The sequence below is a fragment of the Epinephelus moara genome, chromosome 2 (genome assembly GCF_006386435.1).
Source record: "Epinephelus moara isolate mb chromosome 2, YSFRI_EMoa_1.0, whole genome shotgun sequence".
Lineage (NCBI taxonomy): Eukaryota > Metazoa > Chordata > Actinopteri > Perciformes > Serranidae > Epinephelus > Epinephelus moara.
In genome coordinates this window covers 34,911,220-34,983,308 of record NC_065507.1, presented here as the reverse complement: position 1 = coordinate 34,983,308, position 72,089 = coordinate 34,911,220, and the positions used below count along the sequence as shown (strand labels likewise).

Sequence of the window (72,089 nt, the reverse complement as noted above, 5' to 3'; positions counted from 1 at the left end):
ACTCCTGAAAAACTCGTGCGCAAGGCTTTTTGTCCCTACGAGGCCACCGTCATTTACCTGACGGGAGGGGTGAGCGAGTGAGCCCTGCAATCTAGAATTTGACCACTGATGTCACTGTTTTCAACCCATTTTACACACTGGCCCTTTAAACCCATGCAGTCGTGGTGCTGTAAGAATATTGGAATTAAAGCATCAACATCCAAGAGGTTTTCCAGGTTAAGTTACTGAGGTTGCTTTGGAGTAATCTTTGTGCCACTAATTTGAGACAACACAGTACTCTCCTCTCTTAACTTCCAGCTTAGGGCTAAATGTGTTGATACAGATTGGCTGCTGGCTTGCAAAGCCCCTGAGGCTCCCAAAATATACCAGTAACAACAATAAATGCACTGTATACATGGAATATTTTTCTGTTTATTAAATAAACTGGTCATGAAATATTTAGTTTATTTGTTTATTTGAAAAGGGACAATGTACATTAATCAACATTTTAACAAAAGTGTGGAATGCACCCGAAATAGCCAAGAGGCTAATGTTCATCGGTAGTCCCTTTGCTGTTGTTAAAGGCATCAATAAAATAATACATCCAATATATAAAAAAAAATAACCTATTAAAGATAACACATTATATACAAGATAAACATTATGTATGGCACACACATACCGTTGAGTGACAATAACCCCCTTTAACTTTCAGTTAAAGCTCCAGTGCAGGATATAGGGGCATATATTGGCTGAAATGGAATGTAATATACTATATATATAATACAATAAGTTCTAATAATAAGCGTCTTAATGACCTTAGAATGACTCTTACGGCCATTCATGTTTTTATGTTTTATGCATTGGCCACCATGGTGAGCAGCCCCTACGCAACAAGCAAAACAGCGTTGGGAAAACACTGACTTTTTTAAGTGAAGCTCTTTATTCCCTGTTTTTACCAGTTTAAATAAACTGGTCAGTTTGGAGCGGAAGAGACCTATGTGGATAATTTGGTTCCCGCTAGAAACCTCCATAATGCCTAGACCATAAGTTACCAAAGAAAAAAGGTGAGTATACATCAGTGGGTGCTGGGCTAGCAAACAGCATCGGAGAAACATGGATTTGTATCGGGAAACTGCTTTATTCAGTGTTTTACTGGTTTAAATCACCTGGTCCATTTGTTCTGGAGAGGAGGAGACCTCTGCAGATAATTTGGCTCCCGGTAAGAACCTCCTGAACAATGAACACTGAAGGAATCCTAACCAGGAGTTCACACTTGGCACACTACACTACTGGTTGTTATCTGTGGTCCTCACCACTAGATGCCACTAATCCTACACACTGTTTCTGTTAGAATTATTTAGTCAGTCTTTGGTGCACTTGAAGCCCCGTCTTTGACGTTTGTGTTTATGATCAAAATGTCCATCAGCCTCAGCTATACTTTTATTTAGTGCTAATTAGTTGCTAGCATGACTTGATCGTTAATCAACACCTTGATCTGAACGTCTGAAAACATCATTGGTTCCAAAATGTGACAAGAATTTACAAACAAATAGACCCAAACTATAACCTCCTTATTCAGAGGTAATTATGAACTATGCCATTTTCAGTTTCCCACACAGTTACCATGGAAACACAGCTCGTCCTGACATAGCCCTGGGGGTTAGGTGACTGAGTTTTTAGACTTAAAATTAGTCCGTTTTTTTGTAACTCACATTAAACCCTTCTAAGTTCCCAGTGCCTTTTTTCTTTAAAAATGGAAAAAAGAGAAGCCAGCACTGCAGGAAGAATCTCCCAGTGGACATAACGCAGTAAAAAGATGCAGACGAAAAATGAGCTCTGCCCAAAGCTGCAGTGAAGAAGAGTGTTGGGAGAAAACTGCTTTCAAATTAGTAGTTTCATATGCTCATAGTGCCCAGAAGAGGCCTTTAAGAAAATCAAGTATTAACTTCATATGTGATGAACTGCAGAGGGCTGCAGAAGATCTTCCTGGATTATGGATGCAGTATATTTCCATGCTTTTATTTTCCCAGTCATCATATGAGATATTAAAATTGTCAGGATATAAAAAAAAACACTCTTGAAATCTTCTGACTCTCTGATGTTGTAGTGACTGATGTTGTCTCTCCTGTAGGCGTCTGTCTTTGCTGAAGCCTTCCCGTCCTTGCCTGGTTCGTCCTCAAGTGACCCTTGTGACCTCGATACTGTTCCCATACTGACCCAGCTCCTCAGGGGCAAAGCCAGCCAGGACCAGGGGTAGGTAAACCATCTCTGTGTGGCCGTTAAAACGACTGAATCATTTTGATTTACTGTTCATCAATTGAAATGCTGCAGTGTTTACTGGCTGTGTTGACACATTCCTCTGATTTGTAATAGGATATATCAGAGCTCACAGCAAAATCCTACATGATGTGCCCGTAATCAGCTTTAGGGAAATGACACCGAGGATTCTTTCCTGTCAGACGCTCATATTTTGCATATTCTGCAAATCTGACAGGACCTGAACACAGCATCAGTACAGGAAGTTAATGTCACAGCTGAGCAGTTTAAAGGGAGGCTCCATTATCATTATTATTATTATTGTTATTGTTATTATTATTATTATTATTATTATTTAGCTTTTATATAGTTCTGTAGCTTTCCAGTAGTGTTCCTGATGTATTTAAATCCAAACATTCAAATTTTGGTCGAGTTATGTATGTTTTAGTTTCAAAATGCTATTTTCCCAATTCCTTCTAAAAACAATTTCCCATGTAATGTGACGTCGATTTCTACACAATGTTGTTGCCACATATAAAACCATGTACTGCTGTGGAGGCCATGTCAGTTTGGTTCTGAAAGTCACACAATAACACAAACAAACTAAACAGTGGTTGACGAACAAGTCCCGTGTGCTTTGAGATAAAATTAACATTTCTGTGAATGGAGTCTGGTGGCTTTGAAAAGGGCGATATAACAGCTTCAGCTCCCGATCAGAAACAGCTGTCTGACAGCAAGGTAACACGGTAAAATAATCTAAAAATAGCATGAACATAAAGTGGCGCTTATTTTTTTTTAGGTGGCCATTTTTTCGAAGGCTAAATTATGTTTTGCTGCTGTCCCAGTCTACAGCCACCAGACTCCTTTGACAGAAACAGTGATTTTACCTCATAGATCACAAGGAGCTGCTGGTCTCCCACTGCCTCTGATCGGTTAGTTAGTTTGTGTTATTGTATGACTTTTAGGACCAATCTAACGTGCCGTCTACAGCAGTACACTGCTTGGCTTCTGTTCCCCCAGTGCTCCTGTCTGCTTCTTCACACTGAGAGCGTGCCAACCACAATCTAACTGTAGGCATTGCACTGACTGTGGAGTTATAAATGTGTTTATACAGTACAAATGTACCTCACCTGGTTAAATAAATTTAATAGCACCATCTTCTAGGCTCAGATCTTTTAAGCCAACACTGTCCACACTCTCCATGCTCACACTGTCAGTGAACAGTGTGTGTGGGGGTAATCAGTGCTGTAACCTACGTCATTGTTTTCTGATGAAGGGTGAGTGGGAGTTTGTCTTTGAAAAACACAGAAAATAATGCAGGTGGACCCGCCCTTTAACAAAGATTAAACTAGAGGAAAATATATCAGATTTTTAATGTGGGATATTTTATCCTTATCAAAGGGGGAAATACCTGATGTATTCAGTCAAGAATACAACTTCTGATAATGTTGCATCTGAAAAGGGGATTGTTATTCACAAGTGGGTATTTTCTTCCCGAGGCCAAAATTGAAAATTAAATTAAAATTTCTTAATTGAAATTACCATGGCAAAGGCAAAAATACAATAAATTCTAATGAATAAAAAAAAAAAATCTTCTTAGTCTTTAACTAATTACACAGACAATTTAGGCAATATTTACCATCAAAAAGAAACATCAAAGCTTTACGCTCTCTTCACCACTAATGCCACTCTGATCATATATTTTTATGTTTGTCCATTAGATTATTATAAAACATGTTTTAATTTTCAAAGTGTGTCAAACATTTTTACTTCCTCACTTTAGCTGTTCCATAAATTCACCCCTTTAGCAAAATTACAATGATTTTTTTTTTATGAGCCTTTGTTTTTAAACTTTACTCTTATTTTCATAAATTTCTGCAGAATTACAGGTGCTGCCTTAAATTTGCCATGTTTACAAAAACTATAGCCTTTAATTCAATAAACCACCAAATTTATTTCACTATAGTGCAATGGAGTGTAGTAAATAACTGAGCATAATTCAAACAAGCAGTTGTTCAATGATATATGATAATACTGTATATTATTAATATACAACATTGATCATTGCCTAAGTGCTTAGTAGAGATATCCTGTTGAAAGTTTACACTTCATCTGCTTGTTTTGTGAGTTTTCAATAGGTGTCAGTGCACATTGTCATGCTGCATTTATTATTTTTCCTTGCAAGTATTATAAACCACTGCATCTGCTTGAGCACTCTTCATTTCTTAAAATGTAACAACTTGTGGCCACCAAGTGGTTAATGTGGTGAACTGCAATGTGGAGGTAGACTGTCTCTGAGAACAGAGCAAAATTGATGTTTATGATTGATTATCACATGGCATTTTCACCCAGTGTGTCTTTGATGAACATTACAGTTTAACAAATGTGGGCCTTTGAAGTACTGACAATTGTTTTTTGGAACACAATATTATTATTATTTAGTATCATTAATTTCCATAAACAAATCAAATAATAAACAGAACAAAACTTGACCATTTCAAGTTTAAGTTATCCAGCTTTACAACATTTCCCTGTATATGAAGACTGTCTTTGACTTTTCTACACACCTGTCACTCTGTGAGAAAAACAACAACCATTGAACTAGTGCTTCCGCTGTGTGTTGTTCATGTTTGACCCTGCAGGCTGTTGGACAGTTTCCATGACTTGAACAAAATGATTTGCCAGCGATACAAGAGAGCGGATGGTGTGTCTCGTGACCTGCTGCTGAGGACTTTACACCTGGAGCAGCCGCACACTGTAAGTAAAGACTGACGTCATTCACACCCACAACCATGAGAACGGCACTGCAGCATTTATCCACATAGCTCTGTGTACGTATGCCAGTCAACAGGAAGTCAATTCAATCCAATGAGAACTTCAATGATCTTCAGTGGTTTTTGTCAGGAATTTGCTTAGAGTATGTTGGAAAAACTGAACTGTCAGCATAGAAACAAGTTAGCTTACAGACTGTTGAATGTGATACAGCTGTATTTATATATTTTATTCTAAGTGTAAAGGTTCAACAGAATGTTTAGTTTGCTAACATCGGTAGCTTGCGTCTTCTAACAAATATTAATGTTACTTATTTTGTTGACCTGCATTATTGGTCTTGTTTTTGTCTCTGTGCTGCTCCATGCGCACATTTCACAAGATTGGACAGCGAAAAACACTCAAAATGAAATTTTCTGCCCTTTTAGCAGTGGCGTTTCTAGCCATCCTTGAAGAGATGCATTTCTTTGCGTTGGACACTTGGGGGTGTACTCCGTATACTATACGGAAATACGGACGGGCATTATGTTTTCGAGTTGTCTGTTTGTCCCATTCTGAATGTGGCCTTGAGGGAATTTCCTGAAACAAAAAACTCCACTTGGTCTCAAGGATGAGCTGATTATATTTTAGTGGTCAAAGGTCAAGGTAACTGTGACTATACAAAATGTGTTTTTGACAATATCACATACAATATTATAGCGCACAAATGCCTCATAGAATAAAATGATAAAGTGAGCAGAAACATCCATATTTGAAGCACTGTCTACTGTCATGGCTACACACAGACTGGACAGACATGGATGTAACCTATTACTGCAACCTGACTGGTTCGCAGAGACAGACAACCACAAGGCAGTAATTCTACTTTAAACAAAGTACGTCACCATTACTTGATTTACATCATGCTGATGTGTTTCAGTGTTCAGCATTGTTAGAAAACACTTCACAAAGCCAATGTTGCAGTAAATGATCTCCCTTTCTGCATACACATATGCTCTGTACACATAATTTCATGCAGAGGAATTAGCAAAGAGCACTTAGTGTTCGGTTTTCATTTGTTAAGCTTCAAGGTTGTTAAATTGAATTTGTCAGTGCAGCATGTAAAATGACCTGATAGTTCTGTTTGACTGATGAAAACTGCAGCTCCATTCAAATGAAGTGGCCGCTGTTCTATGCAAAACACTCCTCACACTTCACAGTTGCTGATAAATGAAGAGAGCAAGCAGGCTGGTCACAGTTGAACCAAACCATGTGAGAAAACTACAGAGCACCTGATGTGTGATTTACTCCTCCAGGGTCTTTTCTGCAGGGTAGCAGAGCAGGAAACACCACCCTCATTTTTATTGTTTTATTTCATAATAGTCTTTTTTCTGGAGTTATTCAGAAACGCCACATTAGCTAAACATTAATTAGCTGTTAGGTTCAGATTTGTTTCTTAGTGGAAACTACTGGATTGGATTTTGTCTACTTTATAATGTGTTAGAATGTGGGATGTTGTAGAAATGGAGTATTAGAGAGGCCACTAGATCTTGACAATATTCATGGAAATGGTTTTATTTGTGAAATTATACAAAGATTTTAATCGCCATGTAGTTGGGATTTATTGGTGATGAAATGAGCAATGTAAATACATAAAATGATATATTCAATATGTTAGATAAATGTTCTACTTGTAAATGTACATTGAAATGACCACTAGTTTATAGTATTTACAGTTTTGGAATAATATGGTGCTTATCTTCACTGTGTTGTGTTAGAACTAGAAGGCAGTACAGATTTACACAAGTATTTAGTCTGGTCTGCTCTGGTCTAGTCTAGTATATTGTATAGCTTTTATATTGTTTTATTTTTATTTTATTATCTCCACCAGGCATCAGCCCAGAGGATATCATGTGTTTGGTTTTGTGTGTGTGTGTGTGTGTGTGTGTGTGTGTGTGTGTGTCTTATTGGTATTTTTGTCATGTTTTATCTTGTTTGATTTTTATTTATCACTCTTCCTTCACTTCTTCCTTTTCCTTTGCTTTTGTCTCCTTGCTTTGACTCTTGAGTGAATTTCCTTTCTGGGGAATTATTTAGGTTTATCTCTTCGTATCATAGGGTTTGTGTGTTTCTAGAATACACGATAATAGCATAATTATCACTTTAAAGGGATTATAATATAATACACCATATGCAACCAATTAGTTACACTGTAAGTTTTGTAAAATATTGTCCACAGGGAGTAAATACATTATCAGATGCACTGGTAGTAAAGTATTAACTTAAAGGACCCCACATGGAGTAAACCTCTGGGTTGTGTTGCTAATTTTAGCAGGTGTTCAGTAGTCTAATATCACATCTTCCTATCCTTGCAGGAAAGCAGACCTGCTCCCTGGACAGCCAATCGCCGTCTCTCCCCTGGCCTCCCATCAGCCAATCAGCACGCTCAGAACGCTGCCGCTAAGAGACGGCTGTCATATGACTACAACAGAAACATCATGGAGTAAGCGCACAGCTAAGCTCTGGTTGGACTGTGATTCATCAACATTTATCTGAGGAACTGCAGACCGGACTAACACAGGTTTCTCAAGACTCTGGATTGACAACGTGTATACTATCTGCTCGTCAAATACTGACAGACCTTTTGACTCTTTGCACACTTCCTGGTTATTTAAGCCTGAGCCGGTGAGAAGACGTAACCTGAATGAAAACGGAGCCACAGTTGTGTTTCAGAAGTTGTCTCCTCCAGCTCCTGTTGTATACTGGAGTGTTTCCATTACACATGTGCCACCTTGTTCACCACCGCTACCCTCCAATTTTAATTTTCCTTTTCAACCCTGATAACAGGAAGATGTCAAAGACTGTTTAGAGTGCAATGACCTGCAGTGAGAAGGTACTCATGATGAAAGAGGAGTCAGGAACATTGTCATGTCACCACATCAAGGAAGTTTTTCTTCCTGTTATTTTATTATCTCTGATTTAAAGGTCCAGTGTGTAGGATTTAAGGGGATATACTGGCAGAAATGGTATACAATATAATAAGTATGTTTTCTTCAGAGTATAATCGCCTGAAAAGACGAATCATTGTGTTGTCGTTACCTTAAAATAAGCTGTTTACATCTACATATTGAGCGGAACGGACAAAAAAACAAAACAAACACTGGCTCTAGATAGGGCCATTTGTGTCAGCCATTATAGGTAAAAGACCCTCCACGTCAAGCAGCACAGGAGAGACAGATTTTTTTATATGCAGCTGTTTTACTCAGTGTTTTTACTAGTTTTAATCATCTGATCTGTTTGTTTTTGAGAGGAAGAGACCTCTGCAGATAATTTGACTCGCAATAAAAACCTCCTTAATGTCTGGATCTTAAGGTATTTGAGAAAATAGGTGAGCACACATTGGCAGGTGCTGCAATGAGCCAAACAGCATCGGAGAAACTGATTAGTAACGTGAAACTGTTTTTTTTCAGTGTTTTTACCAGTTTTAATCACCTGATCCGTTTGTTTTGGAGAGGAAGAGACCTCTGCGGATGATTGAGCTCCAGGTCAAAATCTCCTTAACACTGAACACTGAAGGAATCCTAACTGGGACTTGGCACTCAGGAGAAGTTTTAGCTGGTTGTGATCTGCAATCCTCACTGCCAGATGCCACCGAATCCTACACACTGCTCCCTTAAAATGGACATAAATAGAAATTGTCTCATTGTTTGAATTAAATCTTAATGGGTTGAGCCAAACAAAAACACTGGCTTGCAAGGAATGAATGGTTAAAAATAAAAATTATATCATTTTGGAAGGTAAAAGATATTTTGGCAAATAATTCGTCCCCACTCTTATCTTTTTCTTTTGCAGAAGATGAGGTGGGTTTTTTTATCCAGAATATTGTCTTGGTAGCTCCACAGAGTTGTCTAATTCAACCAATAAGATTTGTTCTTCTTTTAGAGCAGTGGCTCTCAGCCAGGGGTCTGGGGCCACCCAGGGGCTCTTGATGAGGCTCAAGGGGGTCCCCAGAAAAATGGGGAATAGTTTATTTTCACTACTTTATTCACTATAGAAGTGAGCCAAGTGTGAGTACAAGTCAAAATTACTTGTGATCATTTGGTTTCACTTTTCTCACAGTTTTCTCCTATAGAATTCTGGTTTTAATCTTAATCTTAATCTCTAAATTGCCAGCTCATTACTCCGTCTCTATCTTCAGTCTGACATTGCATCAGCTCTAACAAATTTCTGTGGGAGAGGCGGATTCAGTTTTACCTAACTAATCACTTGAGATGCACGTATCTCCCTGAATCTCATTTTTAGTTCACGCTGATGTGAAGCCATGTCAACGTACCTGTTTTGCTGAGGTTTTAAGATTGAAGCAGAGTAAAGTAAAAACAAACTGCAATGTCAGGCAATATTGAGAAAACATGTCAATTGAGAACACCGTTGATAGCAGCATCTATCTTGTCTACAGCGCTTGCAGTTGTTCCAGAGCTCTGCTTGACAACGGCGTTAGTCCTGCCCATGGTGCTGACTGGCTAATTGTAGTACCCCTGTGGCGCTCATTGGTTGTTTTTAATTTCAACAAAGGACCCACTGTTTCATGTCACAATGCCAGATAAATCAGTCAGCACGATGGAGAGGGCGGATTCAAAGGTCTTTTCCCAGGCAAGTCTTAATCATATCTAACAACCAAAATCTTTTCAGATGGAGGTCCTTTAAGCAAAATCTAATCAAATGGGGATATGTGACCTAATGATTATCAATTTAGAGGTCCTTGATACATAAAATGTTGAGAACCACAGGTCTAGAACAGCTCTGCCAGAAAGTTTGTAGAACTGATATTGTGTTCATGTCATATGGAAATGAAAGAAAGCAATAAGAGCAAAGATCTTTTGTTACAACTTGAAATCATTGAAATTATCAGACAGTTCAAGATGACAGTTGCCAACATTACTGACAATGAAATTGCACACTGAAATAATAGTTATTTAGCACTGAATCATTTGGGGCTTCAAAAAAGAAAAGAAAATAATTGATATTTGCCACAATAGGGCTGAATTAGTCCTAGTGAAGGAGGAAATCATGTTTGCTTTTTGAGCTCCTCTGTGCCATTCAGTGCCAGGTTGGATATATTGGAGCATTCTGAAAAACTGTATTTAAAGCTACATTTACAAATACAGCAACATAAAGCTTCCGTCTGCCTCCAAAAAATGATGTTTTTGTTTTGTTGGAGAAAAAACAGGCAGTAATATAATGCTCTTTTTTTTCACTCCATTAACATGGTGGCTTGACTTTGTAACTGCAGGAAATCTTTATTCAAACATGTCATAACATCTCAACTCCTTACAACAAAAACCTGCAGTGTAGACGGCTGAATGGACGCCAGTATATCTCTATAGATCTTAGCATCAGCTGGATGCAGAAGTCGAAGCTCATTTTTCCCTATCTTGTTTTTGAACTATAAAACTACCAGGAAGTCATGTGATCCCACTAGAGAGCAAAATAAAGCATTGATTTTACTTGCAGAATGCTAAAAATGGGTCCAGATGGGAAGAGTCTTAAAATTTTCCATTACATTTTGCAAAGTGATGCATGTGCTTTCATTGTGTATATGCTACATAAAAAGCCAATGTCAGGAATGAATCTTAAAGTTATTTTGGTTCCTGAGAGAAACAAGTTTGTCTTCCAGTCAGTGCCAACAGGAACACCAATGAAAGTGCCAATGTTTACGAGGTAACTGAAGCAAAGCAGACACATTCAGGAGGAAACGTCGCCTCTTGTTTCTCAGACATGCTGAAGTGGACTCAAACAAAAATTCTGGCATGTGATGTTTCTCTTTTTCCTTTGTCTTTCTGTCTGGCTTCCAGTCTGCCTCTCTCTCTCTTCAGTACACTCACAGCTGAGTCCACTTCACGGGCAAAACTTGAATCTAGCTGCCAATCAAAACTATGTTTTTCATGAGACTATTGTTCACATTATGACCATGTCAGTGATGCACTGGACATTTTTAATTTAGACATACTATTACATATTATCACCTCAGAGGGTTTATTTCGCTCTACGTTGTATATTTCACTTGTCAGCTCAATCATTTGTGATGATATTCAGAAACAATCGTATGTGTCTGTGTGTGTCTGCCATTTGTACAAACTACAAATTGCTGAAAAAGATTAATATTTTCTGATCTGTTTAAATGAGGGAGAAGGAGTTGTCGCCTTGTTAACTGATGTAATAAAATGATACTGTGTGATGGCTGACTACTTCCTTGTGACGGTCACAAGTATGTGAAGTGTTTAAATTGACATTTACACCAATTGACAAGGAAGACAAGCTATAATCACTACAGAGAGGATGCAGGGGACAGATCCCATGTGTATATTGATGTTCATACTGTGTCCAGGAAGGTTGAGGCAGAGAGAAAGCATCCATGGGGTAAAGACCATAAGTGGTCAGGGAAGATCCAACAGAAAAATGGTGGCCTGGCAGATCGAAAGCACAGTGTACAGTCCAATGTGGTTGGTCAGTTTGACGCCTCATCCTTTTGATGTGGTCAGTAAAAGGGTACCCAGATTTTAGAAAACTTTACGAAGGAGATAGAGTGTACTGATTTTTTTCAAGATGTAGAAAAGAAACCATGTCATTTAGCCATTTTGTAAAGTAAGGAGGACAGGCAAATTTCTATTCTTGCAAAATAACCCTTTTTGCTACCAAACATTGCTGTAATGCAGGGGGAAGGGTCAAAGAATAATCAGAACAGCTCAGTATCACAGTGAGAGAATCAGGGACTAACTGTTTGCTATATATGTTACTATACAATTGAAAAATGTCCACCGAGAAATTCCTGAGTTTGGGGCAAGGCCAAAAAAAAGGTGACCTAAGGTCCCCATACCTGATTTACACTTGTCACGTGGCGGACAAAGAAAGGAATATTCTGTTCAATTTGGCCTTGGACAAATGCAAGTGATGAATGACTTTAAACTGAATAAGTTGAAGTCTAGCATTAATGGAACATGTTTTCATCGTTTGTAACCCTTTCGCCCATAATTCATCTGAAATCGCCTCACCTGTATCCTTAGACAAAGCCTCTTTAATACTGAGAGAAGGGGCTGCCAAAATAAAGAGACGGACAAAATGTGAGATCAAACGCTTGGATGTGGGAGCTCTCGTCATTAGGTCATGTTGTGTGGGCAGTGTATCAAGATAAGGTAGTAGCTGTCTCACCAGATGTCTAATTTGGAGGTAACAAAAAAAGTGACTAGGAAGGAGATAGAATTTTGCCTGGAGTTGGGCAAATGATATAAAAATATAAATATAAATAAATAGTCCAGAGAGATCCAACACGCTCTTGATTTCCCCTAAAATTCTAAGCGCATTGTACAACATAAAATTATTCTTAAATTGTTCAATAGTTGGTTTTATGTTGGAGAACAGAAAGGCTTTTAAAGAGGCTCCAATAGATGATAGTTAATCACAAGAGTCATCTCAGGCCAGTTGGGCCTGAAAGCGTTTCTTGGGACTTGGTTCCAGAAAACACATGCTCTTGCATTACAGGCCCAATAACGTTGTCGAAAAACAGGGGAGGCCAAGACCCCCTTCAACCATAGGTTTTTGCAGGTGAGCCACACCGCCCGCGGAAGCGCTGCGAATGGCCTCGTAGCACCGAGAAGCGAAGCCAGTTTCCTTTCGGCGCCCATGTTAACCGATTGTGTCATCCACACCGGCCGTGCCGCACATTTTCTGCGCGAGCCGTGAGCGAATGTGTCAAGCCAGGCAGGAAGTCAAACAAAAGAACAACAACAGCATCCGGTCAATTTTCAGAATAAAACAAATTTCAAAATAAAACACCCCGTTTGACAAATGCGATGTATTTGTGTGTGTTTATATACATATTAGTCAGTGGTACCGAAACAGAGCGCGAGAGAGATGAACACACACACACACACACACACACACACACACACACACAAGAAAGAGAGAGCGAGAGAGAGAGAGAAACAGAAGAGAGAGAGAGAGAGAGAGAGAGAGAGAGAGACAGAGTGGGCCGGCTATAGGGGGTGGGGGTTGGGGCACACAGACACAAACAGAGAGAGATACCCTTGATGGAAAAACAGCCCAAAATGTGACGGAGACAACAGCTGGGAGCAGAAGCGCTTGTCGACCGGCGTGGAGAAATGCGCGTCTGATGTGAACGGCTCGCGCGAGAATTTCGGTGCACTGCGCTTCGCAGTTGTCGGTAGCGTGGCCCAGATGCAAGGAGGCTTGTTGGCCCAATGCCTTAATGATAGAGTCTAGAGTCTTAAAAAGGAAGATGTAAGGTAAATAGGGATATTCTGAAACAAGTAAAGAAATTTGGGAAGAGCCACCATCCTAACAATATTCACACATCCTGTTAAAGAGAGAGGAAGAAGTTTCCATTTATCTATCATCATTTTAGGCTTGTCAATCATGTCCAAAAAGTTGTACTTAAAGCCGCTACAAGGAACTTTTAACTGGATATGCAAAAGTCTCTCGTTTCTGCTGATGTCTGTGCGTGACCTACAACAGCAAATGAGACCATCGGTGTGAAGATAAGCTATTTCTATATAGTGTATATCCATACCTTTAGGAAACTGTGTCCGGATCCGCCCCAGGTCGCTTCCAGGACGAAACGATTTACGGCACTCAGACGCACACTGCATCTTACCTAGCTGCTTACATTTATAGTGACTCTTATAAATAGTCACTATTCCTCCTCCTTGNTTCACCCCGCGCCAGCGGGGACAAGGAGAGGAGGGGCCGCGGGGCTGGAACACCTCATCTGGGCAGACGACAGGTACCAGCCAGGCGTCGACAGGGTCCAGCAAGTGCCGAGAAATAAAGAGGCGAGGCACCGCTCCATTCTCAGTCCAAGAAGCCGTGGTAGTCCTCGCCAAACAGGCCTTCAGCCTTACCAACCAACTGCTGCGTTTACCCCGGCGGCGGTGGCGCTTACGCAGGAGAGGTGGAGCTGGGGCGCGGCAGAGGTGAGCTGGGATCCCCGATAGGAGCTGTCTTGTTGTTTCATTCATCCCCAAAACAAACACATGCGCGAGCCAGTTAAGCGTCTTTACGACAATACACGCTAGAGCTCATGGGAAATGTAGGCTTCATTCCGGCAAAACACTACCCCTTTGTACACAGGGTCGCCAAAATCAACTCAAAATTAAAGTTCCTTGTAGGGGCTTTAAATAGGCAATTTGGGTGTCTGGTGATATTGATCCCTAGGTAAACAAAATAATTGATGGTAGGTTATCAAGAAAGCAGGAGTGGAAGCTGTCAGAGAGAGGCATGAACAAACTCTTTTCCCAATTGATAGTAAACCCAGAAAACTGACCAAAGCTGTTTATGAGATCAAAGAGGGGAAGTAACGTCCTTGCATCTGACAGAGTCAGAATTACATCATCTGCATATAAGCCTATGGTACAGACAGATGTCCCACACCTTATTCCATCAATTTGGGAATTGGATCTAATTGAAATGGCAAAAGGCTCAAGTGCCAGAGCAAAGAGCATAGGGGAGAGACAACAGCCCTATCTAGTACCGCTGCGCAGCAGGAATGCAGGGGATTTATCTTTGTTTGTCAGAATGGAAGACTTGGGAAAGGCATAGAACATTCTTAACATGGGCATAAATTTCTCGCCGAAGCCAAATTTTTTCAGTACTGCAAACACGTATCTCCACTCTTGATGGTCGATGGCTCGCTGTGCATCTAAAGAAATGACATCAGAGTACGGGAATTTAGTTGAATACATTATGTTTAATTGACGCTGAGTGTTGGAAAGGGGAAATCTGTCTGGAATAAAACCCGTTTGGTCAGGATGAATTAACGTATCAATGTGCTCCTTTATACGGCTTGACAGAACTTTTGCAATGATCTTTTGATCAGAGTTTAAAAAACTTAGAGGGCGATTCAATGAAACATCAGTGTCTTCCTTATCCTTTTTTTTTAAAAGAAGACAAATATAAGAAGTATATAAAGTATTAGGGAACACTTTTTTTACAGAGCAATTTATAACTGATTGTAATATGTGAAAAATCTTGTCGTTAACAAGCTTTGTGATCAGTTGTCTAGTTGGCAAGGAAATTTTGTGTATTGCCATCTTGGCCTGTACTCCCCTTAGCTGCCTAACAAGTGATTTCTTAGCTTTGGCACATAACTCAAAGTGTGATTGCTTGAGCTTGTGAGTATGGTTTGTCACTTGCTCGCCAACAATCTTACTAGATAATGACGACTGTGGGTGTGTCTGTTCCACGTTTTTCTCCTCACTGACTTGGTCAATCCATGTGAAATTTGGCACAGTGGTAGAGGGTCATGGGAGGATGCGAATGAAGCAATATTACATCAATTGGCCAAAGGGGGGCGCTATAGCAACCAATTGAAATTGCAAACTTTGAATGGGCATATCTCATGCCCCGTATGTCGTAGAGACATGAAACTTTGCACAGAGATGCCTCTCCTCATGGGGAACAAATTTGCCTCAAGAACCCATAACTTCCGGTTATACAGATTTTCCGCCATTTTTTTTCTTCCTAGGAAGTTTGACCGATCTGCATGAAACTCAGTGAACATAATCTAGGGACCAATATCTAAAGTTCCCTCTTGGCAAAAGTTGGAAAACTTACTAAAACTGAGCTTCTATAAGGCAATGAATATTGCGGAGGGCGTGGCTCATCACATAAAGGTGTAGAACATCTCAAGGGTTTCACTGATCACCACGCAACTTTGTAGGCATATGACCACACATAATCTGAGGAGACCCCTCCATTATTGACCCGATCAAACAAAATGGGGGCGGGAGAGAGCTAATTTCTTATCTAGGCCTAACCGCCATATCGATTTTTACTAAACTTGGTAGATATGTAGAACAGGACGCCTCAAGGTGACTGGAGAAATTTAACTCTAATTGGCAACTGGGTGGTGCTATAACAACAGAAAATTGCTTAAAAATGGCTAAAATGCGACCGATCGCTGTGGCTCCCCCTGTGGCCGAATGTTTTTTGTTTGTTTTTTTTTTCTCATTTTTGGTATAACTAAGTGATTATATGATATGCTGTACATAATCACGGAAACTGTCAGTGTGTCATTCTGTCAGTCAGTCATTCTGTCTGTCCCACGTTTTTCTACTCACTGACGTGGTCAATCTATGTGAAACTGCACAAAGGCATTGAGGATTGGCATAAGTAGAAAGTGACGAAGCTACCAATGGGTATATTATATATATATATATATATATATATATATATATGTATATAGTATGCTTATATTCTTACTTTATTTTCAAAATTGCTTGTAATGTGTCTTCAGACTTGGAGCTTTGACAGGAATGTTCTCACCTAGCTAGCTCAGCTTCTATATCAGAGAGTTGCCTCCGCCTATCTCTTTTAGGAGAAGCTTGGTACAAGATCATAGACATATATACGTAGACGCCGCATCGAGTGCTGAGCCATACGTCAACGTCGCCGCCATATTGGATGTGGCAAGGCTGCGCTGTAAACTAATACAAGTAAATGGACTTAATTTCATACAGCCCCTTTCTACAAAGAAATTTACGTTAATGCCTCTTGTTTATTCATTCACACACACACTAATATACTTGGGAAACAGTTAGGCACCAAAAACAATGTATTTGATCTTCTCAGATGGCTAAGATAAGAACTTTATTGATCCCACACAGGAGTAATTCACGTTACATCAGCTATAGAAAACAAGGTACAAGACAAGGTACAAAACAAGTATTCTGACTTTGAATACAGTTTTTTTTTTTTGCAAAATTCCATTAGGGTCAAGCTCATGAGCAAAGAATTATGAGCATTTAAAATTCAGCATACTGTTGCTTTTTCCATCAAATTTTGCAGGATTACTCAGACTTGATGCTGCTACTGCAAAATGCATCTAGGAGACACCTGTTGTTGAAGTCATAGCAAAATAACGCAAGACATGAAATAAATTATCCAAATACTGTATATGCTATGTACCAAACTGGATGCATTTTGTAAGAGAAGTGGGTCAAAAACATTATTTTGTTAAAAGTTCTAAACAGTTGATAAGCTGGTCACAAGCCTAAACTTTTAGCTTGAAGGCAAACCAGCACCTTTATTCTTAACTATCAATACACAGAGGCAGACAAACAGATTAAATAACACACATTGTGACATCTTTCACTGTTACTCAGAACAACATGTTATGTAAAGCATGCATTTTTGTGCAGACATTTGGAAGGTATATATTGAACTTGGCTAAAGTTCAGCGCGAGTGATATGAGTGATACTATAACCAATAGGTTTGTATTGATATATATCATACACTAACTACGTATACAGTGCCCAAGTTTAGCATTTTTTTAAATAAAAACATATATATATATTCATTTGCAGGTTAGGCGGTTTGTCTGCAGAATTGCTCAGGAAATTTCACTTTATCAAAGGCTGAAGACATGGACTGGTACTGCTGAATAAAAAGCCCTGTCTCTCCTCAGGGAGATCATTTAAGGAACTCTGTGGTCTTGAGAGAGTTAAGCACTTTATTTGCTGAGTCAGAGCAGCTGCCTGCCTGCTGCACCGTGATAACAGTGCTTTGTACTGCGTGGTAGAGAACAGGCCTATGGGCAGCAGACTGCCCTGGCCACACCGTTTACACTGCATGAGTCAGACGGCCTTTTACATAAACACCACAAACAAGACAGCGATTACTTCCAGGAGAAACTAACGGAGCATGCTGAGGGTGTTTTATTGTGCCTAGCAACCTCTGTCTGTGAAAACAAGTGGCAGGCTACAGCCCGACCAGTCAGGTATTCAAATCTGAGCTTCCTGTGAACAGGAACTGAAGTTTCCTTACGCTCAACCAAAAGGAAAAGTTCACATTTGGGAAAAAAGGTTATTCCTTTTCTTGCTGAGAGCTGAATGAAAAGATCAATACCACTCTAATGTCTGCTGCTTAGGGTTGGGTCTCGAGGGCTAGGTTTTATGATTGAAGTTTCGACTGGTTTCCTCTTCACATTCCATGTATTAATTTGTCATATTGACTGTCTGCATTGTAATTTCATTATGTTGGTCTATTCTGTACACATGGCATTTATACACACTGTACACATTATATTTATTCCTGTATGTACATTCAGCAGGTGTATCTTTGTGGTATGTAGTATTAGAGTATGCTGTATTAGAGACAGAAAGGACTGTTGATTTCTTTTTTTGTTGAATAGGAGATGTGTTATATAATCCCATATGGGAAGGGCCATAAAGGTGGCATGACACGTAAATAAAAATTTAATTCATTTATTCATTCATTCATTCATTCATTCATTCATATATGACGTGTGTGTGTCCTGGGAGACAGGTCCCTCCTCTGTTGCTCTTCCTGAGGTGTTTTGTTTGTTTGTTTATTTGGATCTCTTTTAGCCCACTTGGGCTATTCTTCCAAGAGTCCATAGCATAAAAACATTACAAAATATAATAGAAACACAATACAGTATAACTGCAACACAATACAATATAGAACAGACATAAACCAAAAAACATACATACAACACATGAATGGTATTATACACACACAACCAAGCCTATACAGATAATATTACATAGAAGGTGTCTTCCATTGAGTTTCACCTTAAAGGTTTTTTGGGGGAGTTTTTCCTTATCTGCTGCAGGAGTGTAAGGACAGAGGGTGTCATACGCTGTACTAAATGTAAAGCCCCCTGAGGTTAAGTGTGAGTTTTGATATTGGGCTACTTAAATAAAATATACTTTACTTTAAGGGACAGTTCACCCCAAAATACATATTTTCCCTCTTACATGTACTGCCATTTATCAGTGTAAATTGTTTTGGTAGAGTTGCCAAGTGTTGGAGATATGGACCATCTCCAATATTCTGGAATTAGAAAGCATTCCACTGCTTGTGGAGCTCAAAGTGGCAAAAAAAAAAATGTACATTTGAAAAACTCTCCAAAAATTATGACCTGGTTACTCAAGATAATCCATAGATCTTGCTGTGAGCATTTTCATGTAGGAGCTATTTTTGTTTCTACCAAACTACAGCAGTCAACTGTATCACAATGAAGAAGGAAGCGTGCATCTACTGCTAGCTCACCTAGCACCACTGAGCTAGCTAACACTGTGGCTTAGCCGGGGAAGACGCCAGTAATGTTTACATCTACCGCCAGCTTGACATCCTGCGCTGTCACAAGCACAAGCCTCTGGATCATGAGTAGATGCATGCTTCCTTCGGCACGCTGATACGGTTGGCAGGTGTAGATCGGTAGAAAGAAAACAGTCAATGAAATTGCTCACAACAGGGTCAGTGGATCATATAGTGTAACCCAGTCATAATTCCTGGAAAGAGACATTGCTGTTGAGGTTTACAAATGTGTTTTTTGGCACTTTGAGCACCACAAGATGAGTGCCATCTAGTCCCATTGTATTGGAGAGAAGGCAGACATCTCTACGGCCAATATAAAATCATCTAGATTAATAAATAGCACTACAGGTATGAGGGAAAATATGTATTTATTTTCCATTTGGGGGTGAACTGCCCCTTTAATCTCACTGTAACAACAATGAGAAATAGTGTGGCACATAACCACAACATGGTGTTTTTACATTTCTGTTTTTGTCAAATTGAACAAACAAGCTATCATGTTTTCATGAGTGAGCTTTTGAGGTGCTAATAGGAAAATTTTGTTACTGTTGGACAGAGACAGGCTAGCTGTTTCCTGCTTTTTCCGAGTTTATTAGTAAGCTAAGCAAACTAACGGTTTTATTGTATGAACAAGAAAATTTTCTTGTGTTTTTCTTGGACTTTCTCATTTTACTCTTGGCAAGAAATTAATATTGATATTCAGTGTACAACCACGGCACAGCACCCAGCAACTTACTCAGGCTCTGAGGTTAGTGACTTGCTCAAGATTATCAGCTGGAATATATTATAATTGACATTTCACTGTATATTGGATTTTCATATTTGGAGGAAACCAATGCAAACGCATAAGTCCATATTGAAAGAATAAGGACAGAGATCCAAACTCCAGACCTTATTTCCCTAATAACTCAAACTGATGCTGCTCAGTGGATAAAATGATGCTGCATTCTAACAGCTGATGTGAAAGCCCAGTCCATGTAAACATATTCATAATGAAGCTGCCCATACTTAATATTTTGTACTTAACATGCATGAATTTTGCCAATTTCACACCAATTTTGCAATGTCTCGGTGTCTGTGCTACAGAACTATATTTTTCTCAGTGGCATTAACAGCTGTGGAAAATCATTTAGGTCATCATGGACATCATGGGAACTCTCCACTGACCCACACCAGGGCTCTTTAAGGTCAATTTACAACTCAGTGACTGAAGAAACTCTGGAAGACACTTAACTTGCAAAAACACTAGTGAACAATTGCATAGATAAGTAAAATAATTCAGCAGGCTTCATCGACTGCTTTCATGTAGCTGAGTTTCAAGTAGATTTACAAGGAACACAGGCAGCATCTGACTGCAGCCCACATCTTTTACCTTCTCTAGGCCCAGATATCGTGCAGAGTGATGCTGATGACTCAATCTGGGTGTGGCTACTAGAACTCAGCCATGTCAGAGCGAGATGAGAACCACATCACAGAAAGGGTGTGGGCCGCATCTTGAAAAGAAAACATGGAGGTAAAAACCTAAAACTCCTGTAAGGGCTTAAAGCAGCCAACACTGTACAAACCTACCGGGCACAAGCCCAGAGGCCAATACTGTCAGGGCCCCCCAAAATGTCACTCAAAGTAACACATATCAATCAGGAAGAGTGTAAAAATTACCATAAAGAGATGCAAAGAAACTACAAAGCAACACAAAATGACCAAAGTAGCCACAAATATACCTCTAAGAAACACTAATTAACCTTTAAAGAAACACAAGATGACAACAAAGACATGCAAAGGAACTTCACAGAGATACAAAATGACAAAAAAAATACAAATATACCTCAAACAGATGCAAAACAACAACAACAAAAGAGCCAGCAAAGCCAGCACAAACTCTGTGTGTCTCGCTGCTATGTAGGAGAGGTGGTGTGGGCCTTTTGCATATCTGTGCCCAGGGGCCCATTTTCACATAATACATCCATGAAAACAGCAATCGTAGTGTTATAACAGACATCTTGGATGAAGCCAAGAAAATAAGAGCTTAATTGAAATATAAAATAATGTAATGTAAGATTAATAGAAAGATGAACAAACCTGATAATAAAACTCTAACTTTGCTAATGGTTCTTACATGGGCAGATTATGAGATAATGGGTCCCTGGGCAAAGTTATGCAAAAGGCCCCACCACCTCTCCTACACGGGAGAAAGACACACAGAGTTTGTGGTGGTGTTGCCTCTTTTTTGGTTTGTTTTGTTTCATCTCTTTGTCATAGTTATGCATATTTTTGAGTTTTTGTGTCTCTTTGTGGTTGTTTTGTATCACTTTGGGGTAATTTTGTGTCTCTTTGTAGTTATTTTGTGTCTCTTTCTGGTTGTTTTGTCCATTTTGTAGTCATCGTGTGTCCCCTAACAGTTCCTTTGCATCCTTTTTCATCTTTTGTGTCTCATTTTGGTCATTTTATATCTCTTTGAGGTAATTTTGTGACTCTTTTGGTCATTTCCTCTCAATTTGTATTGAGCTAGTATCTTTTTGTAGTTGTTTAGCCCCTTTTTGTAGTCATTTTGTCTCTTTGTGAGCATTTTGAGTCCCTTCCTGATCAGTTTGTGTTCATTTTAGCAACATTTTGCAGGTGAAGGCCTGGTGAACCCCTAACCACCCCTCGGCTGGTGCCTGTTAGGCCCCATCAATATTTTTTTTCATTTATTTATTTATTTATTGAACTGGGACAATGCACATTAATCAACATTAATGCAATAAACATCAATGTAAATGCGTCAGACTTAGCATAAATGCTAAATTTCATCCGTAGTCCCAAGACAGGTACCTACACAACACAGACACAGTAAGACTTTTAAAAACCTCACAACTACAAATCATACAACAGACAATTACAAAACAAGACACAGGCAGACAATATCAAAACAAACAAAACACAGGCAGACAGATAATCCATCCATGGGTCTTCCAAGACAAGTAAGGAAATATGTTTCTTCATTGTTTTTTATTTCAGAGGGAAAGAAAATGTCATTAAAACAGTGGTAAGTTCACCCAATCACCTCCACAACTTTATTAGAATGGTGCCTCAGATTTATAATTGAGAAGAGATACATAAAAAGAGCAATAATCCTGAGTGACAGAAGCTTGTGAGTGACACCTGAATACAGGCTGTTGGAAACTTTTCCAGGATCCAGGATGCGCCTCTAGGACACTGAGATGAACACACCCTGCTGTGTCTACAGTGGGAGGAGGATGCGTTAAACAGGAGGGGTTCAAGTTCAATTAGGACAGCCCCCAAAAAACAGGCCCCACACAGAGAGGAAAAGGAAGGAAAGCGGTCAGTGAAACGGAGAGGGAAGCCCCGGTGAGCCGCTCCACTGATGCTAATCCCGGAGTCATACAAACCATGCATTCTGTAAGCAGGTCGTGGCTGCTGCTTACAGGCTTTATTGTGTTTTATATCATCTACCTGCTGTTCGGAGCGCTAGTTTTCTCCAGCATCGAGCGGCCGGTGGAGGAAAAGCTGCGACATGACATGGAAGCCCTGAAGCAGGAGTTTCTGAACGAGAGCTGCGTCAACAGCGCGTCGCTGGAGCACTTTCTGGTCAAAGTTCTAACGGCCAACAAGTACGGCGTCTCCGTCCTCAGAAACTCCACCGTCACCTCCAACTGGGACCTGGCATCCTCCATGTTCTTCGCCAACACTCTTGTCACAACTGTCGGTGAGTTCAGACAAAACTTTTTACCAAGAAGTCACCTGGTGGCGTCTTTGCGCAGGACGCAAAACTAACATCATGAAGAAGACATAAAAATCCCTTGTAGAGTGGCACAGCACAATATTAGACATTAGAGTGACATAGCGCCCTAACTATGAACAAAACAAAAAGACACACAAAACAGTCCAATACAGAGACTTTATTTTTAGAGATAAACTACACAAGTCAGATACAGGTAATAACTTTATGGCGTTATTTTGCCACGTGTCATGGATGGACAGACAAGTTGCAGCTGTGTGACTTTCAGGTTGAGTCAGTTAAGATGAAAACAGATAAGTCAGGAAAAAACACAGCCCGTGGGAAAATACGTGTCTTAGGTGCTCATTGATTCATGAAGCGATCACTTCCTCCTCGTTGTCCTGAAAAATCCCCAGCGCTGCGCACGGTGGTGGCTGTTTGGAGATGAATTCACAAAGAGCGAACTTGTCTTAGAGAGTTTGGAGTTTTGTTGCAGAATCCATTTGCAAATGGATCCCCAAGCTGGTCAGCCAAGAGACAGAGAAAAGAAGTTCAGTTACCAGTGTTTGTACAGGCTGCTATGCATCCCAACATCTTTAGTTCTCATCCTCAGCAAGTGTTCACCAACAGTATTTCATCTGTCCCTCCAGACATTTGTCTTGGCTTTCTGTGTTTACTGTCCATGTTTACAGTAAACAGTAAAGAGCTCCTTTGGCTGTCTGTGGTGGTTGGAAACACCAAAAAGGTCAAGAGATACCAATACAGTGGGCTACAAATGTGAAACAATTATTTCTCTTGCTCAGTGGGGGCGTACATTTTTCCCACTTTTACTATTATATTGATTTGGACTAAACATGCTGTTATGATAAAGTCTTCCACAATACAATTTTGATCCGATTCAATTCGATCAATATTAGACAATATCAGTAAATAGCCTCAGTGTCTTTTTTGACACTGCTTGCCATTATCTGCCTGGCGCAAGGGCACTAGCAGTGTTCCAATGTTTAGGAAGGAGGTGTGCTTGGACAGAATTTGAATTTTGAATTTCAAACATAAAGGTGTATCTAAGAGATCACAATATGTGGGATGTTTTTCCTTTGTATTGATGATATTGGATGGAATTGAAATATCGATCAGGTTGATGTATCGTTACAACCTTACTGATCAGAGGAAAGGGTCAGGCAAGGGCTGGGCAATCTAAAGATATATTGATATTGTGATATGAGACCAGATGTTGTCTCAGATTTTGAATATCGTAAAATCGTAGGTGTTGTCTTTTCCTAGCTTTGAAGGCTGCATTGCAGTCTTTATCTGAACTTGCCAGACTGTTTTAGCTGTTGTACTATTTTCCTTTACCCACTTAGTCATAATATCCACATGAGTGATGATTATTCGATCACATATCGGTGCAATATAGATATTGAGGTATTTGGTCAAAATCGTTGTGATATTTTATTTTTCCATCCCCCAGCCCTGGTCCAAGGGCTTCATGGGACTTTTATTGTGGAATTATAAGGCAGATGGCAGATAAATGGGATGATTATAACTTCAGTGACAGTGGTGCTCTGATTCAGTTATATTCTATGTGATGCTGTGGTCTGAACACCCACTGAGCAGTATGTGGACGCCTGACCTGGATGAGACAGGAAGTACAGCTGGGCGAGAGCAGGGTGTTCTTACATTACTGAGGTTTTTGAGGGACCAGCCAGGTCACCTATAGCAGTAATATTGTGGTGTCCCTGAACTATTAACACACCTGCACAACCACACACATCTACACCCACATCATCTTTAGGTTTAGAGTTCCATAACGTAGACTAACCCATTATTAAAAGGTCATTTGTTCCATCTTTGCTTGATATTTCAAATAGCAGCAGTTAGCTGGAACTTGACATTATCCCAGAGCATTTTATAGTATGGTTTACTTGTGCAAAACTAGTTGATTGTACTGTTGAACAATGAATATTCTTTTGTAATGTGAAATACTTTCTAGCTGAGTTACAGTGTAACTGGTTTTACATATGAACATCGGCTTTTCCATGTATAGATGATGGTAAGAAAGCTGCCTGGATTTGTTTGGAGATGATGTTCAGTAACGCAGTGATGCAAACCTAAGAAAAGTTTTCCCAAGGCGACGATTAATCTTAACTCACCTCACCTCACCTCACCTCACCTCATAGTTAAGCGTGTAAAACTTGAAAGTTCCACAGAGGAAACAGTGCCTCTGACTCTAAAGGGGTGATTCTGCTCATGGCATTCTGTTCTCCTCATATATACCTGAACTTGCATATCAGCCAATGCCAAGTGCCGAGCCAATGCCATTGTGTTAAAATAAATAAGTAGCAGCTGTATACAGCTAACCCATTTCCATGTCAAGAAGCTAGCCAAGACAAAGCAGAGGCCATTTAAAGAGTCTAGACCACAGTGTTCTGGAGATAATCTAAAAATACTAAGTTGGGTATTTTGAGCTCAGCTATTACATGTCTGACTTTGGGGCAGTTAGGTTTATTGAAAAATTACATAGTATTGAATGGGTTTATAAACTTGTGTACTGGCTGATACCTGATCTAGCATTTTAGGGAGTCATTTTAGCAACTGATGTCGGTATTGGAACAGCTACTATTCAGTCTGCTGTGGCTCTGTCAGGAGCCTTCCAAAGTCTGAGAAAATAACTTTGAAGATGTCCCCAGGTTTATTTTGGATTGGGCGTGGAGACTTCAAATTTATAACAGAGAGCCTGCTTTACAAACTGTGTTGGTGTTTTCCAGGTAGGGAGTGTAATTAAAGACGATATCAAGTTGCACCTTGTAGGATCCAGCGTTTCTCTCAAGCCCCTCAGCTGTGTGAAACTGCAATATTAAATGGCTTTAAAGCTGCGATGTAGTTGACTTCATTAGTCTGGTGCACAGAACCACAGGCCAGTCTTTAAAATCTAACCCATCTTGTGATCTGTTGGTATTAGATGTGTATCTAGAGATGTTTGATTTCTTGACAACTTGGATAACCAAGCCTCGTCATTACTGTGTCTGCAGTCGTTGCACTAAAAGCCTGAGGGTCAGTGGCATGGTCATAAGAGTTTATGTTTTTGTCAGTTTATTATTATTTTTTTAATAGAATCATGTGTTTCTGTTGTCTGTTATACATTTTATCACTAAGTTAACCAACAGAACCTTAATTTTCTTTCACATAATAGTGCAAGTTTATTTTTACAGGTCTTATCCATACCTAATTGAGAACATGACTCCTCATATGAGAAAGTTTTCTGCGCTTGCACGCTGTATTAAAACACCCTGCTCGACATTTAATTGCACACATAAATTTGTGAGAATCGCCCAGTGCAACAGGAGCAAAATAGCCACAGAGCAGTTGCTGTTTGATTGGTATTAATTCTTCTATCAGTACTTCCCAGTTAGTCAGTTAATGGTATGACAGAAACTGTATCTATCGCCTTATTTGTCATCTTAAAGGTCACAATGAACCGATATCCTGTGACCCTAATTAGATGTATTTCCTGTTTAAACAGGATGTTGAGGCAAAACATAGAGTGATGTAGGGAGGGCCTACAAGTGCAGCATGTTTGAAAAGTTAACTGCTTGTCAGGAAATAAAGCAACTGTATTTTTTTATTTCATTACATAACATTGATTAAAGTTTCAGCTATCGCCCTCAAAACAATAATTAAGCAGTGCTTTGTCTAGAAAAACAAAAACAGGCACAGACCTTGTTGTGAGCAGTTGCATGTGGGAACTATTTTCTTTCTAGCAAACTACACCTGCCAACCATATCACAGTGCAGAAGGAAGCGTGCATCAACTGCTAGTTCACCTAGCACCACAGAGCTAGCTAATGTTACAGCTCAGCTGAGGAGGACATTATTAATGTTTACATCTTGTTCTGTCATAAGGCACAAGCCTCTCATCCATGAATAGATGCACACTTGCTTCTGTGCAGGATACAGTTGGAGGAAGTAGTTTGGTAGACAGAAAATAGTTCCTACGTGAGACTGCTATTATGACTTGCGATCTTCTCATGTCTATGTCTTGAGTCTAGTCTATGTCTTGACTAGTCTATGACTTGACTTGGATTTGAGAAGTTTTAACAGGCACTCCCATTGAACAAGCAACCAGGACTCAGTTCCAAAATACTGCAGTGTCATCGTCGTAACATCACAGAGAGGCTCCTGGAGGCTGTTATTGCTAGTTTCTGTGCTATTTAAGCAAACTACTATGAAAACACATGGTCACATTTGCAGGCATGCTGACACTCACATGGGATATGCAAACTCATGCATGAAGCAGATGAGAAATGACCTTTGTGTTCAGGAGAAGTGTGTTAGCTCGATGTGATGCATGAATTCCTTTCACAATACTGCATGTGTTTCCTTACGTGACACTTCCTTAAATGCTATCATAAACATGTTGAAGATAAAGAGCACAAGCAGTCAGATGATCACACATGTTTTCAGTTTCTTATCTCAACCTTTTGTCTGGAGGTAAAACCAAAAGGGAACACACACAAAATGTCACGTATGCGTTACAAAAACCCCTCTCTGCACAACTACAATAGGTACAGTATGTTAAAGTGGAACCATAAAGTTCTGAAAAATCCGACTGGGGAAGTTTATAATGTACAGATTGGGAAGTTATTTAAAATATTTTCCTGTTTAAATGTTTGGTGAAACTTGTTTACAACCTCTCTGATCAACTCAGGGGTGGAAGGTGAGGCACAAAATAAGAGCAGCACAAAACAATCAAAAAGAGATGTAAAATGAACACATGAAGACAGAATGACCGTAAAGACGGTGGAAAACTAAAAATAGTCATTGTGAATTTAAGGTGCCCTGTGGTGTTTTGTTGTACAGGGACATTAATTCGTTACATTTAATATAAATATAATGTGTGTGATTGAGGCCTGAACAAACATGTTTTATGCATTTCTTTCCTTATGAAATATGAGAAGCAGTTTTTATTTGAATATTTTAAAGTCTGTATGGTATACATGTTTGCTAGCTGGCAGTCTTCTTTTTCTTTGCCCTCATGCCATGGGTTACATTACTGAACAGGCCTACCGGGCACATGCCCAGGGGCCCAAAGTGTCAGGGGCCCCCGTGGCCTTCACCTGCAAAATATCAGTCAAATTAATATGTCATCGACTAGAAAGTTGTTAGGGGGATTCAAAGGGACACAGAACAACTTTAAAGAGACACAAACCAACCAAAAAGTCACAACATTACTTTAAAGAGCCACAAAAAACAGCAAAGAGATGCAAAATTCCCCCAAAAGACACAAACAGACCTCTGAGAGGCACAAAATTACAAAAACATCTACAAGCATCTACAAAAGGAAGATAAACAACAAAAGGAGCACAATGCCTGTGTGTTTTTGTCCTATGTAGGTGAGGTGGTGGGGCCTTTTGCGTTTCTGTGCCCATCGTCTCATAATCCGACCATGCTTTTGGGCACGCTCCATAGGTTTACTCATGGTTAAAAACCTTTAAGACAGGCTTGCTTGGTTCGTCCATTGTTTTACTTTAAAGACATAGGACAGATTTTGTCCTCACAGAGGTGAAAAGATCAGCAGTCACAACACCTGACCTGAAAGAAATTTACTGAACACAACGAAGAACATTGACTTTGTGTGTCTAATCTGTATCTAGACAGATTGCATGTCTCTAAATTAGCTTCCAGATAGGAACTTCCATCGTATCATGTGTCATTAAGGCACTAAATGGAGCCTAAGTAGTATACAGTTGTCATGCATCTGACAAGAAAATGATAATAAAATGTTAATTTTGTCTTGAATGTATGTAAGCTATTAAGTAGTGAGAATTAAAAGGGAAAGTAGCTTGTAAATGACACCATGTCTGTTGCCATAAAACAAACCTTCCTTGGAAATTAGTCATTTAACAGGGAAATCCATTCAAACCAAAAATGAAACAGTGAAAGAATTAACTGAGCATCATTGAATGGTGGTTTCCCTAAATTTCTGTGTTGGATAGACTTCACAATAAATTCTTTGTACATCAGGTTAGCTGTTATTGGAGCTGAACTTGTGCTTGTTTGGCAGAGGACTCACACTAAATTCTGCAGTCTAATTGGTTTAATAGGGATGATTTTTTTTATTGTCAATTAATCTGTTAGTTATTTTTTTCAATGAATTCACAAATGTTTTTGTGCACAAAATGGTGAAAAATGTCGATCAGTGTTTCCAAGATCCCAAAATGACATTCTCAAATGTCCTGTTTCGTCCACAACCCAACAATATTCAGTTTACTGTCATAGAAGTGTAAAGAAAACATAAAATTTCCACATTTAAGAAGCTGGAAATTTCTTATTGACTTTTTTATTACTCAAACTGATTAATTGATAATCAAATTTGTTGATGGCAGTTTGTAGATTAATGTAATAGTTGACAACAAATCAATGATTTTTGCAGCTCTGCTGTTAAACCCCTGAAAGAACAACACCACTTCAAAATGTACTAGGTGCCCTGCTGTTGAAGGGCATCACCATTTCAGTCTTCAGTGACCTCATGTATTTGGTGTCAGGACGGACGTGAAGACTCAGGCTGAGATATATCAATATGTTTTTGAAGCATGACCTCAACCTTGCACAAAAAAAAGCCTGTGCTATCTCCCCAGACAGGAGTCTCAAGGTCCACAGCAGCACTGATATAATACCATCAGATATCTGCTCAGTCGCTGTCAACAAAAACATTTTGCACAATTCTTCTCACCCATCTCATGCTTTTGTAGTCAAACACAAGTCATATGATTTCAGAGTTGCATCCGTCTCACTGTGTTTGTGTTGGTCTCAGCGCCTCTGTATTGGTAATGATGGATAATAACCTTCATGCTGACTTTGACAAAGAAAGCTTTGTACTGTTCCCAATGACATTATTTACCCCAGTATAAAGCATACCCAGGATAGCTCCATTGAGATCCAGTATCTCTTCATTCTGTTGAACAATTGCAAAAGACATTTTACATGCATACAATATATGTTGCACAACCATAGGCGAAATTGTTTGATGCTCAACAAACCCCCCATTTCACCCAGAGCTGAAAGGAAACCTATGCCCTCGCACACAACTGTAATTTCCTGCTGCAGATACTGTAAGAAACCACTCTGCTCTCTGCACTAAAGTGCAGCTGTGTGTTATTTCTGTACAAGCTGTGTTCTTCTGTTGTGTGCAGTAAAATGATGATTTTATGCAGTTGCAGCTGTAATTAGGCTTTTTTGTAGCAGCCTAGTTTGTGATCTTACACAGCAATCGACTGGGTTGAAGGAGCCAACTCAATGCAGCTATTTCAAAGGACGTCAACTCACAAACCTAGTAAACAGGAACTTGCACATCTAATAATGTTATATGATCTTCTTGTGCAAACACTTGGCAGGTTTTTTTAGCTGCACTGTTTCCCTGTCAGGTCTTATCAACTGACTGACTGACTGCGTGGATCAATGTGGCAGTTTTATGTGTGAGAGTTGATTGTGCTTTTTTGTATTCTTTCTTTACAGCAGCTGTATTGTTTTCATTATATTTTTATAGTGTGTTGTTACCGTAAATCACTCCTATGTGACAGAATAGACTGAGTTGAGATCTGGCCCAGTCAGAGGCATGTTTCTGTTACAGTAGTTTCATTGCTGCCTGGTAGAGGATGTCTCCCTGTGGGTAGGTTAAACAAATATTCACTGAGTAGTTTGGGCCGTTAGCCCTGGTTTTATTTTCTTCCTTCCACCATTCGTGTCCTGATACTGACCACAGCTGCTGTTTTTCAGTGCTTTTGAAAAGAAAAGTTGGCTGCAGCTCGATCACCTGGGACACTACTACTGTTCCTGCAGATATATAGAGGAGATGTTTCACTTGAACCTCTAACTTTGCAGTCGTCATGTTGTCTGCAGCTGTCGCTGTGTGCATACACCGTGGGGCTTAAATGACAAAAACATATATTCCTCTGTATCTCTCTTTTTATCTAGACAGCTAATAGTTTTGTTGATTTTTCTTCCAGGTTTTTAAACGTAGCTCTCTGAGATTTCTGCCTCCCCTCCAATACAGTAGAGGTGGATGGAATTTTAAAATGACATAAATTCAATGGTATTGTGTCCATCCAGAAACAATGTCTTTGTTACACAGTTTTTGAAGGAAGTGATGTTGATATACAGTTGAATATGATAAAAAAATTTCCACTAAAATGGAAATTTGTATTTATTTTACTAGAACATAAAAGCAAAATATACAGAACAAAAACTATGACAAAGTATTAAATACGATACAATACACTAGTAAAAATACAAATATGCAAAGCATTTATACAATAAGACCCAGTTTAGCAAGAGTTTAGTTTTTCAGTTTAAAATGCTGATTGCACTAAAAACACAAATTATTTTTGGTTGCCAAAGCCACCCTATAGCAACTCCAAAAGACTCAATGGAAATTAAGGTTAAGAACTGCCTGTCAGGATTCTCATGGCTCAAGGCTTTAAAGGGGATGTATTGTGCTTTTCCCTATTTTCTGCCATATATATAATATTACAATGTCTGATGTTCAAATTAAACGCAGACAAAGTTTCAAATAATTGAGTAAATGTATGATAAAGTAATCCCCGTGAGCAAAACCTCAGGTTTCAAATGGTTCTGAATACTCTGTTTACAAGAATTTTATCAGCACGTGACGGATTTCTTTATGTGGTTATCTGCACTAGGCATGCTACAGCAAGTGTTATTATTACGTACACTGCTACATGTAGCTATATGCTAACTTCAGGGAAACATGTAATCTTGGTTGCTGATGTTGTTAATTTCTCCCAGATTTTGGATCAGATAGCTGCTGACATATGTTGGGGTGTGAAGATTTTGGTTTAGAAGCTTTTATTGGTGATTTTTCATGAAAGAAAGTGTTGCCATACTCCATTAAAGTCATTCCTCATCTGCAGTGATGGTGCAGTTGCCTGAGGACCCTAAACGCTGATCAGTCAAAGCATACTGGGCTTTTTGGGAGGGAGGGCCTACAAAGACTGGTACTAAAACAGAGCATCTCAGACAGAGGGTGAATATAGGTGTTCCAGTATGAGGAAAATAAAGTGTTTTTTGAACATAAAGGCATGTTAACATGTTTTAGCTTGAACCCAAAATATGAGCATGAACTGGAAAATGAGCACAATTGGTCTTCTTTATGAACAGTAATTGTAAATGCAAATGCAAATGCAGGTATCACTTTTTTGTGGCCAGTATATCACTATTTAAATGATCCTCATCTTTGTCTTTTGTCTTGCGCCTCCCCTCTTCCTCCAACATCCCTCTCCTCTCTCTTTATCTCCAGGTTATGGTCACACCACTCCTCTCTCTGACACTGGAAAAGCTTTCTCCATCCTCTACGCCCTGATAGGAGTCCCCTTCACCATGCTGGTGCTCACCGCCTGCGTCCAGAGGATCATGTACCCTCTGGTCCTCGCTCCAGTCAGCCTCCTGCAGCGTTCAGGCATGGAGCCGCGGCCGGCCACTGTTGTCCACTTCGTGTTGCTGCTGGTTCTGGTGGTGTTGTGCTTCTTTGTGGCGCCGGCGGCTGTGTTCAGCGCAGTGGAGCTGTCCTGGACATTCTTGGATGGCATCTACTTCTGCTTCATTTCGCTGTGCACCATCGGACTGGGAGATTTTGTTCCAGGGACACAGCCTGGGCAGAAGTACAGGGCGCTTTACCAGGTCGCTGTCATGGGTGAGTGCAGTTGTTATTACATCCTCTGTAGATCAGAATGGCATTTGTCCATCATCCAACTATAGTGCAGTCAAACTATACCCATTATGACTAAGTACAGTAATGTCAGGCTAAAGCCAGAACATCCACATTTTTTAAGATCAGCGAAACACTAACTCCTTCACACTGCATTCCATTGAAACTGGCAGGGTAATATCAGCACGTCAGTGTCTCCACATTACTTCAGTCTGCTTACTTTTGTCTAGTGTGTCTTTTTATGTATTTTTTTTTTTTAACTTTTCCCAAAAACTGCATCCAGTTAGACAAATGTCTAATAGGTTATAATGATGAAGTGATGATGTTGTATATCCAGAAGGTGGACTTCTTCTGCAACAACATGTTTCTGGCTATTTCTCAACATCATAACTGGGCAACAAAAGAAGAGACATTTGGTTAGATACTTTATTGGTGACGCTCATGTTGGGTGCCCACTTTGAAGCTGTGCTGATCTTATAGATCTTGGGTGCTGCCGGGGTGGAGATGTGTAAGAAGCCTTCATGTTTTCACAGACATGGATGTGAACTGTAACTGCAGCTTGACTGGTTTGCAGAAGCATACAGCTGTGAAGCTATAATTCTAGTTTCTGATCATACCATTGTCATGTAAATTATAAGGCAAGCACTGATTTTCCAATTACTCTTTTTTTGTGACATTTGCTTTAACTCGTTTAAAATTCAGTCTGGATGTTTTTACAGTCACAGTGCCAGACTCACACACTTCCTCCTTTTTAAGGCTTGGTCATCTGCAGTATGTTTGATAAGAAGGTGTTGTCTCATCGTGATCTGGAACATAATGACATAGATATCAGCACCTGTTTACTGAGCAAACAAATTAGTTTGAAATGCATACCGGTATTTTCACGTGTGCGTCTCACTCACACATGAAATTTACCATAGACATGTTGGAAAATACTGACAAATACCAGACGTTACTCACTTTCACGACCTTGCAAGCACACTTGGATGACAGAAATTTAAACACGTGTTGTGTAAACAAACAGTTGAGGTCTGTGTAATATACAGGGAAAATTATACAAGTAAAAACGATTAAGTCTGTAAAGTGTGTTGTCAGTCCTGCCCTCCTCCTATTTGATTGGTCTGGTTTCATCCCAAGTCTGTCATTCATCTCGGTCATCGAGCTTTTTAGGTGGCTACAATACATGTTCCTGCTGCATCTGTCAACAGCAGATGATTTTCGCAGCTTCCATGTTGGACTCCAGCCCGCTTCTCAAACTGGGGGTGTGCCGACTGACATCTTCTGTATGTAATACACTGACTATGGATAGGTAATGCATACAACCCCACTTAAAAAATCCTAACTATCCTTTTAAAGCAGATATACCTGGGCTGCTGTGGGTTGGCTCTTGATAGCAGGGTTGTTTGTTCGGTTCCTGTCCTCATGTTGGTGGGCTTTGCATGGCAGACTCTCATTGGTGTGTTGGTGTAGGTAAATAAGAGGCATATAAAGCTCTTTGTGTGCTACAGTAGAGAGGCGCCACTTTTTAGCATTTGGATTTAACTAACACAATAGCTTGTGCAGCGATGTGAATGTTTGCATTGAAGATGCACTCTGGTGTTTCTGACCTCTCTTTTTTTTCCTGAGTGCATATATTGTTTGTCTAGTGCTTGTACAAGAGGACACACGTGCACGCAGGTGACATCATGCACCACCCCGCTAATGGTTTCACACTATTCCATTAAGTGTCAGGTGATTTAAAGAAAGCAAGATTTAAGATTTACTTGAAAAGATGCTTTGCAAATGTCTTATTCAGAAAGAAATAATTTGTTAGGCCTTAAGAATACACACTGATGGTTTTGGTGAGTAACACCTAATGTAAACCAACTTATTTGTTTGCAAGAAAACTCCACAGGGTACTCCACAGTATTTCAAATCTTAACAGCTAAATAAACACCCAGGAGCTAACTGGATTTTAAACAGACCAAACCTGAAACTAAACTGAACCATTTATAGCTTAAAATAGCATACAGATAAACAATAATAGTGTACCTTTTTGGTGCACTAAGTAACATTATCTTTTCTGTATGAAAATAAAAACTGACTATTGCAGTTGATTTGCATCTGGCTGAGGTGGAAAAGTTGGCAGCCTCCAGTTCATCCTGTGGAAATGATTATGTATTCAGATTGTTTACCAATATAAATCAGATCTCCTAATCCTCATCAATATGACCAGGTGTTTTTACACCTTAAAACAGTGACATGTCATTTAAAAGACAGTCTGAAAAGACATAGGGTCATTGTGATATTTTCAGATTTCTACCCTGTTATTGTTTTTTCACAGCGGTAGTGACTAAGAGTATAAAATCCACTGCACTTGTGGGAATGTTAAGATGAAAACTACCAGTGGTCACATGGCTTGCATTGATCTGGTGTGGTTTTGTCCTGTGAGGGTCACATAGAGCTTTGACATGCCTGCAGAGCTGTAGATGAAAGCAGGTTCCCCAGAATATCTGTCTAACCTGACAGTGTGGTGGTCTGCAGAGGCACAGAGATGACAGACCATCACACTCAATTCTCATCTCTCTGCTACAGAAACTTCTCCTCATCTTGATCTCTAAGAGAAAATAAGAAAATATTTTTTTTTTATTGTTACGTGAGGAAAGCAGGCGAGATGCAGTGTCGTGAAAAAGTAGCTTTTAAAGCATAAACTGAATATAATGAAAGGAAAGACATTGGCAGGGTTATGACATGTCAGTGCAGATTGTATTATGCTGATGTGTGTAAACTGTTTTTCATAAAGGACCCCAGAGGAAGAACTATAGTTGTTTTGAAAAAAAATTCTTGAGAGAATTTAAGAGAAAAGTTTTAAAGCTCATATTTCCAGGATGGTTGTTATGTCATCCTGCTCTGAGGAGTTAAGCTGACCTTTGCAGCCGTGCTTGCAGACTTCATTCTCACCTCTGATGTGAGAGGTAGAACCTCACACTGCTTCTCTTTTCTCAAGAGCAAGTCAGGGGTTGAGAAGTAGGTGCCTCAGAAATGGAACTGCTTTCTGAGTTATCTTTTAGCTGTCTGGAAATTGAAGTACAGACTTCTGCATTGCTCATTGTTAATCAAACTTTGCAGAGAATTAATGGAAAAGGATGAAATTATGTCAGAAGCATTAGTGGCTTTTGATATGTTTGTTTTTTTAAATAAGCTTTTAGAGTCAATTTAGCAGCACTCTGACTGCAATGTTTGGCACGACTCTGTGGGTGGCTCTGTCAGTCTGTTATTTGGTCAGTCCACTACTTTGGGCCAGACTGAAGTATCTGAAAATATCTGAAATAAATTACTGCAGGGCTGCAGCCAGCAATTTTTCTCTCATTATTGATAAATCTGTTCATCTGTGTCTATTAAAAGCATGCTATGCAGGGTTTTCATTTAAAAAATACAAACAATATATATATAGACACAAAAGTAATCCCTCCCAATCATCACTTTTTGTCATGGATGGATTATGTAAAAATGGGCCCCTAGGCACAGACATGCAAAAGGGCCCCACCACCTCTTCTACAGAGCAGCAAGACACGCAGACTTTGTGCTGGCTTTTTAGGCTCTTATTTTATTTTAGTCTCTTTGTAGTTGTTTTGTGTCTCTTTTAGGTGTATTTGTGTCTTTTTTGGTTATTTTGTGTCTTTGTAGTTGTATTGTGTCTCTTTGTAGCCGTTTTGTGTGTCTTTGTAGTTCTTTTGGATCTCTTTGCGGCCGTTTTGACTCTCTTCCTGCTTGTTATGTGTTAATTTGAGTGACATTTTGCAGGTGAAGTCTAGGAGGACCCTTGACACTTTGGGCCCTTGGGTAGGCCTGCTCAGTAATCCATCCATGCATATAACCCACCAACAGTGTGTGTTGGTGTCTGTATCTGCAGAGAACCTGCCCTCTGCCTCTCTTTTCTTATTTTCTTCTTATATTGGTTTGTCCAGGATGTTTCTGGATGTCAGCCTTTAGGTAGTGGTGTGTAGCCTCCAGCCAACATCAGCGTTAGGTCAGGACTCTATAAAAACCGGGTTACACCGCTGTCTCTGTCTCTCTCCTTTGCTCTGTGGATATGAGCTGCAGGTCTGTCTGATCGAGGGTGCGTGTGCAGAGATGCCAAGCAGGATGAAGCATATGCTTCAGCTATAATTCACACAAAGTCTGCCATTGCAGCACCTTCCTGCAGGGCTGTGCGGAGATGTGGGGGTGTTTATTTGAGCTTTAGAACATAACCACCATAAAACATTGAGAAAATAATGTTTCTTATCTCTGATTCACTGTTTTGTTCTCATTAACACCTCACCCTCCCTTCATTCACTCTCTCGCTTGCTTCACCCCCTTTTTGCTGCTCTCTGAGTTTCGTTGAGCCGAGGAGGAGGGGCCAAGTTTGAAAGTTGTATTTCCAGTAAGCAAGTAAAGTGTACCTTTTAAATGAAATAGTGTGAAAACATCCAAAGTGACCAAGTTGTCTTTAGATGTCTTTGTTTGTTCAACCAACAATCCAAAACCTAAAGCCATTCAGTTGAGAAATATGTATGACAGTGAAAAGCTCCTGCCATTTAAGAACCTGGAACCAGAAAATATTACCCATGTTATCATTATTTTGCTAGAAAAATGACTGAAATGATAAATCAGTCCCCAAAATAGTTGCTGATTATGTTTTTTTTACTAGATTGACTAATTGATGAATCCACTAATTGCCATGAAATTGTGTAGATTTATGTCCTCCAGAGAATAAATCCTCCTGACTTTGGTGATTTTTGATTTGTCTCAAAAACTGTTGGTACACACATTAACATTCTCTGCCGGATCTAGTGCCACCATCAGTCAAATTCCCAAAAAATAGAATTACATTGCTGTATGACTAAATACTTGTCACACCAGTGATCATTTCAATAGCTGCTGTGTTTTGTATTTAATGCTGATTTGCAAATGCTACCATGGCAAAATAAGACAGCAGTCACAATGAAAATTACCTGGTTAACATATTATCATTGCCATTGTGAGCATTTTAGCATGCTGATGTTAGCATTGAGGTCACAGCACCAGTGGACCTAAGTGTAGCCTCACAGAGCTGCTATCGTGGCTGTTGACTCAAAATGGTGAATGAAACTGTGCTATATATAGAGTGTATTTCCCATATTAGAAGCTGATTTTATCATAATTCTGGCAACCATGTCTTGTGAGTCATCTTTAATCTCTCTTACTCAGTGAGTCGTGATGTTGATTCACGTCATTTCATCCCCACTGCAAAGCTACATCTTGACAAAATAATGTCTGTGTGCTATTTAAACTATTAGCAGCCAGTGTCAGCTTGAAAATATTTGAAATGCAGTATATTTGGGCAATATAACTCAAATTCTCATATCTGATTTAAAGGATATGCCATTTATATAATCTGTGAAATAAGCAACAGAATAAATGTGTTGTGGTATCATTTACAACAGTGTTGCACCTTGTAAATGTGTACTGTACTGGGTCCCAGTGGTTCTTTGTTCTTGTTTTAGATTGAGACTTCACTGTCACATGATGGAGGTTATTTTCACAGTCGTGCTCTTGTTTTTCAGTCTGTCAGGGTGTTTCCTCTGTAATTGAATCAGGGTTGGAATGACCTTTTTGGCCAAAAGTAGCCATGCTGTTGTTTTGTTCCTCTGTGGTCTCAGTCAGAGAGCTCGACGGTGAATATCTGACAAACACTGTGGTCTCCTCTATTCAGGACTGAAAAACAAAGAGTGAATGCTGCATTTCATTTTCGTTTTGCTCGTTCCCCAGCAGCGATTTGACTGACAAACAAGAAATATTCCACCTAAAAATACTTTTCACTGTAAACACATCTTTTGGTGATGAACATATGGTTTCTGTGGCCATTCAGGACGCATCTTTTTACTGATACACAATATCTCCCCTGTATTGTCTTTAATTAGAAGGATTTCATGTTTGATTTTTATGCTCTCAGGTGGACACAGTGGTAGGTGCTGTATTTTTCTCTGTCGTGTCCTCAGCTAATCCCTTGACTTCAGTTTGGAAGGGGGCCCAGCAGTTCACACGGTGCAGCTGTGTTGTTTCCCTGTCCCACATGCTGTATTATATAATAATGATGTAGGTTGAGTCAGATTAACCAACTCAGTCCCTGCAGGTTTCTAAGGAGGATTAGTGACCGACTGCAAGATGTGGCCTGATGTGACATCTCCTGAAACTGGTGTTGTTTTCCCAGCTCAAGCGCTAAAACTGATTATATGTACATACATTCCTGTAAAAACACATTTCCTGCTGTAAGTGAAAAACAAGGGCCAACCTTTAGTAAGTGTTTTAACATTTCTTTACAATACGATTCACTCATTACCAGCTATCAAGTTATGCAATGCAAAGAACACAAACATTTTGAAACTCCCTTTAAAGTTCAAAACCGCTGTTTTAAGCCCTTTTTACTGGGAGCACAGTATTGAGAGTCACTGAAGAGCAAATATTATGAGATGGTAGTTTGGACAGTCAAAGTCCTTCCACTCATGTTCTGTTTTTCATGCTGCTGAACGCTTCACAGTTGCAGATTGCATTACTTTTTTTTAAGTCCTAAATGTTGCTTACTTAACCTGTAGGTAGAAAAGCATTAAGGACCAAAGCTTAAAATAATTTTCCCCTGGGATTTCCTCTGCTCCACTTACTGTACACTTGCCACAGTGACTGTAAAGTCGTGGAGCAGAGGCCTCTGTAATCCTATACTGTTTTTCTTGGAGAGTTGGCCTCCCTGTATAGTGAGAGGCCATTGTCCATGACCTGAACTCTGTGGTTATGTGGAGCAGTTTACATGTAACAGAAGAAACCCATTTGGCTTTCCTTTGATGCAAACAGGAATCAGAGCAGAAATAACAAATGTTGAGCAGATTTTGTTTTTCACCTCTGCCACTAACTTGAGGGCACTTTTGTCCTCGTTTTGGGTGAAATGGATTTATAAAAAGCACTTCCTGTCCATGGTCCAGTGTATGTCAGACTCTGACAGTAATTCCTTAGCTCTTTGCTGGCCACATCTTAAGAGCTTAAGCAGTCATGTACCAAGTAGACTCTTAAAAACAACTTGTAAAGAATAGTTTCCTCTGTCTTTCTTTTCTCTGCGATTGTCACAATTTTTTATACATATTTTATATTTGATTTTCTTTAATTTCATTCTGTTCAAGTCATTGACACCTTCACATCCCTCCTGGGTGTGGACAGAGGGTGCTCTATGCATGTGCTCTAACTTGACCTGGCCTACTTCATTTCTACATGGTACACAAAATGGCACGTACAGCTTACAGTATGCTGATTTGCAATGACTGCTCTGTGCGGCATGTAAATAAATTGCCACACATACCAACAGCATTGCAACAAATTTAGACTAAATAAACATATATGTTAGATGGCTTTATGTGGCTGAAACCAACTGGTAAAGGTCTCTGTACTTAAAAGCTGTGGGGAAAAAAGATTCAAAGTTTGTCACAGATTCTCATCACATTTAAGGGGCTTTCCCTGCTCTCCGCACGTAACAAGTGGCACACTGGTGTGACCAAAGGACCACAATGTGTTCCACCTGTAATCACATACCATCTTCAGCTGGTGTTAACAGCCATGCCAGCAGTTCTGTGAGACTGTAATGCTCATATTACACCAGACAACTGAATTGTGTGGTAGATACAACATGGAAAGACAACTTTGATATTGTTAGACTTTATTGTTCTCCAAAGTTGCAAATGAACCCGGTGAAACAAACTATTTTTTTCTAACTCTCACGCCAGTTTTGTACAGACAATCATACTGAACATACATACAGTACATATATACATACATAGTGTCAAAGGGGAGAATCCTATACATTAAAGGTCCAGTTTTATAAGATTTGGGGGGATTTAGTTGCATCTAGCAGCAAAAATTTCAGATTGCAACCAGCTGAAACTTCTCCTGGTTAAAATTCCTTCAGGAGGGTTTTACCAGGGACTGAATCATCCACCGAGGTCTCTTCCTCTCCTGGACCAGGTGATTGAAAGCAATAAAGCAAATCAGTTTTCCTCTACCCTGTTTCGGCTTGTTGCAGATGGCCCACTTGCCCAGCACTTGCAAATGTGTGCTCACCTTATTTCTGATCCAGACATTCAGAAGATTCTTACCATGAGCTGGCGGAGGTCTCGTTCTCGTAAAAACAAACGTGTCCAGTGATTTAAACCGGTACAAATACTGAATAAAGCAGTTTCACATTACAAATCAGTGTTTCTCCAGCACTGTCCAGCAAGTTAGAGATAGGCTGCTAATTAAGCACCTGCTAAAGCGCGTTCACCTTTTTTCTTTGAATAACTGAAGTTCCAGACATTCAGGAAGTTTTACTGGGAGCCAGATTATTCACAGAGGTCTCTTCCTCTCCAAGAGGAATGGACTCTGTTTTGGAGTCAGCCTCAAGTGGCCATTGTATGAACTGCAGTTTTTGGCATTTCGGCCTTGGAGGTTGCAGCTTGGGTGGAAATCTCCTTGGACCAAAACCCACTCCCTATGTAGATATAAATGGCTCATTCTAAGGTAACAAAAACACAACAATTCTTATTTTCAGGTGATTATACACTAAAGAAAACATACTTGTTATATTGAATTTCTGTCAGTATGTCCCCCTAAATCCCACACACTGGACCTTTTAATGGGCATTTGAACAATTTTAAAGTTCAGTTGTCTATGTTTGAGGTGTGCCATTACATACACCTGTCACTTATATAGGATGATGGTGTATTTGAGGAGAATCACTCCTAGCCATTCTTCCAAACCTTCTGATGCATCAAATATTTCAGAAATAGGCAAAAGTCAGCCTCAGGTAAAGATTTTTGCAAAAATAGAGACGCACATCTTTCTGTTGAATTAATGACCCGCTGTGACCCTTGTCTCTCTTCCCCTCTCTCCAGTCTACCTGTTCGTGGGTCTGATGATGATGTACCTCCTGCTGCGCACCTTCCACAAAATGGCTGACCTGCACGGCCTGACCACCTTCCTGCAGCTGCCGCGTTGTGAGGACTCGGACCAGGAAGAAGACAGGGAGCCCATTGTGGAGGAAAAATGTGAAGATCAAACGCCCCAATACCTGACAGAAAAAGAGTCCAGTAAGCCCCTGGAGCCAGGATCACAGCCCTCATACAACACCATCAACACAGGTTGACCTGTGGTGGTGGTGGGGCGGGGGGCAGAGAAAAGAAAAGAGAAGCTCTACCTCTGGCACCCAGACTTTTGGGCTGAATCTGAATTCTTGTCTTAATTTTTTCATTTTGTTCTCCTTAGTCTCCTTGTTACAAATGTGCAGAGGAGACCACAAACAATAATGAGGAAGTAAGATGAGTTTTAAGATTCAGCCAACGACTGCCAAACTGTTTGTGAGTGGTTACTAATACACACTGCTTTCTGCACATATGAAGGGACTATCCTGACTTGACTAGGGCAACCCGCCTTGGCTAAATGATGTGATAACAGATGTTTTCCTCCTCAACACTGGTGTAACTGTGGTGTGTTCACCATGCAAGCTTGGCTGCTGTGTCCACAGCCTCAGGATAGCACATGAAGGGCTACGGAGCAAGAACTTTTGATACATGGTTGGTTGTTTTCAGATCACTTTTGTCTTGCATGCATTTTTGTCACATTGCTTTTGTTGCCACAGGTTTAAGTTTTTAGTTTAGGAATTACAAATATGGTATTTAATTGTGGAGAATTTAAATATTGGTGGCAAACACAATCTTTGGATGCACTTGCCATTTCAGCTTTTATGAAAATCTATCATTGACCAGACCATCCAGTCATACTTAGAGCCAGGAATGGCCATTATCCACTTTTGCACCACTTGAATTCATCTTCATAAGAATGAATGATCACAACTGCGATGAAATGACAAGTGAATCCATTACAACTTTAGATAACTCCCTCAAGTAAAGGTCACATTGGACTTACACTTAAGCATTTAAAACACTCAGGAATTTGACTGGGATGTGCTTTATGTTTCAGTCAGATTGTCTGTGTGAAAGTAGTGACTTTCTTGTGTCTGGGTCAGCCTCGAAAACAACAGAAACCACAGATGAGCTCTGTGTTTGCCTCAGGACATGGGCTGTCCTCCTTTATGGTGCTGCCCCCTGGTGTCTACATGTATGTAGCACAACATGTTACTTCACCACCAAAGCAGTAATAAATAGGGTCAAAGGGTTGGACTAGAGGGATTGAGGAGGAGAAAAGAAATTGACTGTAAATTTAAAAAATTGTGTAATTTTGGTGAATGAAGAAGTGGTTAATTTCAATGGGAAACCAAATGTTACTTGTCAAATGCAACATGTTCTGTGTGATTTAAAGATCATGAACACATGCATGAAATGCACTTTAATGTTCACACCGGTTATTGTTTATTTACTGTCAAAGTTGTAGTTTATAAATAGGTTACTTATATCCTGATACTGTAAAATAAGTTGACTCTGTCCATGTTGGTGGCTGCTGTTGTACTTTAATAATATCAGTTCAACGTGGATTCACATTGGACAAGAATAAATTGAAAATAAACTTTTGCCTGTATTATCATGTTTGTTTTTATAAGCATGTCCCGCTTGTCTTGATAGTTTGTACTGTAAACTCATCCAGCAAAAAATTAAATGTACGTGTCTTGTGTAGTTTTGAAGTTCAGACATACCAATGTGTGAGTTTTACAATTAAAATTTGAAGTTGTCGGTACACAACACCCAGCAATAATGTTTTTCTCAAGGGTATGTGACCTGAGAGCAGAATACATACACTGGGTCAGTTTCTAATTTCCTTAAACTTCCAGTCAGTGTGTAGGATTTAGGGAGAGATATTGGCAGAAGTTAAATATAATAAGTATGTTTTCTTATGTGTGTAATCACCTGAAAATCAGAATCATTGTGCTTATGTTACCTTAGAATGAGCCGTTAATAGCTATACAATGAATCATGGTCCTCATTCACTGTCTCCACTATGTTGCACCATCAGGTTTCAGGTTTACAGTAGCCCAGAATAGACAAACCAAACACAAGGTCTAGTTAGGGCCATTTGGGTTTTCGCGTCGGCCACCGAAGTTCACAGCACCTCCACAATGAGATTTTTAACGCGACACTGCTTTATTCAGTGTTTTTACAGGTTTAAATCAGGGGTTCCATTTGTTTTGGAGAGGAAGAGACCTCTGCGGATAATTCGGCTCCCAGTTAAAATCTCCTGAACAATGAACACTGAAGGGGTCCAAACCAAGAGTTCACACATGACAGAAGTTTAAGCTGGTTGCAATCTGCAATCCTCACTGCTAGATGCTGCTAAATCCTACACACTGCTCCTTTGAGAAATTAAGTGTGTTATGAAGTGTATATCTGTCCCAAACCAAGTGTCTGAGAGCACTGAAATATGTTTTTCAGATTGACACAAAGACCATGAGACAAAGTGATTGCTGTCTCACTTACAGTGTGGACTGGCTGTGGGTGAAGCTGCCTACAAGTTCCCACATTAAATTTCAACAGTTCTTGTCTATTATGGATCTGACTGGAATGAGAACTACTGTAGATTGTTTTGTTTAGATTTATGTAACCAATAACTCACTGACATCCTAAATGGTATTGGTGTGCTCAGCTCCACTTATGTATTATTGTTAGTAGATTTCTGAATCAGGTGTGATTGCAACACCAAAATGATCTACAAGTCTTTAAGAAGTCTTATAGGGTAGTGGGTCAGACTGGAGGAGGAGAAGCTGAGTCAGAACTGAAACATTTGTGGTTGCAGACATTCAGTCTGTTACAAAATGCTCTTTCACTTATATGATTCTCTAAATATTGCAGCTGTTTTTCCAGGGTCATTAATGACGATATGGCATCAAATGACAGAGTTAAAGCAACAACAGTACTGTTTGGATTCAGTTTTCATCCAATTTTCCCCCGACCCACTTCAAAGACATGCTGTAAAATGTACTTTATGTATTATAATAACTATGTATCAGACTACATTCAGTCCTATGTGAGGCTTTTCAACTGAAAATTAAAATGATGTTCAACAAAAAAACAGTATTTTTTCATTTTCATATTTTATTAAAAATGTCAGTATAAACACACATTTGCCTTTTTTTTAAGAGATACAGTGTCCAGGCATTCTGCCTTAAATTTAAAAACATAACCATTAAAATATATGTATAGAAAAAATAATGTAAATAAAATAACTGCCATGATGGTACATTAATATACCTTAAGTGAATCTTCAAATACAGTGTGACATTAAGTTACTCATCTTGTCAACAAAACGTGCCATTTATAAATAAATTGAAACTGCAGCCCAACTATTTACAAAATGACCTTTGCATAGAAAGCAAGTACAAAAACCTGACCAACAGGCATCATGTGCTTCCTCAAACAAATTATCTCAGCATTTCACCTGTCACGCATTCCAGCAGTGTTGGCTTTAAATGCTGGATCAACATATATATAGATATATAGATATATCTATATCTATATATATATATATAGCAGGTTAAGTTACAGTTAAAACACCTTTTCTTTAGCGTTCTTCTTCAAAACAATATATTACAATAACAGAGCATGTACTAGTACTCCATTTTATGGGTTAAAAAAAATGGACAAATCTTACCTGTAATGTTACCATTGCGTAATAAATACAGAGTAAAACACAAACTCATGTGACTTAGAAATGCATAATATTAACAAAAGTGCAATCATTCAGATGTAAACCAGACAAAACATGAGGACCCCACTAAAACAAGCAGAAAGTGACCTACTGATGATTGAACAACTGTTGAGAGGGTGGAAATCGGCACCATTCGGACTACCATCAGCCAATGTGGCTCACACAGTGTCTATATACCCGCCGGGAATGACTGATAATATCTGTACAACAGAAGCGGCTGCTTAGTGGTTGTGACTTTAACTATAGTGACAGACACCTACAGTGGCCATGGGGATGTGTTGGATACAATCACAGTACTGTAAAGGCTCTTTGAATAAAAACATCTATTAAAAGACGTTAAATACTCCTTCTGAGCTGCCAGGCTATACAGGTAGCCGTTACAGAGCAACCACATCTGAGAGAAAACACTTCAGACAAAACAAACTTTAGTTTCACTCTTTTCTGCCCTCAGATGGGTCATGGTTTATCTGTCAGGTGGTTGAGAGGCATTAAGAGTTGTGCATTTTTCCACTGAGTAATATTCAAGAATTGGGCTAACTGTCTTTCCTGCTGATGCAGGATAAACCAATAAAATGTACATGTACTGTACCTTTAAATACTGGTTACTGAAATGTAACTGATGATAAAGTGATGTATACAAAGAAGAACCACTCAGATAACCTTGATATTTCTTTTTTGCAACTGAACAAACGGTTGTCATGGATTTCTTCTGACTAGAAAGCAAATTTTTGCAGGTGTAGCTTTTGTTTGACATCCTGACCTGTAATTCATCTTGATACACACAAGGTTAAAGGATTTCTTCACGAGTTTGACCTATTATAGTAGTGTTTAAACCATTGTCCTTCAAACACCAGTCAAATCACTTCTCTCAGAACTCACATTACCATTTAACACGTTATAGAGGGATTTATCCAATGTTAAATGAAAAAAAAAAAAAAAAAAAAAAAGTTTTCTTAAAGCTGTGATGTTTCTGGCAAATTTTTGGGCAATACTGCTGAAGTAATTTTCTTTCCACCGAGAGTGATTACCTGCTCACAACTTCTCATTTGCCTCTGTTTTCTAATCAGACACCTCCCTTCCCAAATTCCAGTTGGCTTAGTCACACTGGAAACTGTAGTAAAATGCTTTTCAGCAATTCATTCTGCACTGACTCATCACTTAGCCATTAAGAAAAAAACATAGCCTTATTTGACTTATTACCCACTTAGTTTTCATCATGACTTGATCTCCTTTTTTGCCGGGGAAATGTAATCCCTTCATGTTGCACAAAAGTCTGCCAGATGCATCACAGCTACTCCTTATGCCAGCCCACCTATGGAGCATTTCCTGTCTTAGACATCAAATACCTTAAAAGGTCATCCACAGTTGGGTAACCACCTTCACATTCTCTGAGTCCAAGCATTCCCATGTCCCTCTCAAGCAAGGATGTGTTTATATCCTGGAACTGATCCTCCACAGTGAGATCACCAAGGTAGCTTAACCCCATCACCTCCAAGCTGCTGTCCAATGCCCTCCATTCTTCCTGCACCTCCCAGCTTCCCCCACAACCTTTCACTCCCTGTTTCGCCCATGCCTCACCTCCCTCACAGGCCCCTGACAGGTTCTCCAAGGACCTGAGAGGTGTCCGTGGAGCTGCCTGTGGGCTCCCGTCAATTGCAGAGTCCAGTGCAGTGAGAATGGAGGAGATGGCAGAAGAGAGGGAGAAATTAGAATCCATGGACATGGATCCCCAGTCTTCATCTTCATCTTTTACAGACAGAGTGACATTTGCCGGAGACCTACTTGCAGCACAATTTGACAAGTTATTTAAAGAGACCAGAGGGCAGCTGTCAAGAGCTGAGTGGCTGTTAGCACACATGGCTGTAGAGTTATGTTTTGCTGCAGTGAAAACACTCTCCTGGAGTTCAGATGAAGAGCTACAAGGTGGCTGTGACACCTCCATGGCTACAGATGGCACCCTACAACCCTCCAGGCTGACCGACCGCAGTGTGCTGCATATCAGAACGGACCTCCGCAGGCTGGGGTCACGAAGCTGCAGGCCATGCTGATATTTGTGCAGGGAAACTGTGAGCACAAACTGGCGCTGGCTCTCCCAGGTTGAGCTACTCCTGTCGGAAACCTCCACGTCCTCTGGTAGGTGTTTACGCTTCTGCCCCTTCTTGACCATCTTTAAACTGCAGGGAAGGGAAAAACCGTTAAGTTGACTTGTACTGCTGCTAAAGTCATTGGTTAACATTTAATAGATGATCAGTTTCTCTGGGTCCTTAGTAAAGTAAAGAGGGTTTTTTGAAATTCAAAAACCCTTACTACAAAATAATAAAAAATCAAAATGCTGTTGAGATAAGCAACACATACATTTCATAATATCTGAGTTGAATCATGAAATAATCAAGCAATCGCTCAATAGTAATCAATGAAAATGTTATGTAGTACAAATAAATATTGAGGCTTCTCAAGAATGAGGTGGATTTGCTTGCTTTTCTGTTTATGATTACATTTATCAACTTTTTTTGTTGTTGTTTTGTAGTTTTGTTGTTTCTATTCTAACAAGGCATGACTTTGAGCTTTGACAACCTGTGGTAAATATTTGTCATGTTTTAATCTCATGGCCTCTAATCAGTGAAAAAAAACCCTGAAAGTTGCAGCCATAGACTGAGACAGGCAACTCTATCCTAGAAATTACGTTTGCATATTACTATATGATTTCTCAATTACGTTGTTGTGGCATTGTTCATATTAGTTGTATACTAATACAACTATAATATAAACGTAATTTCTAGGAGAAAGGGCTGAGACAGATAGTTAAGGGAGCAGTAAACATGTTAAAATGTAAACACCTTGTGGTAATACATGAACAAATGCTTTAAATAAATAAGATGCAACCTTCAGTGTGTTTAACTGGATTTACTGTTTTGTGTTTAACATAATTCAAATTTGGCAGAATGAAAAAGCAAATAATTGTGTTTAGCTATGAGATAATTTAGTTTGAATGTCTGTTGGAAATACGAATTTGATACCTTCAAATTAAATAACCAGTGAGTGATTTTGTTCATCGAAGTTTTCTATTTCTATTTATCGTTAGCTAAGTCATTAAGTAGTAATAATATACCGTCAACTTAAATGGGGGTTTAGGTTGTGACGTCAACATTAGCTTCATCATGCAACATTAGGAGGGAAACAGAAACCTAACGTTACTCGGCCGAGGCCGTTTAATAACTTGAAACGTGGATGAACTGACTTAACTTATCGATTAACGAGTCGAAAGCGATTAACGTAGTTGAACAAATAATGTGTTCAACGTATAACAATTCAAAAGTAAAGTATCTTAAAGCAAACAGACCTGTTGAATCACTTCCCGTCTCTCCTCAGCAAGTTTAGTCGACACCGTTAAGTTACCGTTGGTTAATATGTCGTTATCCTTCCTCCACAGTGACGCCCAAAACATGTAAAGTTTTGCTCAACGAATTCGGAAATAACTCGGCGATTTTAAACAAGTTAAAACTCTCTGTTTCAAACGCTACAACTTTGTTAGCCGACTGACTAAGTTATCTCCCGCCCGTAATTTGAGTTTCACGTCGCTAAGGTTTACAGTTGGGGGCAAGATGTGTCGAAAGGCATTATGGGTAATGGAGTTCATGTACGTTAACTACAATAAGAATAATTTGACGTTACAAAACGTTTTAAACTATTAATATGGCACGTTTGATAACCATATCATACTTTATATTATATGTTGATATGTAAAATCACACCTACCCTGCTTACTCCGGCCGAACCGGATTGTCAGGCTTGTTATTATGTAATTTGCATAGCACTAATTCCTAAATGATTACATCACCGACAGAAAAGAGATTCCCATCCACGTGTATTGCCTTTTAAGAACGGCAATGTATGTGTATTACATTAACAATAACCGAATGGTAGTTCTGGTCAGCACGTCTTATTATTTTATGTTTAAGTTAATTACTGCAAGAACATAGAAAACTTCTGAGATGGTATTAGCCGACAGACGCCCGGTCATAAATGGTAACAGTCAGAGAGCGTTACAACCGTGCATATTTCACTGACTATTTCTATACGAATAAAGACAACGCAAAAAAAAAAAAAAAATACATGTAAACATGTGGATTCTGCAGATGTACACGTACTCAGGAAAAGCCGTTTTAACTGTAATAACAGTGACAGTTGTCCAAATCACTCTTGTTGAGACAAAGTCATTCAGGCTTACCTGAGAGCAACACGCGTGAGGGAGGAAACCGGTCAATAGTCACAACTTTTACGGAGATGAACTATCAACATTTCAAAGTTTACAATTTGGCTTTAAATTCCACTCCTCGACTTCACGCCACACGAAGGACCAGCGAGGCAACTTTAAAAAACAGCTTTAGCTCCACCTCGGTCTGTGTATTGGACGGCAGAGAAATACATGAAGTTACCAGATCATAAAACAGTTTCCTGTAGTCTCTGTCAAAATAAAAACCCAAATTTGACATCATCCTTTAGAAAAGGCAACATAATATATCTTATATGCTATTCTATTGGCTACTATTATATCTATATTAAGTTATGCTGTCTTACTACATTATATACCATATTATATGTCTATTATTTTGCTATATTTATAAAGTCAACACTAAGTATTAGGCTACTTGTGTACACGAGGCTAGCCGACTTGCTGCTGTTAACCACACCATTGTCACTTTACCTTGTGATTTTGTCTATAATTGCTCTTAGATAGTTTCTATTTTATCCCTCTCTTATTCTAGCTATATACCTATTTATTATTATTATTACTATTATTTTTTTTACTTTAATGTCTGTCTTTGATCTGTTGCAACACCTGACTGAATTTACCCTGTGGGGATTAATAATGCTTATCTTATCTTATCTTATCTTATCTTATCATGTCTTATCTTATGTATTATAATATAATTTCTCCTCTTTGTTTATTTGTGCTGGAGGCCTCAAGTTTTCACTCAAGTTAAGTTATTGTTTAAATTGCATATTGGACCACCACTGGCCTCCAAACTAGTTGCAATGTCAACAGTCCTGCTGTTTCATACACACCTTAAACTCAGATTTAGATCATAGCGCACAGATAACCTTTCCCCCTTCAGCAGATGAATGTAGATATTTAAAGGGCTTATCCTAAGGTAACAAAAACACATTGGTTCTCAGTTTCAGGTGATTATAAACTCATGAAAACATAGTTATGAACATGATATTCCATTTCTGCCAATATATTCACTTAAATCCTACATACTGGACCTTTTTCTTAATTAAAAAAAAAAAGCCCGGTTTTATTTTGAAGGAATTATAGGTTTCCGGGATACTGCCTGCCCTTGGTCTTTGACACATATTTTTCTCTAGAGGGAGTTGCACAACAGTTACACATGCCACTGGTCTGACTGACTAGTTGTCCTTTAAAAAAGGATACAGTCACGTGAGGTGAACTGTGGAACCGAAGACAGACTAAAGGAATGGTCCAAAATTTTTCATGCCAATATCCAACCCATTTATCCCAAAAGAGAGGAAAAAAAACACCAAAACACAACAGAAAAGACTCATATTTAATAACACTAATGTAACACAGTTAGGTAATTATAATTATTGTATTATAGAATTGTATATATTGTATTATACTGTTAATGGTCACTAAATCCCTATCCAATAGCATTTCATCGAGTTTGTTTAATTTATCTATTCCACAAAAACTAACAAAGTACCAAAGTACAGGTACTCCAATTAAAGGAGCAGTGTGTATGATTTAGTAGCATCTAGCAGTGAGGACTGCAGATTGCAACCAGCTGAAACCTGAAACCTCTCCCGTGTGCAAAGCATGGACTCCAGGTTGGGTTCCTTCAGTGTTCATTGTTCAGGAGCTTTTTACTGGGAGCCTGTCTGCAGAGTTCTCTTCCTCTCCAAAACAAATGGACCAAGTGATTAAAACCAGTTCTGATCAAATAGAGCTAGATTGATTTGTAGATTAAGACACAAGGAGGAGGATATTTTAACTAATATTCATAGTAACTGAGTACACTATCCACCTCGGACTTACTCTATTACTCTGGTTTTTTTCTTGTTGTGTTGTAAAGTGTAATGTAAATTACATAGATGATAGATTAGTGTACAATTTCCTATTACTGTTGTTTTGTCACTCTAGTAACAAGTAGCCTGCAGCTCTCCTCATTCACATGACACGTCACTCTGTCAGCACAACCTTTTGCACAATAAAGTCATTTATTTTTAACAGCTATAAAAAGGATCTGCTGTACACCAGAGCAGCAGCAGGAGGCATCAACAAAGACATGTTCACTGATAGGAAACGAATCATTCAATATGTAAAAATTGTTAATGTATAAAGACATTTTCTAATGTAAAGCAATGTGAACAGCTACAGCTGAAGCAGCAGTACAGATTCAGCACTCAGTTGCAGCTGATAATAAAATCGAAATTAGTATAAAAATATAAAATGCCAAGCAAAAGCTGCCCAGTAGTGATTATAAAGGTTAACACAGGGAAGCATCCTTGTTTATGACAACACACTCGCAGTTTGAATCTACACAGACATTAGTTCTTTATTAACTCAAAATCTCAGCATAAAAAAAAAAAAAAATTCTCCTGAGTGTGATTTGGTAGATATTATGAATGGCAATCAGTGACAGGAAGAGATTTAAACCCCCTCGCTGTCCGGAGGGCATCAGTGATGTGTTGTTCAGGACTATTTATACTCTCCCCACACTCCTACAGTCTTGCCATCCCACTCTGATGTGGACAGACACTTGACGAAGAAGTGTCCCAGGTCGTGTTTGGAGATGGCTCTTCCTTTTAGCATGTTCTCTGTCGCCATGTATTTCTCTGTCAGAGGAAGGTCGTCTAGAGGGCGCAAGACAGAAACAAGAAAAAAGAAATCACATAAAATATGACAAAACACACAAATGCTCTTATAATCTGAAGTTTTTTTGCATGCAAGTAAAAAAAACAATTTTTTTGACTGTGTAGCCTAAAAGTTTTTGCCAGAGCTGTGAAGATTAGTTTGACTTTGCATAATCAACTTATTGCATTATTGTTATGTCTGAACTTTGCTTTGGGTGCAAATTCCTACAAAAAATGTCTTATCTTACAGAGTCTCAGATCAATTCTTTAAAAAAAAAATCTAAATTAAAAGGTCCAGTCAGTGCATCCACTGTACTTCTCCTACACACTTGGCACATGAGAGAAGTTTCGATTCTGCAACCTCACCGCTAGATGCCACAAAATCCTACATGCTGGACCTTTAAACCATCATAACTGTTTAGATAATAGAGAGCAGCTTAGAATCCATTATCTACCAACACATTTCATCAGATTGACTAACTGTAGCACTTTTATGCCGGTAACAAGTTTGGAAAGTTTTCATCCATTTTTGTTTGGAATGAAGCTCCTAGTTTCTACTTCCTACTGACTATCAATGTGAGGAGGCATGACGGCCACGTAGTCCAGCCCCGATGTTTTCAGCACTGTGTACATTCTGTCATGGTCCTCTGTCACAGGAACCAGACGGGGTGGGACTTTGGAGCGATCCCACAACAGGAAGGCTGGGAAGGATAAGGATAAAGATGTTGATCAGATGCTTAAACAGGACTCAACAAAATATATTTCAAGGTACTTTTCTTTTACCCACTTTGACCACCTCACCTGCTCTGTTATAATTTTTTATCAACAATGAGTTGTACCTGACATGCAGCCGATCACTTTGCTGATCCCACGAGCCTTCATGGCTTCAATAATGTTCTTGGTGCCTTCAGACATCATGGTGGTCGGGCCTGATGAGCAAAGATCAGATCACAGAATCAAACTTGAGGTGCAGAGTAACTAAATAATCAGAACTGTACTGGATTATAGTTTGAGACACTGGCACTTTCCACTGGGTATCAAATTTGAACTACTGTATTTCAGAGAGCTACTCTATTACACAGTTAAGTTTATACAAGAAAACATAACACTAAAAACTTTAAATGTTTTCATTTTTAGTAAATGGGGTATTTAGAAGACCAACATGAAATAATTTCGCAAGTTAATGCATCAGAAAGGAAGTGTTTTGTTACTGAGGGGACAGTTTTACTGTAAATGAAGCTTTTTTTTAACCCTATCTTTTATCTATGATGTCTGCATGTTGTTTTGTGTGTAAGTTGATTTATCTACAATTAATCCTTTGAGTTGGCCTGGAGAAATCCATGCACATCTACTGTCATATTGTAAATCCCATCCACCTTTTTATATACTGTGTGTTTCAGATTCTTTGGCGACCTCTAGTGAATATCTTACATTATTACACTATTAAAAAGTACAATCCTCCTTGCGTAAGGTGACCAAAGTCAGTTATGCAAAGAAATTTGACCTTTAACAATAAATGTAAAGAAATATCGTGCAGAGACTTATTGGTGTGAATATGTGAGAAGAGCCCAAAGCAACAACAGTTAGAGAAATGCTGCAAATTTAGGTCACCAAAATTCAAAACAAATGGAAAAATCCAAAGCTTGTATGAAAATCAAAGAACTCAAAAATGCAAAGAGCACAGCATCAGGAAATGTGCAACAACGTGCGAAGAAAGAAAGAAAAATGTAAAAAGTGTTAGTTTTGCATTTAGTTTTCTTTTCTTATAATGTCAGCTTGGTTGTGTGTCTCTTATTCAAAGTGTGGAGCCTTACTGAGGTCATTCCTGGTGCCCAGGATGATGATAACTGCGTCCTGGCCTTCCATGGTCTTCTTCACATCCTCTTTATTAAGTACGTCTCCCACCACCACTCTGGACGCCTTGTGGTCAGCAGGCAGTTTAGCAGGGTCCCGCACCAGCAGCGTTACATTGTATCCTGAGGGAGGAAGCATGGAAATGAAACAGAAACACACACTCGCACCATCATCACTTTGATACTCCTATGCATTAAATCATTGTCCTAATCTGTTAACACATTTCCTAAACTCATATTTCTCCCTCACATGTTGCAGGATCTTATGACATTTTCCATCAAGGTCATGAAAGAGAAGGGGAAGAAGTAAGAGAATGAGAATCACTTTTATTCAGTTTTAGGGATTAGTGACACTATGACAACTGAACATTTCACCTGTTTGATAACACTCATACTGTTAGTCATATTGGTTATTGTGCAGTAATTGTTGCATGTGTTCTAAAATTTACTGAAGCTGATATTACATTTCAACAGATGACATGATTTCAACGTCTTCAAAGTGGAGCCAGAACAAAAGAGTCTCTTCCTGAAGCTCCCATGATAACTTCACCCACTACATGAAGGTGATCCCGCCCTCTCTGTCTAGGCAAGATAGTGAACAGCTTCTATTATCAGCTCTCAGCCTGATATGACTCAGCATAATGATAACCTGTAACGTCTGTCATAACTTAACAGTCCTTTTTGCTACATGGTGAGGAGGGAGAGAGGAAGTGAAAATGCTGCTTAATCAAAATCATCATATAAAATATTGCATTTGCTAAAATCTTCAAAACTGTACATTAGAGTGAGACTGGTGGATTTTGATAGAATCAATTATCACCATAGTTTCCAGCAAATACCTTTATATGGATATATGATGATATGTTTTACTGAGGACTTCCAAAAGACAAGGAAAGTTTGAGGAAAAAATAGTAATGTGGAGTTTATGACTAAACTCAAACATGAGATAAAACTATAGGCTAAGCACAATCCTTTCTAGTCTAATATCACGTTATTGATACTTTATTGATTAACTGACCAATTCTAAATCCATAGCAGAAGTAGATGTGGACTACTTGACACTGTGAAGGCCAACAGGTTTTTTTTTTTTTTTATGAATCATTTCTGTTATCATCAATCTCGTGATGTAAAGCTATTGACTAATACTGCAGACTCAGTAAATCTAGGACCATCACACTATAAACCAAGGCTGAGAGATAGCCTACAGGCTGGAGGGTGAAAACTTTGACCACAACAGACAACACTTCTTTTTTCTGTGGTGCAAACTCTTATTGTGTACAACTTTAATGTAAAATTACTAAAGGGACCTACTGGGACCCATGAATGACCCCAGTATGTCCCTCTATTCTATCCTATCGTGTTGTGTTCTACTCTCAGTCCTCACCTGCAGCCACTGCTTGCGGAAGGGTCGCCAGTCCGGTCATTCCCGTGGCTCCAAATATCGCGACGTTTTTGATGCACTCCGACATTATTCCTAATAAGCGAGTTCCAATACACAGCAACAACTTGACGCTCAAACAAGCTGCGTCCGATAAAGCTGAGGGCACTTTCACTTATGAAGTCACATTGACATGACATATCAAGTATGTAGAAACGCCTCTCTTATCCGACAGCAGCAGAGGCGCTTCCGCAGCTCAGACTCCTCCTCTCACAGGGAGACTTAAAGGAGCCTTGCTGCTCACAGACTGCTGTTCACCTACTGTTCATATTACTCCTCACCAGTGGTGGAAAAAGTACTCTTTTACTTAAGTAAAAGTAGCTATAGCACAATTTAAAGACTGCCTTTCAAGGGCAAACCTACGGATCTAAATGCAATGATTACATTTATTCGAATGCATTAATTACATACTAGTGCAATAATAAAAAAAATTCTGGAGCAATAAATTCTGTTATTCTTGTGCAATAATCACATTTATTCTCGTGCAATATGTACATTTATTGTAGTGCAATAACATTTACATTTACTCTCATTAAATACTGTTATTATATTTTGATAAATACATTTATTGTAATGCAATAATCACATTTATTTTTAGGCAATGAATACTGTTCTTTATTGCAATAATTTGATCTATTAGAACAATAATTACATTTGCTAAAGTGCAATAAATACTCTTTTTCTAGTGCAATATTACATTTACTCTTGGTCAATAAATACTCTTATTTATTGCAATAATCACATTTGTTATAGTGCCATTATTACATTCATTCCAGTGCAATAATTACATTTACTCTAGTTCAATAAATACTCGGGTTGTAGTGCAAAATTTTATTTATTTCTATTTTTATAAATTTTACTTTTTACTTGTTACTTTGGAACCTGTGTTGTCGACTGAGGATGTTTGCTAAAGTTGTTTTGTTTTGTGGTGTTTGCCTGTTTCTTTTTATTGCATTGATCGGGAGAGGTGATATTTTGTTGTACAGTGTACAATGACAACAAAGGCTTCCTATTAAAAAATGCTCTATTACAAGTGAAAGTCCTGCATTCAAATTCTTACTTAAATAAGCTAAATGAGTATTGGCATCAAAAGTAGCCCACTCATTATGCAGAATGTGCCTTTTCAGAATAATGTATATTATTTTCTTTTAGTAATCTGAACTAGCAAGTCGTTACTAGTAATTAATGTTAAATAAATGTAGGGGAGTCAAATGTTCAATATTTTCTTTCTTAATATAGTGGAGTAGAAGTTGGCCTATACAGTAGAACAAAATGGAAATACTAAAATAAAGTACAAGTACCTGAAAATTGTACCTAAGTACAGTACTTGAGTAAATGTAGGCCTACTTTCACCATCACCCCTGGGTTGACTTTGTTGATTTCTACCAGCCTCGGTATTCCTTGAAAGTCTTTGAAGGTTTGTGACTCAAATAGGGTTTGAAAAGTCAGTCATGTGTTTCATCAAAATTTGAGATTAATGTCTTTTTTTTAAAGACATTTGGATTTAAGCCTTTAGTCTAAGGCATCTAAATCATAAATACTGCAAAGAAACCGTGATAAGCAAGGACTGAAACTGGGAATATTCTTGTATTTGTCTGGGTCTGGATATCATGTGACTGCAATATGTTAAAGGCTATGTGATGGTTGATTGGTAGGACTATGGCAGAGGGCTCTACAGCAGCAAATATGGAGAAAAGGTCAAACATATTCACAAGTTTTGCTTGTAAAATGGTGAATACACAAAAGGCTGACGTGCTTTTATGCTTTTTCATTTTTAAAACATCTCCCCAGGGCTTCCAAAACAGACTCACTTTGAGAGTGAAGTCAAGTGCACTTAGCTCTTCTTTTTGCCTTTGTACACTTGAATTAGGCTGTGAGGTCCCTGTTGTTTCTGGTAAAAGTTTTATTAGATTTTCATCAAAATGCCTTACTTTATTGTTTTTCCAAATAAATTACATTCATCTCATTAAATTCTTCTGTGTTTGTTTGAATAGTCCGAGAGAGACAACCTATTTTCAACCACAATTGTTAAAATTTCTTCTTTATTTTTATTCTCATTTTTTTTAACGAGCTTTGAAATATTAATTCAAAAATGGTTGTAAGATTAACTGGCAGGTCAAAAGCAATGCTGCACGGAGTCAGAAGCCATTATGTGTCAGAAATTTTGGGATGGCTGATCAAATTCCCTGGCCACCTTGTTGGAACTCAATGCAAGACACTGAACCACAAATTCCTTTGATCCAAGCAGGCTATTAAAATATAAGCCACTTTGGACACATATCTGCCATAGGCATGTGTAATGTTATGCAATACAGCATGTTTTTTGTATTATATTATCTCCTGCACATTTTTAATGTGATCATCAGTAAAAGAAAGTTTCAAAGGTTAAAGCAGGGTTCTAGAAAAATGTATCAGACATTGGCTAGAGTTTAATGTACAATTGCCCTTATATTGTTTTGGGATTCTGCCTGTTTGGAGGCCTGTGTGTGTGTGTGTGTGTGTGTGTGTGTGTGTGTGTGTGTGTGTGTGTGTGTGTGTGTGTGTGTGTGTGTGTGTGTTGTTGTCTATATTTAACCCAAAAAAGTGATGTGCACTCTAAATAAACTTCAAAGTTCAGTTGCATGTGCTTTTCTTGGTATTTGGGGGTTTCAGCATGTTTACATTATGCAGTTAGTTATTAATGGTGGTAATTGGCCTTTTAAGTTTGACTACATTTAGGTCAACAAAATACATAAATAAATAAATGACTCAGGAACACCATTTGGGCCTAAGTGTTGGGAAATCTGTAACCTAATCAGGGCTGGTTCTTGGCATAAGGAAGGGGGTCAATGCGCTTCCAAATGCTTTGCCTGTCCCAGTAAAGCCAGACATAGGCATGTTTAGTGCTGAATGATTCTCCACTTTGAGCGGTTAATTGCCACAAAAGAAAAGTACAGTATTGTAATTTTGTATCTTTAGTGAATGGAGTGGAGGCAAGAAGAGACCAATCAAAGAGTGATTAGAGGAAAATGCGTGGAGATACTCCTGTCTTATTGGCTGACAGGTCAGTCAGTTCTTAGGCTACAAGCCGGTACTGCAGCACAGCGGGACAAACTGGAAAAATGTTTGTTTTTATACAAAGAAAGGAAGACCTTAATGTGTTACATTTGCCAAATTTAAAAGGGGGACAAATAATTGAGGATTTTTCATAGACAGCGTTTCAGAATGTTTATAAAGTTTCCCCTGGCCCAACAACTCATAAAAATTCAGCGATTTTTTTAAATGGGGGTTTGGTACTTTCTTCCTGGGTGACAAAGGAGTGTGCAGTTACTTCACTTTTTAGATTTGAACATGTTGAAATCAACTAACATCCTCTGTCAGGAGTCACATTGCATAATGTTGAGGTGTGGATCCAGAACGAACTAAAACGGTAACGACTGTCATTTTACTATAGGTGAAAACTCTGCATGAACTGACTTTCTTCTTACAGTCACAGCGGAGAGAGCGTGAGGGAGGGACAGACAGGCAGATGCAGATGATGGAGAGGTGAACAGTGCACACACTACACTGCATGAACTTTGTCTGAAAATTGTGTGTGAGTGAAAGAAACCCCATTTAATATTCCCATAAACTACTGTGGCAAAAGAAGAAACCTACACAAATATTTTAGCCTACATAAGTAAAATTAGCAAAAGTGTAGAAATATGCTGTTGCAGTGAAAGTCCTACATTAGTATTAGCATTAGCATTAGCATCACATATATAAAGAAGGCCTACCAAAAGTAAAATAACTTATTTCCAAAATGGCCCATTTCAGAATAAAATTTATCATATGTAGTCTATTATAATTATTGATGCAGTAATGTGTCCATCACTTTAATGTTGCTGCTGGTAAAGGTGGAGCTTTTTTAATGACTCATATACTGCTGGGTAGTTTAATATACAATAATACATCATGATTATTTGTTGATTACATGTTGTATTAATAATCTGAATCTTTAAAGTAACTAAAACTCAAATGAATGTAGTGGAGTAAAAAGTACATCATTTGCCTCTGAAAGAGAGGTAGAAGTACCTCAAAATTGTTTCTGAAGTACAGTGTTCAATGTGGCCCTCTCCACCACAGTTCTAAGCAGGAGACTGGACCCACTAAGAACTGTGGTGGAGAGGGCCACATTGAACAAACTGAAAGCTATAATGGACAATAGCAGACACCTTCTCCACAGCCTCCTGGAGCGACAGAGGAGCAGCTGCAGCAGTTGGCTCATCTCACTGCGTTGCAGAACAGAACGTTTCAGGAGATCCTTCGTCCCCACGGCAGTAAGACTGTTTAACACCTCCTGAATCCAGTCGCACGCACACTTTATTTTATCTTAATTTAATTTCTATTTGTGCACTTATTTTGATGTATTTTATTTTGTTTTTTTGTCTTTTATGAGCTGCTGGACAACTGAATTTCCCCTCTGGGATAAATAAAGTTCTTTCTTTCTATTCTATTATAGTATTTGCGTGAATGTACTTAGTAACATTCCACCACTGTTGACATAAATTAATGATAAATTAATGTTTAATGATAGCAGTTGCGATTCTCTTTCTACTCAAAACTCACACTAACAGCTATTTATGTTTTAACGTCACAATTCACAATCAACCTGAAAGGTAGCCTCAATGAAACTTTTTAAGGTACACGATCCAGTTTTCAAATGATTAAGACATATAAATTTAGTGCATAAATAAAGCATAGAAAGAGAGCTTGTTAATCAAAACTTTTCTGAGGGAGCATCCCCCCAACAGCAGTCTGGGCTAAGCCTTGGATGGCTTTAACCCCCCAAAAAATAACGCTTGGGATAAAAACATAAAAGAGTGTGTATTATAGTTTACAGTCCCAAAGAACACTTAAATTAACACTATCTTTGGTAACCAACCAATATATCTTACTGCCCCCTATTCAAAGTAGTCTAGTACCAGGCCTGAGCCTAATGTTTTATTTCAAGGACCAATAATTTCCTAGAGGGAACTTTGTATCATGATCTCAGTAGCCAAGAGTAGTGATCACTGTAGATGAGCCTGCATATTAGCACCTGTGCTAAAAAAACATATGCAAACCAGTGATTGGATGAAAACACGTGACTACAAGTGTTTTAATTGGCTTGAAGCCCCGCCCCCTTCTTCTTCGTGGAACAAAATCTTGGAAGATGATACTTCAAAATTCCAGTTAAGGTAAATGGCTCCCAATTAATCAGTTACTGTAGTTAGTTATTAGTCAGTTATTAGTCAGTTATTACTATAACAATGCTTTAACGACCATGTCTAAGCAGGTACCTCAAACGTATTTCATAAGACAAACTACTTTAAACTTAGGTAGTAGGCTAACGTTTTAGCTAGCATGGTTGTCTCAAATCCGGATTTAACGTTAAGCTAGCAGTTAGATGTGGGTCAAACTGAGCACGAACACATTTAAAACATAAAAATAGTTCAAACAGAAGTTTTTGTTCTTTTTGTGGATACTATATTTAGTGATAGGCTTTGACATATTCTAGCATTTATTTATTTTTTGCCTTTAAACCGATTCTGCTGCTGAAAATGATGTAAATCACGGCCCCTTGTGGCTTCCTGCTAAAATTTATCACCGACAGTTCTCTCTCTCTCTCTCTCTCTCTCTCTCTTTCTCTCCTTCTCTCTGCTCGCCGCACTAATGCTGATATTTCTCTCCAGCATCACCAGCGGAGAGGAAGAGGAGGAGGAGGAGGAGGAAGGAGAGGTTGTGTCAGGTGGAAACGGGGACCTCTATGGATATCATCATCACCCTCCACCGGCTCGCATCCTCAGCACCGACAGCATCTCCTGGCCGGCGGTCACCGCTGCAGGCACACGGCGCCCTTTTTATGCGCCAAGGCGTTGCATTTCCACGGTAGAGGCTCCCCGGACTGCCTCTGTAATTACCCTGACAAACAGCTTCTTCCTGTTATAGGGACTAATCGAGGGAAGACCCTGCTGGAATAAAAGCGGAGCGTCAGTTTCCTCCATTGATAAACCGCTCTCCTCATCGATTCAGCCCAACGACGTCTTGGTATAAGAGGAGGACAAAATCAATCCCAAAAACGGACACTGAAGCTGAAGGTAAGGCCGATAGAAGGACGACAGGATGGTTTCTTTCTCCATGGGATGTCGTTTTGTCATTCCCTGTGTGGGAGCAAGGAGTCGAGGTGCACGGTGTTTTTTCCTTTTTTTCGCAGGGACGCCGGCCTGCATTTGGGTGCAGGGTACCGCAGTGATCTGGCGGGGGGACGCGCTGTTTCATGTCTTTTTCCCACTACATGTGTGACATGATGCATGCCTGGAAAAGTGTTCACGATGCCTGCCAGAGCTGGTTGTCTAATTTGAAAGGATAAATGGGTTAAGAAGCAGAATAGCGGCCTGGTGTATGGGCTATGGTAGGTTGTTGCATGCTACACCGATCAGTTTAGGTTTCTTTATAACCGATAACTTTAAATTATGGATGTCGGGTTCTGTGGCATTTTTGGCAAACTGTGTCCCAATGCATACAACAACAGAACTTCCCCAGCGATAAATCTTAACAATAATACCACATATTCCTGCAGGAAGTTATAGGGTGTCTGTGGTTCACTATGTGACCTCAGATTACTTTGGCATTTCTGCCCCCTGTGCGTGGTATCAGTTATTCCTGAACCCTGAGGGGATTTTGCTGCTCTTTAGGGGGGTGAATTCATTCAGATTATTCTGATGTTTTAGTGAGACACGGCCAACAACAGCATGCCTTGCTTTAGCAGCACAAGATGCAGTGCACTGTAGCCTGTCAAGTGGAAATGTGGTGTGTTTGATCACATCTGCAGTGAAAAGTGACTACAACCTCAGTTATGCATTGAGACTATCATTTGCTGTTTAAGAGGGTAGCTGTTAGTGGTAAATATATAGAGTGACTGTAGGGAGCTAATACAGAGGTGTGCAGGCAGGTGTGGGTCAGTTGGGTAGCTTTGATTTGTTGGTGCAAGGTGTGTGTGTCTGTGTATGCATGGTGGTGTTGGAGGAGGGTAAACAGGAATTAAAAGACTAAGACAGGCACACGTGTTCTATGTTAAAGCAATCACAATGAGCAAAGGCTGTGGTCATTAATTAATTTAGTAATTTAATCATTGATAATGGCAAATAGCCAACCTTGCTGTTCCTTTTAGTGACATTAATTTAGCCCTTTTTACCCCCTCACTCTGATATTCCTCTGGGAGCTCATAGTAGCCTATGGTGCATTAACAGACAAGTGTTTTTTGACCTTATTGTATTCCATGGGAGTTAAAGTCCTGTGGTTTCACTGTTCAACTTCCGCATTACACCCACAGGGGGTTGCAGTGTGTTTGTGGTGTTTAGTAGTTTACCATATTGTGATGTTATTACACTTCATGGTATTACAAATTGTCTAGTATCAATACTGTTTATATAAAACAAAAACAATATGTCTGTTATACTCAACATTTTGTTCATATTGACCCCTTTTCCTCAAAAGTGTTAAAAATGCTCTGACGTTGTATCATACGTCACAACATTTGGTGCTAATTTTAGAGTATAGTAGTAGTAATTACAGCTGTGGTATATTATCAAGGTCAACATTTTAAAAATACATTGGTAAAGCAAAATGATTATCACTGTATCTCACACCACTGTATATTGCCCGGCTCTATTGCAGTATAGAGTTCTTTTTGACACCCTTCTTGTTGTCATCCCTGTCTTGTCTGGGTGATAGACAGCCTCTCGGGGACACTGAAGCTCTCTGCTGCTGCTCTGTTGTTTATCAGACCACAAGGTGACTGTTTTGATTAAGACTTGTGGTCTCACCAACTCAGAACTGGGCGTCGGCTGCAGCTCGTGCTCACAGATGTTGTTTCACTTTGCTGAGGTGAAGTGCGTGGAAGTGACTCAGTGCAGTGTGTAAAGTGCGTACTGCGTGACGTCACGATGAAGCATCCAGTGTGTGTGTGTGTGTGTGTGTGTGTAAGTGTAAAAGAGAGCAAGAGAGAGAGAGCTATCTCTGTAAGAACAATCTAGGTTTCGGATATTTTTGCAAGGTGAGGTCATTCTGGATAAAATTTTAAGATGAGTCCATTGATTAGGTTTGGGTCAGAAAAAAATGTTAAATTTAAGGTTAGCTTAAGGTCTCATAGGAGAACTCATGCCAACTGAATACAAATGTCTGAAGTTTTTAAAAAAAAAAAAAAAAAAAAAAGTCAAATTCAGTGTGTTAGCCACTGGCATTTTAATAACAGCCATGCAGGGCATTTAAGCAGCCCAAGGCAGTCTTTGTATGTGTCTAGTGGCTCCATCTAAATTTGTACTTTTTTTTTTCTGCTTTGTTGTTGTGCTTGTTGTTGACAAATCAACATGAAATAGCACAGAAGAAACAATAACTGAGTTATTTAAATAGTAAGAACATAAGAAGAACATACTGTAGAAGCACAGCAAAATCAAAATAACAGTGTACTCCATCATGCTTGCTGGTTTTCACAAACATATCAATATCACAGTATACAGTGTAGTAATAACTTTAGTAAGTAATTTTGTCTTCACCATAACCCTCAGAAGCTGTTTTAATGAAAGGATCCCAGAGGAAAAAAACCTGTTAGATATAAGATGTCCCCTGTAACACTTTGTTTAGCAGCACTGGATTCACTTATAGTGGCTTGTTGTTATATCAGTGATCAGAGTAATTTTGACGCCATGGAATAAGTATATACAGAAATGGGTTTTAGTCACATTTGGTTAATGAAACAGTTAAACTAATATACAGCAAAGCCTCCTACAGACTGTGAGATGTTAGCAATCTTACAAGTTTAGTGGAAGCTACACTGTGCGACATGGATCTAATAAACTTGGGTACAACATCAGGTTTAATGTAACTGTACAATGACAATGCCTACTGAATTGCAGGCTACGGCCCACGATGCAGTAGCTTCCCATACTAAGTGTGCAAGGATGCTGCATGGGTTATTTTTCCTTCAACTGTGGAGCACAACATAGAGGGCCACATTGTTAAATAACCTGAAGTTTTGTGGGCACTATATACTGCGGTGTGTCTGTGTGTGTGTTTGCTAGCTGCTAGGTAGCTCAATTGGCAGCTGCAACTCCACTGCTATTTCCTTCCATGCTTTTGTGGTCATGGTAAGAGCTGGAGGACACATCATATAGGCAAGGCTTCTGCTGCCACAACTTAACAAGGTTTTTTCCTCTTTGCTGGAATCCCACACCTTTATTTTAGCGCGTTTTGCCTCCATGGCGAGCTGCTTTCCATCCGTCTGTTTGCCTGGGTTTAGCGCCAGCGCATCATTTCATGCTGCATTTTTATTGGTTAGTTAGAAGATATAGGCCGTAACAGCAGTCACATTGAAAGATAGTAATCCCTGGGGTGTTGGTAGCTTAGTGGATAGTGCCGGCGCCCCATGTATAGAGGTGATGCGGTCGCGAGTTCAACTCTGGCTTGCAACCCTTTGCTGCATGTCGTCCCCCCACTCTCTCACTCTCCCCACTTCACAATCTTCACTCTGTCCTGTCCATTAAAGGCAAAAAAGCTCAAAAAAAAAAAGAAAAGAAAGAAAGATAGTAATCCCAAATTTCTGACTATGTCAGAATTGTATCCCAAGCTGTCTTTGATCGCAAGACCGAGACCATGGCCATCCTTGAACCTCTCTGTTTTGCGATGTAGGGCCACAGTTTTAGAACCAGAATGAAAGATAATGCCATGTTTCTTTCATGATGGTCATCTTTTGTCTGGGACAGCCCAAAATGGCACAGTGTATTGTGAGCTTAAAAGGAGAGCAGGGTCTCATATACAGTGAAATGGGGCAAAGCAAGACATTTTGTACTGTGTTTAACAATACATTTAAATCTTTAGAGAATATATATTTAACCAATAAGTATATTCTAAGTTTATTTCTATTCAATACGTAAATTCCTTGTATCGGGGAGCTTGAATTTGACGACTGTTCAGTATTGGTATGTTGTAATGGAGAACAATGAGATTTCGTTAATCTTCGTTAGACCCTTGTAAGTAAATTGAATTGATGTCTGAATATTTTATCAATTGATAGAAATTATAGAAGTCGAGTTGCTTGTCCAGGCAGATGACATATCAGCTAAATGGCAGAGGTCATCATAAATGTCCCCAGACGTTTGATCTGCATGTGACGGTATTGATGAGGACTGCTCCATGTGTGGGAGTGTGTGTGTGCATGTGTGTATGTGTGTGTGATAAAGGAGAATTACACTGAGGGTCTGGTCCCTATTAAGCCTTACAGAAACAGAGACACAGAGCTGCTGCCCCTGACTGATTAACACTGGCAGCTGTCTCTCTCTTTCCTCCTCCCTCTTTCTTCATCTTTCTGGTGATATGCCCTCCTGTTTCTCTCTCGCTCCTTTGATTTCTTTCTTTTCCCCTTATTTTTCCACTTTACTTCTCCTCTCCCATGTCAGCCTTCCTATTTCTCTGTAATATCTCTCTCCTATAACATCATGATATTTTTTCTCACTCTTTAGACTCCGACCCCTAGTCTCTGTTGATTATGGCCGTCTCACTCACTCACTCACTCACTCACTCACTCACTCACTCACTCACTCACTCACTCACTCAGTTAGGCTATTCTTGGATAATTAGCACAGCAACATGATCAGAGGGGAAAAAACAAAGAAAGAATGCTGTCCCTTAAACTGTTATCATGTCTGAAGAAATTACTTATAGAGTGGTGGGTGCAGTATTGTTTGTAAAAATGTGGCCTGAATGTGTGAGGAAAAACAGGGATTAGTACGTTTTCAACCACGTGTTTCAAGCAGGTGGGTTCTAGCGGTCTTGTAGTCAAGCCTACCTAAACTGAGATCAGTCATGACCAAGACCAAAGCAGGACGAGGCCAAGTCAAGAGCAAGACTAGATAAGTGTGAGTCCCACACTGCATGTTAAAATGTGGAACATGCAAACCAAAGGCATTCCTGAAATTGATCATAACCAAAACTGTAACCAAGTTACTTTAAAAGATTCGAAAGGGCGTGATGAGGGGTTGCAGATGAGTTCTAGGGCCCACTCAGTAGCTTGTTGTTTGTTTATTTATCAGAGGTTAGTGCAAGATCAGAAAATATAATGACACACATTTGTAATTCAGGACCAAGTTATATTTTACTGACTACTCAAATCTCATACATTTCTAAAATCTGAACTGGGCTTATGGTTTAAAGTCAGTTCTTATAATGTGTATCTTTTTGGAAGTGCTGGACATAACACGATGGGACCTCTGAGACTAGACCTCAGCAAATTCTTTAGATATTAACTAAATAAATATGAATCCAAAAGCAGCCAATGGGCTCCTTTTTCACCACCATACTGCTTCATAGACACAGTTTTATAAATTAACAACCGTTAGCTGCTCAGGACTGACAGTCTTTGTCCACTGGACTCACTAGTGTTGGCAACCGAGCATCCTCACTGCAGCATTTTGGGGTTAAGTGCTTGTTTCAAGGGCGCCTGATGTTTGGCATCTCATGTACTAAAAAGATTAGAGTATTGTCACTCTTTGGTAGTATGGAGGCACAATGCCAAATGCTAATAGCCAGAACACAAGTTGTGTTGGCCAGACAGATAGGACTGGAGGTTAGGACAGAGGGACGAGTGGGAATAAAGGGAGACAACAGTTGAAAAAGTGTGAAGGATAATAAAAGGAGAGAGCAGGGAGGCGGGGGATGATGCTTTCATTACACCATTGGTGTAATGGTGATTTATTGTGGTTACCAACAGCGACAGCGTAGCTGGGGAGAGAGGGCAATAATAACACTGAGTGGTTTGGAGGAGAAAGCATAACGACTGACAGTTCAGCACACACACACACACACACACACACACACACACACACACACACACATATATTGTGTTGTACAATTGTGCTGATGCTACTAGGTAATTGATTGAATAGTAAATCAATAAAAAATTGATCAGTGATAATACTGAAAATCAACTAATTGTGTAAATCGTTTATCAAGGAAAAATGCCAAATATCTGGTTCTTGCCTCTCAAACGCTGTGTTTCCCTCATTTTATATTTTAATTAAACATCTTTGGGCTTTGAACTACTGGTTTAACAAAAGAAGCAGTTTGAAGACACCACCTTGGTCTCTGGGAAATTGCAATGGGTTTGTCCCACTATTTTCTTAGATATAGACTAATCAATCAATTAAATGAAAAAAAAAAAGTTATTTTGGAGAGTAATGAATAATGACAATCATTAGTTTCACTCAGTATTAGGGATGGGAATCGCCAGAGGCCCCACGATATGATATTATCACCATACCAAAGTCATGATACATTATTATTGCAATTTTAAACTTGTTGTAATATGCTGAGTATTGTGATAAAATATATTGCAATCTGTCATCTTTTTCAACTGCAGATTATGACCCTAAAAGTAATACTTTGTCAATATCTGTATTATCTAATAAGATCATGTTTTTAGTCCGTCTCACTTCAGCAACTTTTATTGCAGCAAAATGTATCTACTGATCTGAACAGCAATTGATTGTATTATTTTAGTAGGCTACCAAAAGTTAAATTTATATAATAATTAATACAATAAAAAAAGCGAAACTTGGTTGTTTGTCTAACAGTACAGTATTGCCACACAAAATATTGCAATACTATGCTGTATCGATTTTTTCCCCACCCCTATTAAATATACACCTGTAAATTCATGCTGTGTAATGCAAAAGTTGATGTTTATGTTTTGAATATTGCTCTAAGACTGTTCAAACACCACATGGAGACATTTATCAGGGTACACAGTTATGTGCAGGAAAGGCTGAGCTGCAGTCTCACAGCTTACAACTATGTCACTAGACAGACAGGTGAGAGTCTGGCTTATGAAACTAGTGAGTAAAGAGCTGAGAAACAACAGTTGAAAGAGCAATGACAGAGCTGAAGCAGACTCACACAAACACACTCAAACCACCTGGGGTAATAACAAAGATGGCCACTCTGAATATAGAGCATTTCTTTTTAGGTGCCGTCCTATAAACCATGCTGAAGATAGGGTTTGAGTTCACCAGGAGAGAAACAGAGATGCTAACATGATCTAGATTCTGTCCTAACAGTGAGAGATGACAAAGACCTCTCTGGTGCCCATTGTTGTTCTTATTAGAGTTAGATTGTCAAACAAACAGTGAGGGCGGGACATGACAACTTCTTTCTTCACATTGACTTTCCTGCTTGTCATCTGATTTAGGTCTGCAACTACTGTAACAGCTATTAATTAAACTGCTGATTATTTTCTTGATTAATCAAATATTTGTTTTGATTGTGTTGTAAAAAACATCCAATTACATGTTCCCAGTGGACTTACTTAAATTGCTTGTTTTGTCAGATGAACAGTCCCAAACACCCAGCGATATTTGAATTTACATTAATAATGACAACGAAGGTCAGCAAATCCTAACATTCGAGAACAGTTACGCTTAACAGCATACTATGCAGGATTTAAAAAAAAAAAAAGAAGCATGGACTCAGTCATGACTTCTGACCTGCTTAAAGTGTATGGTAGTTTATTTTTTTGCAGATATTCTGCCCTCTGCCTGTATTTCTTCATTTCTTCTTCTTTTGCTGTCTTCAGGACGTTCCTGGGAACAGCACCCAGGTGAGGTTAGTACTTTACAAAAGGGTAGTGACCAGGTGCTAGACTGTAAGCAGCACACATCAAAGCGGCAAATCACAGACGCAGCACTGAAAAAATGTAAATATACCAAACGAGATTGAATCTTGGATTGACTGTCACTTTCAATTTTGCTGGTGATACTGTTTTAAAACAGTAACCAACAATTCCTGCATAGCATTCCTTAAAAAAAAAAAAAATGGTAACTGTTTAATTTTGTTGATTGACTGGTCAATTAATTGACTTATCTGTAAAGCTCTACTCCAACAGTTTTTTCATTAATATCATATTCTGTTTAGGTTAAAAGGCTGGTGTTGGTGTGTTTTCTACTGTGTTTTAAAGATGTAAAGAGATCACACAACACACACAGGCAGCAGTGATGCCTGCTCTTTCTTCCAGCTCCATGGAGAGATCAGAGAGGCTGCTGCTGTTTAAACATTTGATCCGTCAGTGTTGGAACAGTAGACTCTATATCCTGGACTGACTGAAACATATGAACTCTATATCCCTGTGGAGTCCAACAGGACAAACTTCAGAAACAGAACTAGATCCCTGTCCAGTCTAGCAAAGCACAAAAAGAATCCAGAAACAGGCTCGATACTGATCCTGTGTTTGTGGTGTTGTTTCCCCTACGTTTCTGCTCTAGGTTTAGTGTTTTATTACTATTGTGCTTAGATTGTCTTTGTTCATTTATTTTTATTGCCAAAAATGAGAGATTACCCAATATCAATATAGTAAAATTAAAGTCCAGTGTGTAGGATTTAGGGGGATATATTTGCAGAAATGGTAAATAATATTGATAAGTATGTTTTCAGTAGTATATGCAAAACAATGGCAGTGCTGCGTCGCTCACGGCCAGTTAGAATGCTTCAATAGAAAACAATGAAATCATACTGATGCTCGCTTGCATCACATTCAGTTAGGATACGGTGTAAGAGCATATACAACAAAAACAAAGTAATCCCTTTAAGTAATCTATTTGTAAAGACAGTAACTGTATTCAGATTATCACCAATTTAAACTGTAATGGAATAGTGATACTCACTTTGTATTTCAAATACATATTTTTAAACCCTGCATACGGAGCACGTCCTCTTCCACAGTGTCCACCATACTATTTCCACAGAAGTCCAGAATGGACAAAGCAAACACTGGGTCAAGATAGGGCTATTCATGTTTTCGCAGTGGCCACAGTAGTTTTTCCACACGCTTTGCACACAGGAGAAGTTTCATTTCTGGCACCTCACCGCTAGATGCCAATAAAAATCCTACACACTGGATTTTTATTTAATTTATCTCAGCAGATTTGACAGTTGCAGTGTAAAACAAGATATTTCACTTGACTACTATAATTGTAAAGGAAACATATTCACAGACAAAATGCCCTTTCTTTGGTGTATTGTATTCATGAGCACTATAAGTGGACTTAGGAAAGTGAAAGCATTCAGCAGCAGATTTCATCCCATCACATGCTTTTTTAGCACAGCTTTGTGGTTTTAGGTGTTGATCACTGACCAACTTCCCATACTGGCAGCTGTAAGAGCAGCAGCATTACTCAGCAGTTTATTTTTGACGCTATAGTCAAGACATATAATACTGTATGTTTTGCAACCTTTATGGAAGTAATTTTTTGCCACAGTGTACTTGTGTAAAACAGTCTGATGATGAAAGGGGAAATGCAACTTAAAGGAACACAGTGTACTCATCACAAGGCATACTGTTTAGCCTCTGAAAACAGTTGTTTGTAGTCTTCTGTGGCTCTGGAGGCAACTTTTTAAAGTCTGGAAAAATAACCCTTATATTGTCATCAGGTTTATTTTGGTTTGGGCTATGGACTTAATCATATTAACAGGAAGCCTGCGTTACAAACTGGATGTAAAGGCTGTAAAAGAAGTGGATGTAATTAAAGCTGCTATTTGCTGATGGTTCAATCCAACATACTTAGAGCTTGGCCCATATTAGACACTAAAAGTCAGGACATCTCAGCCTCTGCTCCTTCAATTCTGACCACTTTTTAAAAAATCTGTCTATAATGAGTCTGTAAATATTATGATAACACACAAATTGCTGGAATACGCCTTTAAGGTACTTCTGAATCAGCATCAACATTTGATGATTGTTATTGCTGCTTATGTGAGCCAGAGCATTGCAACTAATATGAATTTACTGTTGATATTCTGATGTTGACGGTTTTACATTCGTAATGCTCTGAATGCAGATAAAATCATTCAAAGCTGTGTGATCGCTTTTTTCTTTGTTTTTATCTCCACCTCCATCTGAGATTTCCTGCAGGCTGTGTTCAATCTCTGGAGGTAAATCATGAAGCATCTCTCTGCTGCTGTTACTTAAAGCACAGAAAAGGGATAGCCAGGAGAGTGTGTGTCGGTGTGTGTGTGAGGGTGTGATTGTCAGACATAGTGTCGACTCTCTTGCCTGGGGCTGGCTGATTCCTCACCAGCTGAGTCTGATTATTAGAGTAAAGGTGATAACACACACAAGCACACAATCCCTGCGAGCTGTGAGTCTGATTGATTGAAAGACACCAGGTGGTCGAGGTTAGGCAAGGATCATGGCAAGGAGAACAGAGGACACACATACACACACACAGACACGCACACACACACATGGTATTTTGACTGACACAAGAGTGAGGCAGTTTGACTGATATAGACTTGCTGTTGTGGCAAAGCTGTTGTTTCTACTCTTTAATCCAGTGATGGGTTTTGATACATATTTCCATTTGCTGTTATCTTATCATGCCTTATCTCATAATGTCTCTTATAATGTCAACAATATTACACATCTTTTGTTGTCTATTCTTATACTGATGGCCTCTACTACGAGTCTCTTTTCACCTCAGCATTACAGTCATTTTACAGTGACAGCCAAGACAGTAATATTTTCATGTATTTAAGGACAACGTGGTTAAAAATATCACTCCAGCTTTTTCTGATTAGCTTCCCTTGTTGTATTCTCCACATACTCCCACCTCTCTGTAGCAGGAGAGTTTGCCTATATGG

General features: G+C 39.1%; 5 protein-coding genes across 6 annotated transcripts in view; 3 read left to right on the top strand and 2 right to left on the bottom strand.

Annotated features, from left to right (window-relative positions):
* si:ch211-14c7.2 (uncharacterized) overlaps nt 1–8,806 on the top strand; it is a 25,670-nt gene extending 16,864 nt beyond the window's left edge. Inside the window, exons 4-6 of the mRNA XM_050074208.1 lie at nt 2,114–2,235; nt 4,881–4,995; nt 7,362–8,806. Coding sequence (XP_049930165.1) covers nt 2,114–2,235; nt 4,881–4,995; nt 7,362–7,493 — 369 coding nt within the window. The 3' untranslated portion in view covers nt 7,494–8,806. The remainder of the gene's footprint in view (nt 1–2,113; nt 2,236–4,880; nt 4,996–7,361) is intronic.
* A 13,578-nt stretch (nt 8,807–22,384) lies between these two features.
* On the top strand, nt 22,385–43,118 carry kcnk6 (potassium channel, subfamily K, member 6). The gene is made up of 3 exons (XM_050074836.1): nt 22,385–22,829; nt 32,157–32,549; nt 41,480–43,118. Exons 1-3 carry the CDS (start codon nt 22,514–22,516, stop codon nt 41,728–41,730), a joined length of 960 nt encoding a protein of 319 aa, XP_049930793.1. The 5' UTR covers nt 22,385–22,513; the 3' UTR covers nt 41,731–43,118.
* sertad3 (SERTA domain containing 3) lies at nt 42,965–49,645 on the bottom strand. 2 transcript variants are annotated; one of them, XM_050074848.1, is made up of 2 exons: nt 49,468–49,645; nt 42,965–47,413 (listed from the first exon to the last, which is right to left on the bottom strand). In XM_050074848.1, exon 2 carries the CDS (start codon nt 47,404–47,406, stop codon nt 46,552–46,554), a length of 855 nt encoding a protein of 284 aa, XP_049930805.1. In that variant the 5' UTR covers nt 47,407–47,413; nt 49,468–49,645; the 3' UTR covers nt 42,965–46,551. The 2 variants fall into 2 exon arrangements, with proteins under 2 accessions (XP_049930805.1, XP_049930812.1); XM_050074855.1 differs by lacking the exon at nt 49,468–49,645 and adding an exon at nt 48,580–49,434.
* A 1,815-nt stretch (nt 49,646–51,460) lies between these two features.
* Nucleotides 51,461–55,572, bottom strand: blvrb (biliverdin reductase B). Its single transcript, XM_050074868.1, has 5 exons — nt 55,353–55,572; nt 53,930–54,091; nt 52,955–53,044; nt 52,685–52,816; nt 51,461–52,115 (listed from the first exon to the last, which is right to left on the bottom strand). Exons 1-5 carry the CDS (start codon nt 55,435–55,437, stop codon nt 51,961–51,963), a joined length of 624 nt encoding a protein of 207 aa, XP_049930825.1. The 5' UTR covers nt 55,438–55,572; the 3' UTR covers nt 51,461–51,960.
* A 5,563-nt stretch (nt 55,573–61,135) lies between these two features.
* LOC126408979 (spectrin beta chain, non-erythrocytic 4-like) overlaps nt 61,136–72,089 on the top strand; it is a 119,850-nt gene continuing 108,896 nt past the window's right edge. Inside the window, exon 1 of the mRNA XM_050074822.1 lies at nt 61,136–61,504. The gene's annotated coding sequence lies outside the window, so the exon portion shown is untranslated. The remainder of the gene's footprint in view (nt 61,505–72,089) is intronic.

Excerpts from the sequence above, each read along its gene's own strand:
- kcnk6 (XM_050074836.1), top strand. The coding sequence starts at position 22,514 with ATGCATTCTGTAAGCAGGTCGTGGCTGCTGCTTACAGGCTTTATTGTG. Across the intron at positions 22,830-32,156 it reads CACTCTTGTCACAACTGTCG|GTTATGGTCACACCACTCCT; the intron begins GTGAGTTCAGAC and ends CTTTATCTCCAG. Across the intron at positions 32,550-41,479 it reads TTACCAGGTCGCTGTCATGG|TCTACCTGTTCGTGGGTCTG; the intron begins GTGAGTGCAGTT and ends CCCTCTCTCCAG.
- sertad3 (XM_050074848.1), bottom strand. The coding sequence starts at position 47,406 with ATGGTCAAGAAGGGGCAGAAGCGTAAACACCTACCAGAGGACGTGGAG.
- blvrb (XM_050074868.1), bottom strand. The coding sequence starts at position 55,437 with ATGTCGGAGTGCATCAAAAACGTCGCGATATTTGGAGCCACGGGAATG. Across the intron at positions 53,045-53,929 it reads GGGCACCAGGAATGACCTCA|GCCCGACCACCATGATGTCT; the intron begins GTAAGGCTCCAC and ends TTTGCTCATCAG. Across the intron at positions 52,817-52,954 it reads AGTGATCGGCTGCATGTCAG|CCTTCCTGTTGTGGGATCGC; the intron begins GTACAACTCATT and ends TATCCTTCCCAG.